At 37.2% G+C, this 72,089-nt stretch overlaps 5 protein-coding genes and 3 pseudogenes across 10 annotated transcripts; 3 read left to right on the top strand and 5 right to left on the bottom strand.

Annotated features, from left to right (window-relative positions):
- Positions 1-31,665: 31,665 nt before the first annotated feature.
- Positions 31,666-32,484, bottom strand: LOC121760679 (annotated as a pseudogene).
- Positions 32,485-33,958: 1,474 nt separating this feature from the next.
- LOC121759895 (ras-related protein RABA5b-like) lies at positions 33,959-35,778 on the top strand. Its single transcript, XM_042155465.1, has 2 exons — positions 33,959-34,405; positions 35,347-35,778. Exons 1-2 carry the CDS (start codon positions 34,078-34,080, stop codon positions 35,649-35,651), a joined length of 633 nt encoding a protein of 210 aa, XP_042011399.1. The 5' UTR covers positions 33,959-34,077; the 3' UTR covers positions 35,652-35,778.
- Positions 35,779-35,985: 207 nt separating this feature from the next.
- Positions 35,986-42,596, bottom strand: LOC121762843. 4 transcript variants are annotated; one of them, XM_042158849.1, is made up of 14 exons: positions 42,323-42,596; positions 41,673-41,782; positions 41,179-41,241; positions 40,895-41,078; positions 40,656-40,760; positions 40,451-40,569; positions 39,801-40,374; positions 39,501-39,566; positions 39,233-39,309; positions 38,388-38,666; positions 37,731-38,067; positions 37,492-37,644; positions 36,789-37,322; positions 35,986-36,302 (listed from the first exon to the last, which is right to left on the bottom strand). In XM_042158849.1, exons 1-14 carry the CDS (start codon positions 42,554-42,556, stop codon positions 36,114-36,116), a joined length of 3,024 nt encoding a protein of 1,007 aa, XP_042014783.1. In that variant the 5' UTR covers positions 42,557-42,596; the 3' UTR covers positions 35,986-36,113. The 4 variants fall into 4 exon arrangements, with proteins under 4 accessions (XP_042014783.1, XP_042014784.1, XP_042014785.1 ...); XM_042158850.1 differs by having other exon boundaries at positions 41,179-41,230; positions 42,323-42,459; XM_042158851.1 differs by having other exon boundaries at positions 40,895-41,046; positions 41,179-41,230; positions 42,323-42,459.
- A 7,291-nt stretch (positions 42,597-49,887) lies between these two features.
- Positions 49,888-52,355, top strand: LOC121762395 (pentatricopeptide repeat-containing protein At3g25210, mitochondrial-like). Of its 3 annotated transcripts, none has more exons than XM_042158265.1 (2): positions 49,888-51,354; positions 52,218-52,355. In XM_042158265.1, the coding sequence occupies exon 1, from the start codon at positions 50,203-50,205 to the stop codon at positions 51,337-51,339; it is 1,137 nt and encodes a 378-aa protein (XP_042014199.1). In that variant the 5' UTR covers positions 49,888-50,202; the 3' UTR covers positions 51,340-51,354; positions 52,218-52,355. The 3 variants fall into 3 exon arrangements, with proteins under 3 accessions (XP_042014199.1, XP_042014201.1, XP_042014200.1); XM_042158267.1 differs by having other exon boundaries at positions 52,270-52,287; XM_042158266.1 differs by lacking the exon at positions 52,218-52,355 and adding an exon at positions 51,493-51,603.
- LOC121762394 lies at positions 51,349-53,422 on the bottom strand (annotated as a pseudogene).
- On the bottom strand, positions 53,422-55,216 carry LOC121762393 (annotated as a pseudogene).
- A 730-nt stretch (positions 55,217-55,946) lies between these two features.
- Positions 55,947-59,496, top strand: LOC121762156 (adenylyltransferase and sulfurtransferase MOCS3-like). The gene is made up of 10 exons (XM_042157955.1): positions 55,947-56,372; positions 56,464-56,519; positions 56,768-56,832; positions 56,922-56,996; positions 57,094-57,172; positions 57,489-57,527; positions 57,638-57,746; positions 57,882-58,000; positions 58,188-58,304; positions 58,801-59,496. The coding sequence occupies exons 1-10, from the start codon at positions 56,027-56,029 to the stop codon at positions 59,197-59,199; spliced, it is 1,404 nt and encodes a 467-aa protein (XP_042013889.1). The 5' UTR covers positions 55,947-56,026; the 3' UTR covers positions 59,200-59,496.
- Positions 59,497-62,704: 3,208 nt separating this feature from the next.
- LOC121760678 lies at positions 62,705-63,556 on the bottom strand. The gene has a single exon (XM_042156315.1). It carries the CDS (start codon positions 63,554-63,556, stop codon positions 62,705-62,707), a length of 852 nt encoding a protein of 283 aa, XP_042012249.1.
- Between the last annotated feature and the right edge of the window lie 8,533 nt (positions 63,557-72,089).

The following is a 72,089-nucleotide window of genomic DNA, read 5'->3' as shown; positions in this document are numbered from 1 at the left end:
GCAGTTATGACTTTCAGTACGATCCCATTCCCAAACATGTTTCTTCAAAGGATGGAATATTCTTCTTGGAACTTTTGTACACCTTTTTATTTCGTAACTATGCATGCGGCAAGTTCTTCCTTGCAGAAGTGAAATTTTTTTTTTTAGCTCAGTTTCACTACACATATTGTTTCATGCTCAATGATTTTCTTTCTGCAACACCAAGTTAAGGCTATTGTGTCTCTTTTTCCTTAACGTGGTTGATCTAGCCGATCTTCCTAAAAAAAAAAGGTTCACGTCACGTTGGTTGCAACCCTGTGAATCCATTGATGTGACATCATTATTCAATAACATGATGTCGTCGAACCATGATCAGTGCTACCTCATGACATTTGTCTATGCTTCTAAATCCTCCCACGATTGACCATCTCGTGTCATGACATGTGTGAACCATCATTCATTGATTTTGCAAATTTGATTTGACAATTGAAATATCTTATTTGGCAGCCTACTATGTAATTTGAGACCTGATTCAGTTTCATCCTGTTTTCAAGGCCTATCTCATATTCTTTCGAGCTCTCGTCAGAAGTAAAGTTTCAACCTTTATGAGTTTATTTGAAACCTTAATTTCCAGAATGAACATGATCAAGATCAATGAAACTTAGACCATGCCTTATTTTTTCAAACCAATTTCTGTAAGTTGGTGATGAGATCTAAAAGAGTCGAACTAGAAGTGTTGTTCTTGTTTTCTTGATTAATTCTACAACCTTTCTGATTAAGACACCTTCAGCAGTGTTGCTACAATTTTGAATTCAGTTCATATCCAAGTAAGACTGCATAATCAATTTTCGAGTTCTTGATACTAGACTTGGAGAAAAGGGAGGGGTTGAGCTTTTCGAATGCACAAGGGGGAATAAGTTTCTATACTCAGACATGCGTAAAAGTGATGCACCAGCTAGAGGCAAATTTCTTTTCAAACCCCTGGCGACGAGCCGACTATTTTTGTAAGGGATTTCTTTAAATCGACAAACCTCTATAATCTCCGCATTGCAAGCAACCATGATGATAAGGAAAAGGCGTCCGGCGTATCTTGTGTACTTGAACGGAAAGGAAAGGAAGGAATTGAGAGTGGAAGAAGTGGCAGTAGTACTAGATTTTTTTTTCTCGATGTGTTTTACAGAAGCTTTGTCTGAACCGCCAACCGACAGACAATTAGAGTTCACTATTGATTTGGAACCAGGGCCTGCGCCAGTATCGAAGGCGCCATACCGAATGGCCCCTAAAGAGTTGGCAGAGTTGAAGATTCAGTTGCAAGAATTGTTAGACTTGGGTTTTATCCGACCTAGTGTGACACCGTGGGGAGCGCCGGTGTTGTTCGTAAAGAAAAAAGGATGAAACGGTGAGAATGTGCATCGATTACCGTGAGCTCGACAAGATGACCTGAAGAATAAGTACCCACTGCCGAGGATTGATGATTTGTTTGACCAACTTCGAGGAGCGGGCATATTTTCAAAAAAAAATGGACTTGAGGTCGGGATATCATCAACTAAAGGTCCGACGAGAGGATGTACTTAAGACTGCTTTTCGCACTCGTTATGGCCATTATGAATTCGTAGTGATGCCATTTAGGCTGACCAACGCCCCGGCCGTCTTCATGGACTTGATGAACCGAGTTTTCCATGAGTATCTTTACAAGTTCGTGTTAGTGTTCATCGATGATGTTTTAGTATACTCAAAGAACGAGGAGGAACATGGAAGGCATCTGCAAACTGTGTTGGAAACGTTACGAAGGGAGAAGCTTTATGCCAAGTTTAGTAAGTGTAAATTTTAGTTGACTCGAGTGAACTTTCTTGGTCATATCGTGACGGCAAATGAGATTCAAGTAGACCCCGCAAAGGCTGAGACTGTGCAAAATTGGAAATCGCAGAAAACGCCGAGTGAAATCCGCAGTTTTTTTTTGGGATTGACGGGATACTACCGATGCTTCATCGAGGGATTCTCTAAAATCGCGAGACCAATGACTCAATTGTTGAAGAAAGGAATCAAAGCGGTTTGGACACCGGAATGCGAGGCGAGTTTCCAATGGTTGAAAGAAAAGTTGACCACATCACCTGTTCTAGCGGTGCCGGCAGCCGACAAGGACTTCGCCGTCTCTACTGATACATCAAAAGTAGGACTGGGATGCGTGTTAATGCAAGATGGGAAGGTGATAGCATATGCTTCCCGACAGTTGAGACCGAATGAGCTGAATTTTCCGACTCATGATTTGGAACTAGCAGCAGTAGTGCACACACTGAAAATTTGGAGACACCGTCTCTATGAAGTCTGATGTGAGATTTCTACGGATCATAAGAGTCTCAAGTACTCGAGCAGAAGGAGCTAAACATGCGACAATGACGTTGGTTAGAAGTCGTGAAAGACTATGACTGTGGTATTCACTATCATCCGGGCAAGGCGAACGCAGTAGCCGATGCTTTGAGTAGGAAGAACCAACCACAATTTGCTTATTTCCTAACGCAAGAGGAAGCGTTGATTCGCGAATTCGATAGAATGAGATTGGAAATAGTAAAAGAGCCCGAGACAGTAGGAGGAAGAATAACGACGCTAGTGATCGAGCCAGACTTGATAACCAAGCTCATAGAAGCCCAACGACGTGATGAGAAGTTGGAAGAATTACGTGTAAAGGTGAGAGCCGAGAAGCTCGATCATTATCGTGAGGAGACGGATAATGTTTTGACGTACGATGGACGATTGTGTGTGCCGAGCGATGAGGCGCTAAAAGATGAGATTATAAGTGAAGCGCACGACACGCCTTATACTGCTCACCCCGGAAGTACGAAGATGTATCGAGATTTGAAGCAACGTTTTTGGTGGAATGGGATGAAAGGAGACGTAGCGTCACATGTGGAATGATGTCTAGCGTGCCAACAAGTGAATGCCTTACACCAGCGGCCATATGGGAAGTTGCAACCACTCGAAATTCCCGAATGGAAGTGGGAGCATATAGCCATGGACTTCGTGATGAGTTTGCCAAAGTCACATAAGGGCAACACTGCGATTTTGGTGATTATCGATCGACTGACTAAAAGCGCGCACTTCTTACCGATTAAAGATTTCCTATGGATCGGACAAATTAGCTAAGATCTACGTGAGTGAGATTGTACGTTTGCATGGAGTGCCAAAGACTTTTGTGTCCGACCGCGATACGAAGTTCACGTCAAAGTTTTGGATGAGTTTGCAACGAGATTTGGGCACGCAATTGAACTTCAGAACTGCTTATCACCCGCAATCGGATGGACAGTCAGAGAGGACGATTCAAAAACTTAAAGACATGCTACGAGCCAATGTCTTAGATTGAGGGGAAAGTTGGGAAACTGTTCTGCCGTTGGTTGAATTCGCCTACGACAATAACTACCAAGCGACGATTGATATGGCTCCGTATGAAGCTTTATATGGCAGGAAGTATCAATCCCCACTATATTGAGATGAAGTTGGCGAGAGGAGGATGTTAAGACCCAACGCTATAAAGGAAATGACCGAAATTGTGGATCAAATCCGCGCAAGGATCAAGGAAGCTCAAGATAGGCAAAAGTCGTATGCTGACGTGCGTCGAACGGAAATCAAATTCGACGTTGGTAATAAAGTGTTCTTGAAAGTATCCCCGACGAAAGAAGTTGTGAGGTTTGGAATGAAGGGCAAGTTGAAATCGCGCTTTGTAGGACCATACGAGTTTATCGATGAAGTAGGTCCTGTAGAGTATCGTTTAGCGTTACCTCCCAGTTTTGGGAATGTGCACAACGTGTTCCATGTGTCGCAGTTGCGCAAGTACGTGTTTGACCCCAAGCATGTGATTCGTCAAGAAAAAGTGATCCTAAACCCCGACATGAGCTACGAGGAAAGGCCAGAGGCAATCCTAGATCGGAAGATACAAGAGTTGCGAAACAAGTCGATAGCATTCGTGAAAGTGTTGGAAACACCATGGTTCCAAAGAAGCCACGTGGGAGTTAGAAGATGGAATTAAAGAAAAGTACCCCGAGTTGTTTTTGTAAGATGATCAAATTTCGGGACGAAATTTCTGTTAAGGTGGGTAGAATGTAACGACCCGCTAAATCGTTACCTACACGAAAGAATAAACCACGTATCAAATACACTTTCGACAACAAATCGAGACGAAAAGTTGGATAAGAACCGCGTCACATCAGGCACGTTTTCCAAGTGGATAAGAATCACGTCGCATCAGGCACGTTCTTCAACGCCGCATTAATTACGCGTCACATCGAAACGAAAAGACGTGAATTTTTGTCTTTTATAAAAATATTTTCTATAAATACAACCTCCTTTCATTTCATTTCATTTCTTTCGCAATCGAGAATCCGAGAGAGAGAAGAGAGAGGAGGAGCCGATGGCGGCGGATCCGCGACGGCGGATTCGTGGCAGCGGCGGCAGCGGTGAAGGGAGAGGGACGAATCGTGTCAACGTTTGTTTCTACCGTTCGTTTTTCTTGATTCAAGAAGGTATAACTAAGATTTCCTTCTCATCTCCTTCATTGAAACTTTATTCTTGAATCCTACATGCATATAGAGGGTGTAGGAATCATAGATCGCAAAGTTAATCGGTGGGAAAGTGAGTTTGCTTGAGAACTTTGATAGTTATGCTATTGTTGATTAAGTTGTGTGAAGTTTGATTTGAATCCTTGGTAAATGATCTAAGTTTATGTGCAAACATGTTAAGAGAGTCTTATCAAGCATGATTGTGTGTTATAAGCATGAGAAAATTTTATTTGGATGATTGTGGAAGAAACTCAAATTTCGAAATTTTGAGTATGAAATTTGTGGTGTTCGGACAGTGGATTCCGACGTGTATTTGACTGACCAAACGGTCGAATTTTGATACGAAAATTTTACTGAGTAAATTTCAAGGTGATTTCTGTGTCTCGTATAAATTTCAGCCCTTTTTGTAGAAAAATGAATTTTTGAAAAATGTTTGAAGTCGACTGCGCAATTCTGCCAGTAACATGTGTTCTCGGCCAGAATGTTTCGAAATCTGTTTGACCGACCGAATGACCTCCGATCGATTTGATTCTTGAACTAGATGAAAATTTGGAGTGTCTTCTGAGTCTTGTGAAAATTTCAGCCTTATTGGACATCGTATGAATTTACGGTGAATTTTTCAAATGAACTGCGCAGTGCTGCTAGAATTATATGTTCTGACCAGAGAGTTCAATATGTGAAATGACTGACTAAATGGCGTGATTTCGATATGAAAATTTTCATGGATGAACTTGAATGTGTCCTCTGTATTGTGACCAAAATTTAGCATCTTTTGATGTTGGGTGATTTTATAGTAATTTTTTACAAAACGGTCGCGCAATTCTGCCTGTTTTCTGTCTTATTAAAATGACACTTATTTCCAAGTTTAAAAGTATTATATGATGCATGTATGTCCAAGGAACGTGTTTAACAATGCGATCACGTGTGATACGTTGAAATATATTATGGTTTATTTTTCCACCTTTGTGACGAACGTTGGGTTGGGTAAATGGAGAATAACGATGAGAGAGAAACAATAGGACATGCATGATAATATAAGTTTACGAAAGGCTGATTTGTGTTGTCGTTGGCAAGGGTGATTGAGTATACGTGAGCTCGAGGAACGAGGGTTGCCTTAAATGGATGTTGAATGGTTTAAGCAAACGAGGTGGGCTCTCTTTTACTAAACTCTTTTACGCTTTCAAAAGTATGATTATGGTGTAATAAGGGTGGTTTAAAAGTGTTATGTCATGCCATGGATTGTTTTGATTGAGATTATGTGCCTGATGCCTAGTTCGTATGAGTTTACTCCGTTAGGCTATATGGCTATGAATGAAACGAATTCGGGTCTGAATAGGGCCGCAAACCCTATCAGGCTGTGTACACAAGTGGGATCGTGAGCCGTCCTTGCTAGTCGGCCGGTCTCGTGGGCGAATAGTGTGGCCACACTTTCGTCGCACAATGGAAAGAGAATGTGATTGAATGATTGATGAGAAAGTGGGGAGATTGATTGTCTGGCCAGACTTTGAAATATTTTTGTGTTCTCGTGATATTTCTTAACTACACATAAAACTCGAGATCACTGATATGGATGACATAACTGTTTTTATGAAAAAAAAATTTCGGCATGAGCCCATTGAGTACATCAAGTACTCAGCCCTGCATGTGTTTTCCCTATGTGCAGGTTGAGCGGGATGTTGCGGTGGATGTTGAGTCGGCATAGGGAATATGGATGCGTTGTGTCTTCATACATAGGCGTCATCCTTGACTCTCTTTAAAACCTTATTTCCGCTGCTATATTTTTGAACTAAAATACTATTCTTTCAAGCTACTTGAGTCTTTCTTATGAACTAAAATCCTTAAATGATATTCTTAAATGTTTGTCCCTTGGTCACGATCGCCTCGTTTGTAACACCCCTGGGGTGGGCGGTCGTGACACTAAAGCTATCATCATTAAACAAAAGTATCATATTATCATTTGAAACTATCATTTTATCCCGTCAAAGTATCATTTTATGATGCAAAAGTATCATTTTATCATCCACAAATCTAAAGCTATCATTATTAAACAAAAGTATCATTTTATCATTTGAAAATAACATTTTATCCCGTCAAAGTATCATTTTATGATGCAAAAGTGTCATTTTATCATCCAAAAATCTAAAACTATCATTATTAAACAAAAGTATCATTTTATCATTTGAAAATATCATTGTATCCCGTCAAAGTATCATTTTATGATGCAAAAGTATTATTTTATCATCCAAAAATCTAAAACTATCATTATTAAACAAAAGTATCATTTTATCATTTGAAACTATCATTGTATCCCGTCAAAGTAACATTTTATGATGCAAAAGTATCATTTTATCATCCAAAAATCTAAAACTATCATTATTAAACAAAAGTATCGTTTTATCATTTGAAACTATCATTTTATCCCGTCAAAGTATCATTTTATGATGCAAAAGTATCATTTTATCATCCAAAAATCTAAAACTATCATTATTAAACAAAAGTATCATTTTATCATTTGAAACTATCATTGTATCCCGTCAAAGTATCATTTTATGATGCAAAAGTATCATTTTATCATCCAAAAATCTAAAACTATCATTATTAATCAAAAGTATCATTTTATCATTTGAAACTATCATTTTATCCCCTCAAACTATCATTTTATGATGCAAAAGTATCATTTTATCATCCAAAAATCTAAAACTATCATTATTATACAAAAGTATCATTTTATCATTTGAAACTATCATTTTATCCCGTCAAAGTAACATTTTATGATGCAAAAGTATCATTTTATCATCCAAAAATCTAAAACTATCATTATTAAACAAAAGTATCATTTTATCATTTGAAACTATCATTTTATCCCGTCAAAGTATCATTTTATCATCCAAAAATCTAAAACTATCATTATTAAACAAAAGTATCATTTTATCATTTGAAACTATCATTTTATCCCGTCAAAGTATCATTTTATGATGCAAAAGTATCATTTTATCATCCAAAAATCTAAAACTATCATTATTAAACAAAAGTATCATTTTATCATTTGAAACTATCATTGTATCCCGTCAAAGTATCATTTTATGATGCAAAAGTATCATTTTATCATCCAAAAATCTAAAACTATCATTATTAATCAAAAGTATCATTTTATCACTTGAAACTATCATTTTATCCCCTCAAACTATCATTTTATGATGCAAAAGTATCATTTTATCATCCAAAAATCTAAAACTATCATTATTATACAAAAGTATCATTTTATCATTTGAAACTATCATTTTATCCCGTCAAAGTAACATTTTATGTTGCAAAAGTATCATTTTATCATCCAAAAATCTAAAACTATCATTATTAAACAAAAGTATCATTTTATCATTTGAAACTATCATTTTATCCCGTCAAAGTATCATTTTTTCATCCAAAAATCTAAAACTATCAATATTAAACAAAAGTATCATTTTATCATTTGAAACTATCATTGTATCCCGTCAAAGTATCATTTTATGATGCAAAAGTATCATTTTATCATCCAAAAATCTAAAACTATCATTATTAAACAAAAGTATCATTTTATCATTTCAAAGTATCATTTTATGATGCAAAAGCATCATTTTATCATCCAAAAATCTAAAACTATCATTATTAAACAAAAGTATCATTTGAAACTATCATTTTATCCCGTCAAAGTAACATTTTATCATTTGAAACTATCATTTTATCCCCTCAAACTATCATTTTATGAAGCAAAAGTATCATATTATCATCCAAAGAACTAAAACTATCATTATGAAACAAAAATATCATTTTATCATTTGAAACTATCATTTTGTCCCCTCAAACTATCATTTTATGATGCAAAAGTATCATTTTATCCAACCAAAGAACTCAAACAATCAATTTATCATGCAAAAGTATCATTTTATCATTTGAAACTATCATTTTTTCCCCTCAAACTATCATTTTATGATGCAAAAGTATTATTTTATCATCCAAAATTCTAAAACTATCATTATGAAACAAAAGTATCATTTTATCATTTGAAACTATCATTTTATCCCCTCAAACTATCATTTTATGATGCAAAAGTATCATATTATCATCCAAAGAACTAAAACTATCATTATTAAACAAAAGTATCATTTTATCATTTGAAACTATCATTGTATCCCGTCAAAGTATCATTTTATGATGCAAAAGTATCATTTTATCATCCAAAAATCTAAAACTATCATTATTAAACAAAAGTATCATTTTATCATTTCAAAGTATCATTTTATGATGCAAAAGCATCATTTTATCATCCAAAAATCTAAAACTATCATTATTAAACAAAAGTATCATTTGAAACTATCATTTTATCCCGTCAAAGTAACATTTTATGATGCAAAAGTATCATTTTATCATTTGAAACTATCATTTTATCCCCTCAAACTATCATTTTATGAAGCAAAAGTATCATATTATCATCCAAAGAACTAAAACTATCATTATGAAACAAAAATATCATTTTATCATTTGAAACTATCATTTTGTCCCCTCAAACTATCATTTTATGATGCAAAAGTATCATTTTATCCAACCAAAGAACTCAAACAATCAATTTATCATGCAAAAGTATCATTTTATCATTTGAAACTATCATTTTTTCCCCTCAAACTATCATTTTATGATGCAAAAGTATTATTTTATCATCCAAAATTCTAAAACTATCATTATGAAACAAAAGTATCATTTTATCATTTGAAACTATCATTTTATCCCCTCAAACTATCATTTTATGATGCAAAAGTATCATATTATCATCCAAAGAACTAAAACTATCATTATTAAACAAAAATATCATTTTATCATTTGAAACTATCATTTTATCCCGTTAAACTATCATTTTATGATGCAAAAGCATCATTTTATCATCCAAAAATCTAAAACTATCATTATAAAACAAAAGTATCATTTTATCATTTGAAACTATCATTTTATCCCCTCAAACTATCATTTTATGATGCAAAAGTATCATATTATCATCCAAAAATCTAAAACTATCATTATAAAACAAAAGTATCATTTTATCATTTGAAACTATCATTTTATCCCCTCAAACTATCATTTTATGATACAAAATTATCATATTATCATCCAAAGAACTAAAACTATCATTATGAAACAAAAATATCATTTTATCGTTTGAAACTATCATTTTGTCCCCTCAAACTATCATTTTAGGGAATTGCGATGAACCAAACCATTCGCGGTTCCATCCGCAGGAGTCGGAGGGGTGATCGCCGGAGACGGTCATTTTATGCAAGAGTGAAAGAGTGAGAATTTAGATGAGAATTGTATGAGAGAATTGATGAGAGTAGTATTTTGTGTAGTGTGGTGTAAAAATTTTTGTGTGGAAATGGAGGTATTTATAGACGAAAATGTGAATTTTGGGATAAAAACAATGAAAAATAAATTAAAATTGGAGAAAAAACGGATATATTTGATTGGGAAGTGGGAAAATAATTTTTTATTTTAAAATCGATTTTTTAATATTTTTTGAATTTTTTTAAAAAAGGAAAATGCCAACGACATTGTCGTTGGCCAATCAGAACGCGACACGTCAGCCTGCTCAACGGCACGGCGGTGCTCGATGCATCGAGCAGGGCCGTGCCAGCGGCAAGAGCACAACGGCAAGCAGCTGCATGTCGCACCGTCAGCACAGTGGCCTGTCTTGGCATCGAGCACCGATGCAGGTGCTCTAAGGCCTTATTATTGCAGTAATATTTTTTAAATTGCACAAATTAGAGTGTGAGTTACTTTTTGTTTAGCATCCTCAATAACCTAAAAAAATCCAACTGAATCACGAAGCATGCAATAATTTAAATATAAAAAATTATAAAATTAAAGGAATCCTGGAAAGTTGTACTAACTTTCTTTGTTTCAGGATTTTGATTACTTTCCCAGTTTGATTAAAAACGGAAACAAACACAGGAATTTAAAATTTAAGGAATCAGATTACTTTCCCAGACAGAATCCTGGCAACCAAACATGGCCCAAGGGTTACATGTCCAAATTTCTTGGAAGAAGAATGTGGATCCAGGAGAAATGAGTGATAAATAGAGAAATTAAGTGTGTAAGTTTGGATGTGAAAAATGGATAAAAAAGGAGTATTTATAGATGGAATTGGGGTATTTAAAATTTTTTAAAAAGCAACAAAAAAAAAATGAAACTTACGTCCGGCCGCCAGCGTTTCAACTATGGGTGAGCATTCAGGTTTCGGTTCGGTTTTTTGCCCAAATCGAACCAAAACCGAAAAACTGAATTTAGTTCAAAACTCAAACCGAGCCGAAACCGAAAAATCGAAAATCGAACTTCAAAAACCGAATAAAGCTGAAAAAACCGAAATTATAAGACAAAATCGAAAAACCGAAAAAAAACATATATAGTATATTAATATATATAATATATTTTATTTTATATAATAGAATATATATCTATAAAATATAAAATAATTAATAGAATATATATAATACATATTATATACTCCCTCTATCTGCGAATAGGAGTCTCATTTTTCCATTTTAGTCTGTCCACGAATAGGAGTCCCTGTTCACTTTTACCATATATAGTAATAGGGTTCACCTTTCACTAACTTATTTCACTCACATTTTATTTAAAACTAATATATATAAGTGGAACCCCTATTCCACTAACTTTTTTCCACCCACTTTTCTTAACATTTCTTAAAATCCATGCCTCCCATAAATGAGACTCCTAATAGCGGACGAAGGGAGTAGAATATATTAAAAGAATATATATATATATATACATATACATATTATATTATATAATATATTAAATCAATAGAATATATAAAATATTATATTTAAAATATAATTCGGTTATTTGGTTTTTTCGATTTTTTTTTCGCCTGAACCGAAAAACCGAAATTTTTATATTTTCAAAACTGAACCGAACCGAAAAACTGAAAAACCGAACCGAATTTCAAAATTTCAGTTTGTTTCGGTTCAGATATTCGGTTTTCGATTTTTTTGATCACCCTTAGTTTCAGTGCAGGCGCTCCAAGCACAGTTGCATTGTGAGTGCTCTTATAACTATAAATGACAATCGTTATTCAAATTTTCATTTGAAAAATTTGTATCGAAATTTCATTTTTAATGAATGATTTTAAGGCTAAAAGGTTCAAATTTTCGATGGTTGATCGAACTTTTGCATACAGATGTCGATAAGGTGAATAAATTTGTAGCCAAGAACATACATTCTTTTTCTTAAGGACATATATTCTTGAGAGCACCCGCAACGCGGGCCGCCGGCATTCCGCGGGCCGTCCCGCCAGAACGACTTCGCAGCGGAACGCGTTGCGGTGCATGGTGTCGTCGAGGAGCCGTTCCCAAGCCGTGCCGGGTGCCGACGGCACGACCCGCGGCACGGTCCGTGCCGCCACGCGCTTCGGCGACGTAGCTCTCCCCGCGTCGTGCGTGACGCCCACTCGCCGGCCCGCGAGTGGGCGATGTCACGTGCTGATGCAATAATTATTTTTTTTAAAAAAAATCGATTTAATAAAAAAAAATTTAACGGTAATATTACCGTTTTTTTATACCGTTTTTTTTTAAATTTTATTTTTATTTTCTTATTCTATAAATACTCCTAATTCATCCCTATTTCACACACAACTACACATCTATTCTTCCTAAATCAACTTCATTTCCTCTCCAATTTTCATATTCAATCTCTTCACAAAATGTCCGGCGACGGCAACTCCGGCGGTGGCGGCTCCGGTGGGTGGGATCTCAACGCGTTCGGCGATTGGGAGACCATGTACAACACACTTGGTGGTTCTAGTTCGTCGACGCCGGGCACCTAGGGGTCGGCGACGCCGGGTGGGTACCAACCACCCACTTTCGATGTGGATGCATACGCTCGACCCGCCACCTCGCGGCCTTCTCAGGGATTGTCCCAGATTCGGGAGGATATCCCCGTTGCACCCACCCAGGGAGGAGGCCGAGGCGGTGGAAGCTCCAGGGCTGCGTCTGAGGCGGCCGAGGAGGAGGAGGAGGAACAGGAGGATGAACCGGAGGATCTGGGCCGGCATCCGTACAGCAACGAAGAAACAAAGGCGGTGTACAACGCCTGGCTCACCGTCTCATACGATCCCATCGTCGGGAATCAACAAGCCGCCAAGTGCTTCTGGGAAAAGGTCCGTGATGTCTACCACCAGACTAAGCCGAAAGGGGCCAGGAAGCGGAAATATACAATGCTCCGTGCTCACTTTCGCCGAGTCGACGTATAGGTCATAAAATTCTGCGGCATCTACTCGGCCGAAGCGGTGCAATACCAAAGCGGAGCTTCGGGCGCCGACATGCTGAGGGCGGCTTTGCGCGCCTTCCACCAGGACACCGGTCTACAGTTCAAATTTGTTGATATTTGGCAGCTCGTCAAGGACGAGGAAAGGTGGGCCGGCGGTGTCCGCTCGAGCTCGGGCTCAACCTCAAAGCGCACGAAGCACACGGCGACCGGCAACTACTCGTCTGGTGACACCGGTGAGGCCAGCGAGGGTGAACCGCAAGTGTTTGGGGGTACGGGGTATCCAACGCCCGACGAATACGGGGGATCCAGCCGTGGGCGCCATCGGCCGCAAGGGACGAAGGCGGCTAGAGCGAGGAAGGGCCGAGGCGAATCAAGCCAGCCGGCCTCGGGATCGGGCTCGCGGGGAGGCTCGGACACACTTATGGTAGCGTACATAACCGCCACAATGGCAGACACTTCCCGCTTCTCGTACGCCCAATTCACGGCCTGGTGGAACGGAATTGTTGCTATGGCAGCACAACTTGGCCTTCCGACTCACCCTAAACCTCGACCGCCTCCGGAGGATGATTCGCCGGCGGAGTAGTTTTTTTATTTTCCAACGTTTAATTGTGTGTTTTTTATTGTGTGTTTTTTATTTTTTTAGGATTTTAATTGTGTGTTTTTTATTTTTTTTAAGTTTAAGTTGTAATTTTTTTTAATGTTGTGTGTTTTTTAATAAAGTGTGTTTGTTTTTTATTAAAGTGTGTTTTTTTAATTGAATTGAGTTGGAAATAAAAAAAATGAAATTGAATGAATAGTAATTTAAGGAACGGTTAATGAACGGTTAAGGAACGAAGGGTTGCAGGTTCCGTTCCTTAGTTAAAGAATGGAGTAAAAAAGTACAGTGGGCCCACAAATAGTAGTTTAAGGAACGGTATAGGAACAGCGTTGTGGATGGCCTGAGGGGTGATATGTTGTGGTACATTTTTTATTGTTTAACCTCACATTTTCATTAATTTAAAATATTAAATTGTAATGTATTTTTTAAATGTATTTATCTATAAATTTCCAAACTGTTAGTTATGTTTTGGTTTTAAAAATACAGTAAGTTTTAAAAGCTGTTGGTATATTATTAAACTAGTACTTCCTCCATCCATGAATATGAGGTTTATTTCTTTTTGGCACGAGTTTTAAGAAATACTATTAAGAAATGTGAGTAGAAGAAAGTTAGTGGAATATATGAGTACCACTTTTATATATTAGTTTTAAGGTTTAAATGATACGTGAGTGGAATGGCTTAGTAGAATGTGAGACATTTTTTTATCATTTATAGTAATAAGTAATCGGGACTTCTATTCGTGGACGGAGGGAGTAATAATTTATTCCGATTGTGCAACCAAGCCTTTTGCGCTGACACGAGTTGGTGAATTGCTTATGTATCATGGTGTGATTCTTACCTATGTGGCACTATCGGACATCAACCAAACGGCATCACAGTATAGGCAATGAAATGACGTTGTATTATGCTACCTTTATCTACGAAAAATAAACTTATTTTTCCATTTGTGTCCGTCCACTAAAATTAGTCTCTATATATTTATGGTAAATTTCTCACTCTAATGAGGTGAGTTTCATTTTCCATAATTTATATTTCAACTATTTTTTTCATCTCCTTTACCAATTTCACATTATAATCCGGGTCGTACGCTAACAATAACTCTGTGGACGGAGTCAGTAGTAATAAATTGGAGTAGTATATTTTCATTGTTGTACTCCATTCCATCGCGTTTCTTATTTTCTCCTACGATCTTATTCTTTTTTAATACAAATTTAATTAAACAAATGACATTACTTTATTAGTATAGTACACCGTTATTTCACTACTTTATGACTTAATATTATTTTGGTTGACATTGGATAATACAATGTGAGTAAGATAGAGTTATGTGATCATCAGAAACATGTGATGCACAATTTATTAGTATTAAAAACTAACTGCAAGTATATAGGTAATTTCAGTACAGCTAAAATAAGTATAAGGTATCGAATCATGGGGAATAAAATTGCAAACCGTCTATAATTATATAGCGACCGCCATATACTATTAGGAAACATGGAGTTTCTGGTTTGATTTTTTTAGAAACTAAACAAGAACAAGTAAATAAGGAAATAACGCCAGTAAACAAGTGGTAAATAATCAAACAACAAAGGAATTCCAAGGATACGATTTCACTACTCTTATCTTATAAAATATACTCCATCCGTTCCAACTAAGTTGAGTCAAAACTTTTGGGCATGAAGATTAAGAAATTGTGTTTAAAAGTAAGAGAGAGAAATAAAGTAGGAAAGATATAGAAAGAGTAAAATATGTGATGGAATAAAGTTAGAGTGTTTGGATGTTTCGTTTTTAGTCAAAAAAGGAAATGACTCAACTTAGTTGGGACATCCCAAAAAAGGAATACGACTCAACTTAGTTGGGACGAATGGAATAGTACAATTAAGATATTCATTCCATGACAACATGGTTACTAGGACGAATCACACAATTATTCCAAAATAATGGTGAAAATAGATAGCATAGCTTAAGGTAGTCAATCAAAAGCATACAACTCCAAACAGGTCATAAGACCCTTAAAAACTGACTCTTAGTTTACCTTTTTTGGATATTGACTATAGTGTTATCGATTCTGATCTAATATGTGGATTTTCTCTCAATTCCCTCGCATACCATTAAATCATGATTCGTCAAACAATCAGAAGCATTATCGCACAAAATACAACTAAGTAAATGATGTCTTTGGATATAAACACCGAAATTCATATAAACATAAAGAGTTATTCTCAATCTCACAAACAGAGTAGCAAAAAACATAATGAAAGATCTAAACATAAAATAACAACTAGATAAAACCATAAAGTCGATCTTCAAGCTTTACGTCTTCTCTTCCTTTCGATAAATGATGGATGAATGACGATGAAAATATGAGAGTTAATATGAGGAATTAGATATTGAATTCTAAACCTCTTCACTGATGCATTATGGGAGTATTTACAGATATGGAGAAATTAGGGTTCAACACATTCGCCTTACAGACTCAGCGGATCACTGACTAGGGCTGGGAAAATATACCGAAATACCGCACTTACCGTACCGAAAAAATACCAAAAATACCGAATTTTTGGTATACCGTACTTTTCGGTACGGTATCATACCGTACCGACAGTTTTAGGTACGGTAAAGGTATGCAGTTTGCATATACCGCGGTATACCGCATCATACCGCACCAATTGCGGTATATACCGCAAATTTACGGTATATACCGTAAATTTGCGGTATATACCGCAATTGCGGTATGGTTCGGTATGATGCGGTATACCGCAAATACGGTATATACCGCAGATATATACCTGGGTTTTTAGTTTTTATTTGTATTTTTCTTTAATCGAGAAATTAGGATTAAGAATTAATCTGCAGACGTTGGTGATTACTCATTCTTTAGTCATACGCGCGCTATATAGATGATCGAATAGTAGTAATTATTTTTCTTAATAACTCGATTTGTTTAATACAGTAAGTTGTACAAATTTGTATTTATGTTATTAATTCATTTGTTTCGAGCGAATTGTTTTTATTTGAGAGTATTTTTTAATATGAAAATACATCACATCATTAAATTCCATTACGAGCATTTTATCAATATATTTAAATTTAGTTCACTGAAAATATTTGTTATTCATTATATTTGTAACATTAAATTTGCAGATCCAAATCGTATTATACATACCATTTCCAATTTATTTTAGTCAAAACGGTCTCCCATAGAAAATCTCTGATTAATAAACAATTCAAATTCAAGCCGATAAGGAATTTTTGGTTAACTGCAACATTGTAACATTAAAATGATGTATCCCGTCAAAGTATCATTTTATGATGCAAAAGTATCATTTTAACATCCAAAAATCTAAAACTATCATTGTAAAACAAAAGTATCATTTTATCATTTGAAACTATCATTTTATCCCGTCAAAGTATCATTTTATGATGCAAAAGTATAATTTTATCATCCAAAAATCTAAAGCTATCATTATTAAACAAAAGTATCATTTTATCATTTGAAACTATCATTTTATCTCGTCTAAGTATCATTTTATGATGCAAAAATATCATTTTATCATCCAAAAATCTAAAGCTATCATTATTAAACAAAAGTATCATTTTATCATTTGAAACTATCATTTTATCCCGTCAAAGTATCATTTTATGATGCAAAAGTATCATTTTATCATCCAAAAATCTAAAGCTATCATCATTAAACAAAAGTATCATATTATCATTTGAAACTATCATTTTATCCCGTCAAAGTATCATTTTATGATGCAAAAGTATCATTTTATCATCCACAAATCTAAAGCTATCATTATTAAACAAAAGTATCATTTTATCATTTGAAAATATCATTTTATCCCGTCAAAGTATCATTTTATGATGCAAAAGTGTCATTTTATCATCCAAAAATCTAAAACTATCATTATTAAACAAAAGTATCATTTTATCATTTGAAAATATCATTGTATCCCGTCAAAGTATCATTTTATGATGCAAAAGTATTATTTTATCATCCAAAAATCTAAAACTATCATTATTAAACAAAAGTATCATTTTATCATTTGAAACTATCATTGTATCCCGTCAAAGTAACATTTTATGATGCAAAAGTATCATTTTATCATCCAAAAATCTAAAACTATCATTATTAAACAAAAGTATCGTTTTATCATTTGAAACTATCATTTTATCCCGTCAAAGTATCATTTTATGATGCAAAAGTATCATTTTATCATCCAAAAATCTAAAACTATCATTATTAAACAAAAGTATCATTTTATCATTTGAAACTATCATTGTATCCCGTCAAAGTATCATTTTATGATGCAAAAGTATCATTTTATCATCCAAAAATCTAAAACTATCATTATTAATCAAAAGTATCATTTTATCATTTGAAACTATCATTTTATCCCCTCAAACTATCATTTTATGATGCAAAAGTATCATTTTATCATCCAAAAATCTAAAACTATCATTATTATACAAAAGTATCATTTTATCATTTGAAACTATCATTTTATCCCGTCAAAGTAACATTTTATGATGCAAAAGTATCATTTTATCATCCAAAAATCTAAAACTATCATTATTAAACAAAAGTATCATTTTATCATTTGAAACTATCATTTTATCCCGTCAAAGTATCATTTTATCATCCAAAAATCTAAAACTATCATTATTAAACAAAAGTATCATTTTATCATTTGAAACTATCATTTTATCCCATCAAAGTATCATTTTATGATGCAAAAGTATCATTTTATCATCCAAAAATCTAAAACTATCATTATTAAACAAAAGTATCATTTTATCATTTGAAACTATCATTGTATCCCGTCAAAGTATCATTTTATGATGCAAAAGTATCATTTTATCATCCAAAAATCTAAAACTATCATTATTAATCAAAAGTATCATTTTATCACTTGAAACTATCATTTTATCCCCTCAAACTATCATTTTATGATGCAAAAGTATCATTTTATCATCCAAAAATCTAAAACTATCATTATTATACAAAAGTATCATTTTATCATTTGAAACTATCATTTTATCCCGTCAAAGTAACATTTTATGATGCAAAAGTATCATTTTATCATCCAAAAATCTAAAACTATCATTATTAAACAAAAGTATCATTTTATCATTTGAAACTATCATTTTATCCCGTCAAAGTATCATTTTTTCATCCAAAAATCTAAAACTATCAATATTAAACAAAAGTATCATTTTATCATTTGAAACTATCATTGTATCCCGTCAAAGTATCATTTTATGATGCAAAAGTATCATTTTATCATCCAAAAATCTAAAACTATCATTATTAAACAAAAGTATCATTTTATCATTTCAAAGTATCATTTTATGATGCAAAATCATCATTTTATCATCCAAAAATCTAAAACTATCATTATTAAACAAAAGTATCATTTGAAACTATCATTTTATCCCGTCAAAGTAACATTTTATGATGCAAAAGTATCATTTTATCATTTGAAACTATCATTTTATCCCCTCAAACTATCATTTTATGAAGCAAAAGTATCATATTATCATCCAAAGAACTAAAACTATCATTATGAAACAAAAATATCATTTTATCATTTGAAACTATCATTTTGTCCCCTCAAACTATCATTTTATGATGCAAAAGTATCATTTTATCCAACCAAAGAACTCAAACAATCAATTTATCATGCAAAATGTAACACCCCGACTTTTTCTACCTTTTTATTGTGTTCTTGAAAGGACCGTCGTTTGTGCACTTGAAAATTTTTCGACCTTGTTTCTTTTGTCGAGAGAAATATTTCACTTTTGGGGCCAAACAATTATTCTTTCCTAGCCCAATTTGAAACCCAATTGTTACGAGCCCAAAATGATACCTACACGAAAGAATAGACAACGTATCAAATACACTTTCGACAACAAATCAAGACGAAAAGTTGGATAAGAACCGCGTCACATCATGACGAAAAGTGGATAAGAACCACGTCGCATCAGGCACGTTTTCCAACGACGGCTGCATTAATGACTCGTCGCATCAAAACGAAAAGACGTGAAATTTTGTCTTTTGTGAAAATTTTTTCTATATATATAACCTCCATTCACTTCATTCTTTACTTCACAATCGAGAACCAAATCCGAGAGAGAGAAGAGAGAGGGGATGGAGGAACGAATTTCCGACCACCTACCTGTCGGGAACGGCGTCGGCGGCTGGGGGAGATCTTCGTCGACGGTGGCTGGGGCGGACCGCGACGGCGAGCCGCCGCGCATACAGCAGCGGTGGCGGTAGCGTGGTGGCGGCGTGAGCGTAGCCGAGAAAGAGAAGAGGAGAAAGAGAGGAGCACGGCGTGAAGGCTTTAAACGAACGAGGTGGGCTTTCTAGTTACCGTACAGTTTTTACGAGAAGTTTTACGTGGGCTTTCGAACTAAAGTGTTTCCAAGAACTTTCATATATCGGTTTGAGCATCATGTTATATGTGATCAAAGTGAAAGTGTTGTTGCGCATGTTATGTTGTGATATATGTGTTGATTTATCGAGTGATTTGTGATTTGCTCGACTTGTTGATGTGATATGAGATGATACTCGATCTTGACTGAGAAAAATGATTTATGTCTAAAAAAAACGTTTTGAGGAAAATAAAGTTGAAAAGGTTATGTCAAGTCATATTTTGTTTTGGAACTATGCCTATCTGACTGCAACGATGAATGGAATGGATTGATGGGAGACCGTGGGAGGTAACCACTTCCCCGGCACTTGAATGTTAAGGAATGATGAATGATGAAAGGAATGATGAATGATGAATGGACTGATGAATGAACAAGAGATAGTGAAATCGGGTTTGTCAGATACGGCATATGTTCTAGGAAAATCGATCGAGGAAAAGAAAGATGTTTAGTGTTCTCGGACTTTTCCTAAAATCCCGAGTTCACTCAAAGAGTGGCTTGACAAAATCTATTTTTATAAATATATTTTCGGCACGTGTCCACTGAGTACACTAAGTACTCAGCCCTGCATATGTTTTCTCTCTGTGCAGGTTGAGCGGTGACGAGCGCGGTGGGTGTTGAGCATGAAAGTGAAGAAGATTGTAAATAAAACTTTCTGAATATATTATGTCTTCATACATAATACTATTCTACTCTCGAATGCTTCCGCCAAGTGTTGTTGAGATAATTTTATCTCGAGTTGCTGATTGTTTAAAAGACACTCTGATTTTATTCGAGCTTTTCCCATTTGTTTGGAGCTAAAGTCGAGTTTGCACTATGTGTATCATACACTCTTATATATATTATTCTTTTAAGCTAATTGAGCCTTTCTTATGAACTGTTATCCTTAAATGCTATTGTTAATGTTTGTCCCTTGGTCACGATCGCCTCGTTTGTAACACCCCTAGCATGGGTGGGCGTGACAGAATGGTATCAGAGCAATTTTTCTTTCCGCTCTGGACCCGAGAGTCTTTTTCATTCTTAGTCTAGATTCAATTCGCTAGACTAAAATAAGGTTAAATTTGGAAGGCTCAACATCCCGCTTCGCCACGCTCAACCAAGAAAGAGGTAATATATTTTTTTTTTATGTGAAAAGTTTTGAGAAAAGTGTGAGTTTTGAAGAAAATATTTGTTTTTAAAGTAGATGTGAAATGTGTTGTGATTATAGAGTGCTTATGTTGTAGGCTAGATTGAATACGCGCGAACCGTAGTTTTAAGTTGAGATTATTTATCGCTTTTCCGAGCGATGAAAACGAACGAGAATCTGAAAGTTTGGGCTGAACCCCTAATGTCAAGTAACGACGAGGCAAGGAGATCGAGAGTGCGAATAGAGGCCGATGGACCATGAACTTTTTTCTTGGAATTGCGCGAAACTTTGAAGCAAGCTAAGTGCGAACTATTCGAAGGACGTAAGCAAATTTCGGGACGAAATTTTTGTTAAGATGGGTAGATTGTAACACCCCGACTTTTTCTACCTTTTTATTGTGTTCTTGAAAGGACCGTCGTTTGTGCACTTGAAAATTTTTCGACCTTGTTTCTTTTGTCGAGAGAAATATTTCACTTTTGGGGCCAAACAATTATTCTTTCCTAGCCCAATTTGAAACCCAATTGTTACGAGCCCAAAATGATACCTACACGAAAGAATAGACAACGTATCAAATACACTTTCGACAACAAATCAAGACGAAAAGTTGGATAAGAACCGCGTCACATCAAGACGAAAAGTGGATAAGAACCACGTCGCATCAGGCACGTTTTCCAACGACGGCTGCATTAATGACTCGTCGCATCAAAACGAAAAGACGTGAAATTTTGTCTTTTGTGAAAATTTTTTCTATATATATAACCTCCCTTCACTTCATTCTTTACTTCACAATCGAGAACCAAATCCGAGAGAGAGAAGAGAGAGGGGATGGAGGAACGAATTTCCGACCACCTACCTGTCGGGAACGGCGTCGGCGGCTGGGGGAGATCTTCGTCGACGGTGGCTGGGGCGGACCGCGACGGCGAGCCGCCGCGCATACAGCAGCGGTGGCGGTAGCGTGGTGGCGGCGTGAGCGTAGCCGAGAAAGAGAAGAGGAGAAAGAGAGGAGCACGGCGTGAAGGCTTTAAACGAACGAGGTGGGCTTTCTAGTTACCGTACAGTTTTTACGAGAAGTTTTTACGTGGGCTTTCGAACTAAAGTGTTTCCAAGAACTTTCATATATCGGTTTGAGCATCATGTTATATGTGATCAAAGTGAAAGTGTTGTTGCGCATGTTATGTTGTGATATATGTGTTGATTTATCGAGTGATTTGTGATTTGCTCGACTTGTTGATGTGATATGAGATGATACTCGATCTTGACTGAGAAAAATGATTTATGTCTAAAAAAAACGTTTTGAGGAAAATAAAGTTGAAAAGGTTATGTCAAGTCATATTTTGTTTTGGAACTATGCCTATCTGACTGCAACGATGAATGGAATGGATTGATGGGAGACCGTGGGAGGTAACCACTTCCCCGTCACTTGAATGTTAAGGAATGATGAATGATGAAAGGAATGATGAATGATGAATGGACTGATGAATGAACAAGAGATAGTGAAATCGGGTTTGTCAGATACGGCATATGTTCTAGGAAAATCGATCGAGGAAAAGAAAGATGTTTAGTGTTCTCGGACTTTTCCTAAAATCCCGAGTTCACTCAAAGAGTGGCTTGACAAAATCTATTTTTATAAATATATTTTCGGCACGTGTCCACTGAGTACACTAAGTACTCAGCCCTGCATATGTTTTCTCTCTGTGCAGGTTGAGCGGTGACGAGCGCGGTGGGTGTTGAGCATGAAAGTGAAGAAGATTGTAAATAAAACTTTCTGAATATATTATGTCTTCATACATAATACTATTCTACTCTCGAATGCTTCCGCCAAGTGTTGTTGAGATAATTTTATCTCGAGTTGCTGATTGTTTAAAAGACACTCTGATTTTATTCGAGCTTTTCCCATTTGTTTGGAGCTAAAGTCGAGTTTGCACTATGTGTATCATACACTCTTATATATTATTCTTTTAAGCTAATTAAGCCTTTCTTATGAACTGTTATCCTTAAATGCTATTGTTAATGTTTGTCCCTTGGTCACGATCGCCTCGTTTGTAACACCCCTAGTATGGGCGGGCGTGACACAAAAGTATCATTTTATCATTTGAAACTATCATTTTTTCCCCTCAAACTATCATTTTATGATGCAAAAGTATTATTTTATCATCCAAAATTCTAAAACTATCATTATGAAACAAAAGTATCATTTTATCATTTGAAACTATCATTTTATCCCCTCAAACTATCATTTTATGATGCAAAAGTATCATATTATCATCCAAAGAACTAAAACTATCATTATTAAACAAAAATATCATTTTATCATTTGAAACTATCATTTTATCCCGTTAAACTATCATTTTATGATGCAAAAGTATCATTTTATCATCCAAAAATCTAAAACTATCATTATAAAACAAAAGTATCATTTTATCATTTGAAACTATCATTTTATCCCCTCAAACTATCATTTTATGATGCAAAAGTATCATTTTATCATCCAAAAATCTAAAACTATCATTATAAAACAAAAGTATCATTTTATCATTTGAAACTATCATTTTATCCCCTCAAACTATCATTTTATGATACAAAATTATCATATTATCATCCAAAGAACTAAAACTATCATTATGAAACAAAAATATCATTTTATCGTTTGAAACTATCATTTTGTCCCCTCAAACTATCATTTTATGATGCAAAAGTATCATTTTATCATCCAAAAATCTAAAACTATCATTAGTTAACAAAAGTATCATTTTATCATTTGAAACTATCATTGTATCCCGTCAAAGTATCATTTTATGATGCAAAAGTATCATTTTATCATCCAAAAATCTAAAACTATCATTATTAATCAAAAGTATCATTTTATCATTTGAAACTATCATTTTATCCCCTCAAACTATCATTTTATGATGCAAAATTATCATTTTATCATCCAAAAATCTAAAACTATCATTATTATACAAAAGTATCATTTTATCATTTGAAACTATCATTTTATCCCGTCAAAGTAACATTTTATGATGCAAAAGTATCATTTTATCATTCAAAAATCTAAAACTATCATTATTAAACAAAAGTATCATTTTATCATTTGAAACTATCATTTTATCCCGTCAAAGTATCATTTTATCATCCAAAAATCTAAAACTATCAATATTAAACAAAAGTATCATTTTATCATTTGAAACTATCATTGTATCCCGTCAAAGTATCATTTTATGATACAAAAGTATCATTTTATCATCCAAAAATCTAAAACTATCATTATTAAACAAAAGTATCATTTTATCATTTGAAACTATCATTGTATCCCGTCAAAGTATCATTTTATGATGCAAAAGTATCATTTTATCATCCAAAAATCTAAAACTATCATTATTAAACAAAAGTATCATTTGAAACTATCATTTTATCCCGTCAAAGTAACATTTTATGATGCAAAAGTATCATTTTATCATTTAAACTATCATTTTATCCCCTCAAACTATCATTTTATGAAGCAAAAGTATCATATTATCATCCAAAGAACTAAAACTATCATTATGAAAAAAAAATATCATTTTATCATTTGAAACTATCATTTTGTCCCCTCAAACTATCATTTTATTATGCAAAAGTATCATTTTATCCAACCAAAGAACTCAAACAATCAATTTATCATGCAAAAGTATCATTTTATCATTTGAAACTATCATTTTTTCCCCTCAAACTATCATTTTATGATGCAAAAGTATTATTTTATCATCCAAAATTCTAAAACTATCATTATGAAACAAAAGTATCATTTTATCATTTGAAACTATCATTTTATCCCCTCAAACTATCATTTTATGATGCAAAAGTATCATATTATCATCCAAAGAACTAAAACTATCATTATTAAACAAAAATATCATTTTATCATTTGAAACTATCATTTTATGATGCAAAAGTATCATTTTATCCAACCAAAGAACTCAAACAATCATTTTATCATGCAAAAGTATCATTTTATCATTTGAAACTATCATTTTTTCCCCTCAAACTATCATTTTATGATGCAAAAGTATTATTTTATCATCCAAAATTCTAAAACTATCATTATGAAACAAAAGTATCATTTTATCATTTGAAACTATCATTTTATCCCCTCAAACTATCATTTTATGATGCAAAAGTATCATTTTATCATCCAAAAATCTAACTATCATTATGAAACAAAAGTATCATTTTATCATTTGAAACTATCATTTTATCCTCTCAAACTATCATTTTATGATGCAAAAGTATCATTTTATCATCCAAAGAACTAAAACTATCATTATAAAACAAAAATATCATTTTATCATTTGAAACTATCATTTTGTCCCCTCAAACTATCATTTTATGATGTAAAAGTATCATTTTATCCAACCAAATAACTCAAACAATCAATTTATTATGCAAAAGTATCATTTTATCGTTTGAAACTATCATTTTGTCCCCTCAAACTATCATTTTATGTTGCAAAAGTATCATTTTATCATCCAAAATCCTAAAACTATCATTATGAAACAAAAGTATCATTTTATCATTTGAAACTATCATTTTATCCCCTCAAACTATCATTTTATGATGCAAAAGTATCATTTTATCATCCAAAAATCTAAAACTATCATTATGAAACAAAAGTATCATTTAATCAGATTATCCATAGTGTTTAAGAACGAAATTAATCAATGTCAATATCACTCTCATCTCATGTATTAAATCATTCCACAATAAGAACACAAACCTAACCATTCAACACTAGCTACTGAGCTAAAATATAGAACTCCATTCTATAAGAAAAAATATATGTTTAAAATATAGGGATTAAATGTTTTTTTTCATAAATAAAAATTTGAATATTCGCCTTCAATATATTCTATTGTAAATATGTAAAGCCCGAATTCAGAAATGATTGTCATTATCTTTATAAAATATATTATTATATAATTTTATTAAACATAATACATAATTGGGGAGGAATTCGGTATTCGGTATACCGTACAGTGATTTCGGTATACCGCATATTGCGGTATACCGAAATCACGGTACGGTATACCGAAATGTCAGTAAGGTATCGGTATCGGAATTTTAGTATACCGACTTTTCGGTATACCGGTATGCGGTATACCGAAAAAAACGGTACGGTAAAGGTATGCATTTTGGCCATACCGCACTTTTCGGTACGGTATGCGGTATGACCATTTCGGCGCGGTATACCGTACCGTTCCAACCCTATCACTGACTGCATGTCAATGGGTCGCTAACTGTTCTCGAGAAATCTCGACGCTGGCATGATGGACCGCCAACTCATTCTATTTTCCATGTTTTAATACTTCCATCTCGTTGACTCCACAACAACTCTTATCTTGCAACCCCCACACTGTTTTGGATAATCGTAGTATACGATTACTTCATTTGATAATTCAATGGATAAATGTTTTGTTTAGTGGTATGGATTGCCACCAATTATTGCAACCACTTCTCTTCAATGTTTGACCCGTATTTGTTTATTTGCTAGGGATGCTTTTAGTTAGTTCCACGAAATTAACATCTAATCTAGATCGTATATTAATAGAAAATAGATAAAAAAAAATAGATCCCATGCATACTCCTACTAATCAAGGGTTACCTTTTTATGTTCATCTTATTTCTGTAGACGATGTCCCAACCCTTCACCAGTTGGATTCGACCTTAAACCTTCTAGCTAATTACCTTCACGCAAAGGTGTGAATATTGTGTATGCAATAAACTATCAAACTTCTAAAGGAAGATATAAAAGAAGAGAGAACAAGAGGGATTCTAATTATTTTATACGAATTTTGGTCAAGTTGTAAGTCGTGTGACCTATAAAGTAGTAAAATAGAAAGTAAATCTACAGCATTGTTAGATTTTCTATTATATTCTTTGTTTTCAATCTCTTTAGATTATTATTGTGTTAATTTGGTATCACACGTATGACTTACAAATATTGGCTTGTTGCATTTAACATTTGTTTTGTTTGAATTTTGTTTCGATTGAATTTACCGTTTATCTGAATATTATTGGTACTGTTTTGTATTTACCATGTCAATTACTTGCATTTTATTAGTATTGTCAATGGAGAAGTTTCGAAAAAAGGAATTAAATTCGCCGATCTTTCAGAATATGAGATTAAATTCGTTGACCTTGTTCTGAAAAATTCGCATGCCTTGATTCCATATTCTGAAAGGTCTGCGAATTTAATCACAAATTCTGAAAGGTTAGCGAATTGAATTTAATCCCTTTTTTTTGAAATTTCTCTTGTCAATGATGCATTAAGATAACAATATTGTTATGGATAATAATCAACATTTGGAGGATAATAAAATACTCCACCCGTTCAGGAAGTTCCAATGTAATCTAGTCATTTCCCTTTTAGGAAATAATTAAGGTTTTTAATGATGAATTAGGCTGTTAAATAATCACTCACTTGTTACAATTATAATCTTAACTAACCTAAAAAAACCCAAAAAAGGAAACGCCCCCAACCCACCCTAATTTTCGCCTCATTTCACACCCTCACTATCTCTCTCTCTGCAAGAGCAGCTCCACCTTCTCTTCTTCTTTGTCTTCCTGAGCCCTATTTCCGGCTGCTCTCACCGTGAAACCCCTCTATCGTAAGAAACGAAGACAACCAAGGGTTAGATCTGTGTTAGATCTACAACTCTGACCCCATTACCAACCTTTGTCTTTATTAGTTTTTTAACTTTAGACATTTTCAGCACTTCCAGATTCAATAGTTTGGGAATTTAGTCATTTTTTGTGCAATTGGTGTCACATTAAATTTCAATGAATAAAAATCAAAAGTTTCTGTATTTTTGTCTGTTTTCATTTATGCAGAATTTAATTTTTCATAACATTATTTCTGTTATCCCAATAAATGAAAAATAAAATATGTAGTACAGTAAAATTAAAACTAACAATGTCAATTTAATTGTTCAGATTTTGAATAGAAATCATCAAATCACTTTATCTACTTTATTACCAAAACTACTTAACCCACTAAATATTTCTTTCTTAAACTCCGCGCCAAAAGATGAAGAAGCGACAAGAACAGAAGCTTTAGCTCTAATTGGCAATCCACATCTATGCATTAGAATGACTATAGCAAAGTGATGGTTGAAGCAGGCAATCCCTCCTATTAAAAAAATGAAAGCAAAGTACAAACGTTTTGGTGCTTAGATTATTGTAAACTCACAGGCGTGAGTTAGTTATAGCCAAGTCGGTTGTCATGACCGTGCCATGCTAAGGAAAGAATCTTATGTCTCGTCGAGAAGTCGTGCTCACTCACGCCGGGTAGCCTCGAACAGCCACGCCTCTCTGAGTCTTCGATCGCTATGTCTAACCACATGTTAAATATGCTTTTTAAAATCAAATTAAGACAAGACTTGGCTTGTAGTGGCATGGCCTTACAAAGTCCAAGATTGTGTCATTATTTTATTCAAGCATTAAACTCGTTGTAAAGCGCTTATGAACATTTGTTTGGAATTCGGACTTCTCAATCAAGCTTTAAAATTTAATTAAGTTAAAAGAACTATTTTTCTATTCGAAAGTCTGAAACGTATTTCTATCACTACGCAAGGCAAAACAGATTAGATACATATAATAACACAAAAAGTCGATTAACCAAACGACTTAGAAAATAAATGGGGCGGGTGTTACATCGGTAGTGGTCAAACTATTTTGACCTCCAATGCGGAGCATACCAGGATTCTGGATTCTACAAGATGATCCGACTAGATGAACTTCCCCTTTTACTTATTGAATGGGAAGGCTTTCAAAGTTTCATGTAGCTTGTTTGTCCACAATTCTAAATACCTTCAAGACAAACGATACGAACATATTGTGTGAAAATATTTCTTGAGGAGAAATAATGGTTGCTCAAGCTCTTTCATAAAAGAGGCACTAGAAGAGTATCGATCACAATATACTGTTGGACTTCATTGAATAACAACAACTTCGTTTGTGTTACTGCACACTATACTGGGAAAGATTGGATACTACATAAGAAGATAATAAACCTTTCCAATATCACAGGGGTATAGTGAAATCACTGACAGGGTGGGGTTTGGCGCATTTATATTTTTTGCACTTTGTATAATGCATTCCTGAATGACACCCCGATTAGTATCATCAAGTCTCACATGGAGAGGTTAAATAAAAATGTTTTGGCTGACAAGTTCTTCCACATGTGTTGTGTATAGCATATCTTGAATTTGGTTGTAAAGAATGATTTGGGAAATATGCATTTCCATAAGACAAGTTAGAGAGATGGTGAAATGGCTTAAAAGTTCACCACAAATGGGATTGTGATAGAAAAAATATTGGATTATCACGGAGACGAAATTGATTGCAAGAAGACATTGTGCATTGATGTTCCCTACTCGGTGGAACTCTACATATCTAATGACAGAGCGCAGGTTGTATCGTATGCTGATGCATTCACGACATTTGGAAATATGAATTCTTCTTTCAGGAAAGAAAGCATGACAATGCTCCTATAGAACCGCCTGAGGAAGAAGATTAGGAAATGTGAAGAAGATGATTGCCTATTTCATTCCCCTCATTAACACATATCGTCTGCACTACCAAAAGCCAACATCACATTTGTTCGTTGCAGAGATGTGTGGTATTTTTGAATTTATCTGTTAGTTTGAGAGAAGAAGTGACAACAAAGCAAGAGTTCCATGGCTTTCAAGGATGAAGTCAAAGATTAGAAAGTATTAGATAAAGGAACTGAATTGAATCTAAAGATAAATAAAATTTTATATATTGTTATTATTCTTGATCCAAGACAGAAGATGAAGCATGTTGATCTTACCGAGAGGAGACACGGAGTATCGAAGGAAGAAATGACAAACTTGTTAGGGTTTGTATACTAGAAATCACCTTTCGAGTGATTGAATACTGTAAAACTCTATATTTTATTTTCCAATGAATGCAACAAATAATTTTTGTCATAATGTTGTTATGTTTTACATTTAATGGATGTTTATTGCATATTTAAATGTATAAGCAACGTAACAAAGTCTAAGTCTTGGTTTTAGTAGACCGGTTGTGAGCGTCGTCCCACTTTAAGGTAACACGGTCAGTTCTGAACAAAGAAAAATAAAAATTTCACAACCTAGATAGGCCTAGACTACCTATCGTGAAAGGTTGCAATGTCAGCCCGCATATCTCTAAGCCTTACTGAAATAAGATGACATTGGTGTGGTATAACACTGAATTGGATCTAACGACAGGACGAGTCTTTATGCTATCTACTGAAAGACGAGGTCTTGATAATTAATTTCTAAATCAATGTACGTTAGCATTCAGCATACGATATTGATCATGTACTACTTTGACTTCGGGTTTTTCGTAGCCCAACGATCCTGGTATATTGGGTAGTTGTGATTAATATCTAGCGGTGCTAGGATTGCTATTATGTTGAATCGTGCGCGAGGTGAGTCTCGTTTGATAACATCCACAAGAGGAGCTCGAAACAAGGTTTTATTATTCGGAACTTAGCTAGTTGGAGTTTGATTACTCTATGAATAATGAATAAGTGTTTCTTGTTAGGTCCACTCTTGGAGTTAATAATATATTAATTAATTAAGTCCATAGCAGACATTAATTAATTAATGGATGTTTCTATCTTAAGCACGAGAAATAAATGACAAACAAATGGAAACCTGGAATACTTGTAATTTCAGATTTGGATGGGCAGTGCAATATTACTTCTATAGTGGCTGCTCGTAATATTCCAATATAAGCTTATATTAAATTGTGGGTTCAATTCAATTAGTAAAAAGCTAATTGGGGTGTCTCCGAGATAATCCAACACTTTTTCCCACAACCCAATCTATGTGGTGAACTCTTAAGCCATTTCTCATACTCTCTAACTTGTCTTATGAAAATGACTATTTCGTCCAAACCATCTTTTACAACCAAATTCAAGATATACGCTGCATAACACATATGGAAGTATTTGCCACCTAAAACATCTTCACTCAACGTCTCCATGTGAGACTTCACGACTCTAATTACAGAGTCATTTGCAGATGCATTATTCAAAGTGGAAAAAAAATAGATGTGTTAAACCCCACTCCATCAATGATGTCATTATTGCACCACCAATGTCATTACTCTTGTGGTTGTAGATCTTAAAAAAGTTTATTATCTTCATATCTAGTATCCAATCTTTCCTAATGTAACATGCAATAACAAAAATGAAGTTGTTATTCAATGATGTTCAACAGTCTGTTGTGATCGATACTCTTGCCATGTCTCTTTTTAGGAAGAACTCCAGCAAACTTTGTCTCTCTTCAAGAAATAATTTCACATGATCCATTCGTATCGTTTGTCTCGAATGTATTTGGAATTGTGGACAAACGAACTGCATGAAACTTTGAAAACATTATTATTCAATAAATAAAAAGGAAGTTCATCAAGTAGGATCATCTTGCACAATCCTAGTCTGATTGTCTAATGATAAAAAACTTTCAAGTTGTTAAATGCTCCACCACCACCATCCACAATGTAGGTTAAAATAGTTTGGCCACTACTTACTTGGGCTTTAGCTAACTTGTTCAAACAAGAAAAAGTACGGTTCTTCAAACCATTAGTCCCACACGCCCATGAGTCTACACCAATCAAAGCACCCCCATAAGATCAGGAACCAAGTTGCTTGCAACTGATTTCACAACCTACAGCACCACGATCCCACCTGGAGTCGTGACACTCATTGTTGTTTCCACTCCACACGACAAACCCATTGCTCCACCATATCGTGTCTTAAATCATTCCTTCACACCAGCCATGTTGGGCTCTTTGTTATCTTTTCGATAACATGGGGGATGTCTTGGCATGTCCGAGATGACACGTTGTACACAATCATATGACCCATGGGAAGCACGCTATTAAAGTGAGAGATTAAACCTTCCAAGGAGGTCTTCCCATAGTAGGGGGATTGATGTGAAGGGCTGCATTCATTCCAACAACAAATCCGTGTTCAGTAGCCTTGATTGCTTCTCAAGTCGAGTTGCTTCCTGTGTTGCCAATAACTTTGATGGATCCATCGTAACAGCTCACAGGTTAACCAATGAGCATGGTGTGCTCATCCCAGCTCATCTAATCAACTAGTGTCCAGTCATGCCTCCAATGATCACACCCTCCACACCATCATTGATATGTTCGTTCGTTAAGAAATCGTAGGCCATAAGGTCAAATCTACCATTCGACAAATAATGTGTTTTAACGGCAATAATCAACCTAAGCGACTTTATGTCATCAACTCTAGTCCTGCAAATGGGAAGTTCACATCTTGCTTGACCTTTTAGATTGATATATAATCTTTATAGGTGATGAAGAAGTATGTTAAAGAGTAACATGCTTTTAACTTCATAGCTATGCATTAGAAGATGAAAATTGGGGATTACAGCTGCCCTGGCATAAATACAACTCGACAGCATTCCTCCTCAGAGAAATTGAGCAGAGCTACAATATGATCGCATGGATCACATCCACATATAAAAGAATGAACGTCTAGGACATCATATTTCTATACATAATAAAATATTTTCTCATATAATACATCTTCATCTTAGTTGCATACTTATTTTGCTTCCAATTTCAACGTCGAAATTATAGTGTACAGATCGCACCATTGTTGAGCAGGATTGTAACTTCGCGAAGTGAAAATTCCAAATAATATATCGGTAAAATCAAATATGTCGTACCACGATGGCTAGCATTGAGAGAATAGCAGCCGATAGCCGAAGCCAGGAAATTTGTGAGAAGTGAGAACTGAATGATTCAAATTGAGAAATAACGCCGACGCAATTTCACTTAATTCGGCGGTGGCTGTAGCTCCGCATCCGCCGGAATGGTTGGCGGAGCACTTTATTTGAAATCAACTAAAGGCACTTTTAGCTTTCGTGAGCGCGGCGGCGAGATTTTTATTTAGGGTTTTAGGCCATCCACTACGCTGTCTCTATACCGTCCCTTAAACCGTCTCTTAACTACTCTTTGAGCACTATTTGAGGGCCCTAGTGTCCTTTTTTCCTCCATCCCTTAACTAATGGACGGAACCTGCAACGCTCCGTCTCTTAACCGTCTCTATACCGTCCCTTAATTACTATTCATTCAATTTCATTTAGAATTTTTTTTTCTATCCAATTCAATTTAAACAAACACACTTTATTAAAAACAACACTTTATTAAAAAACACACAAACTAAATAAAAAAGACACAAAATAAAAAAACACACAAAATAACAAAAAACTATTCCGCCGACGAATCATCCTCTGGAAGCGGTCGAGGTTTAGGGGGTGTCGGAAGGTCAAGTTGTGTAGTTGTGTGTGAAATGAGGATGAGTTTAGGAGTATTTATAGAGTAAAAAAATTAATAAAAAATCAAAAAAATTATAAAAAAAAAAACAAAAAACGGTATTATTACCGTTACAATTTTTTTATTATTTAAATTCGAATTTTTTAAAAATATATATATATTTATTGCGTCAGCATGTGACGACGCCCACTCGCGGGCCGGCGAGTGGGCGTCACGCACGACGCCGGGTTGCTCCACGACGCCTCGGCGCGTGGCGAGACGGCCCGTCTCGTGGCTCGCCGGGACGAGACGGGACGAGATGGAGGCTGCAACGCGTCGCGCCGGCGTCCCGTCTCGTCGGGACGAGACGCGAGACGCCGGCAAGACGCGTAGTGGATGGTCTTAATGGTTTAATATAATTATTAGTATTATAAAAATGATAAATATTTTACTCCTTGTTTGACACAACTGCCAATAATTATCGTATAGGAATAGGATTCTTCTTTGCATGCGTATCATTATTTTATTTATTTTTATTTTTATTTTATTTTTATTTTTATTTTTATTTTATTAAATAGAGAAAAAAAGAGACGAATTTATGAATCCTGAATTGAGCAGCACGCCGCCAAAGTCCACTACAGTCCACACTGTTTCTTTCTTCCTTGAATCGCAAATCAATCGAAGCACTTTTTCGTCTCTCTCTATAATCGACTGCAAATTAAGAGACTGATTGGAAAATGGCGGAAGAGAGTGGTGAAGAGTACCTGTTCAAGATAGTAGTGATCGGCGATTCCGCTGTGGGGAAATCGAATTTGCTGTCGCGGTTTACTCGAGATGAGTTCGACCACAACTCCAAGGCCACGATCGGAGTGGAGTTCCAGACGCAGGTGCTGGAGGTTGACGGGAAGGAGGTGAAAGCGCAGGTGTGGGATACCGCCGGCCAAGAGCGATTCCGCGCCGTCACCTCCGCCTATTACCGCGGCGCCGTCGGAGCTCTCGTCGTCTATGATATTACTCGGAGGACTACTTTCGATAGCGCCAAGCGTTGGCTCGATGAGCTCAATAGTAATCTCTTTTCTCTCTCTCTTCAATTGAATCTGGTTAGAATTTCAGAAGAAAAAAGGGAGAGTGTTGAAGCTTATCAATTAGCTCGGTTGGATTCATTCTTCTAGCGTACAATTATTCATTTCTCCATATGCAAATTTATCTTAAATTCTCCACTTTCTGTTTCTATATGTGCGAATCTTCGACTATCCATAAACATATAAGCACATTTGACTTACATTCATGCTGACTGCGAATATCTACTGCTATTTAACCTAATCAATCATCAAATCTAAGATAGATACGTTCAATTTACCTTGCATCGTGATCGTGTATAGAATAGTGAGGAGGGTTCATTTACAATTTTACTGCTGATTAGAATGATCTTAGCAGTTTGATTATCTGTTTTGCATGATTAGAACATTGAAGCTAGATCAGTGGGGGTAAGTTCTTGTTCTGTTTGATGATCGTAGTACTATTTATACGTCTTAATAATAAATACACAAATTTACTACCACATGAGTTTCCTTTTTCCCTCCATTGATAGATCGATGTTCAAGCAGACTAGAACATTGCAATTAGCTTTATCTGGTTTGCATTACTAGAATATTGAAGTTGGGATCGGTAGAGGTCACAATTTCTTGCTCATAATGGACTGTCACACATCTTATCTATATATCTATACGTCGAACAGTACATACATCTGATTCACATCCAGTTTTAGTTGAACTCTTGCCTTGTGGATTGCATAGATTTCCTTGTTCATTTCGCCCTATAACTATTAAGGTATTCTGCTGCACTAGCTCCTATCCTCTCCTATCCCACCATTCTCAACGTTTTAGTGATTATCTTCATAGTTTTGGCACCTGTGTAGCTGTTGGTGTTTTGGTGTCTTGGTGCTAGATGTTCGGTCTGAATTTCTATCTTAAGTGACATTCTGATTTTTCTCAACCAAAATGCAGCTCACTGTGACACTGCAGTCACACGGATGCTTGTGGGGAACAAGTGCGACTTGGAGAGCATCAGAGAGGTGACAACAGAGGAGGGCACGGAGTTGGCAGAAGAAGAAGGGATGTTCTTCATCGAAACATCTGCCTTGGATTCAACTAACGTGAGCAAGGCATTTGAGATTGTTATCCGTGACATCTACGAGAAAGTGAGCCGGAAAATCCTCAGCTCCGACTCGTATAAAGCAGAGTTATCTGTCAATCGTGTTAGTCTTGATTTATCGAAGCAGAAAAGCTATTTCTCATGTTGTTCAAGTTAGGTCGCTAGTGTTGGAATGCCTCTTTTATGTATTTCTCTGTTGCGCTGCTGGCTTATATGTATCATTTATTTTGTCACAAATGGAAAATAGCTTTACATTTTACATATATGCAATGCTGATTAGTTAAGTCCTGTGGATCCAATTCAGTTTACCAATTATGTTTAATAACTTAATTTCATTGTTTTTTTGGGCCAATTTTAAAATATTTCTTTTTTTGAACTAGAGCACTTGTACTAGTACAATGTTGGAGAGTAGTAGTAAACAAGTTCCTCATGAACAATCACTCATTCATCACCAAATGCTTCTGTGCTTATTTGCCCAACGAAAACTCGTGTTACTCATCCAAAAAATTGAAGAATTAAATTAAAAATAGATTATATATGGATTATTCGTGTCTAAATATGTACAAGGAATATATAGCATCTACAAAAAATAAATTTGACAACCTGAAACTGTAACTTTTCATGGCTTCCTTAAGGCCGAGGCTGCTCCCAGGACAACTGCCAATAAGATCCCGACTCCGGCTCCAACAGATGCGCCAACAGTTGCTGCACCTAAAGTATTCGACTTAGCTGCTGCATCTCGATCTGCTCTTCCAGCAGCTACACGCTCTCGTGCCAGTTCAAAGAAAATCCTATCTCTAGCAAGTTCCTATAGAGTAATTAAAGAAATTAAAGTAAAGAATCAAAAATGTCCATAATCAAGTAGTTATATACTTCTTCAGCTTTTTTAATTGAGTTATTATACTTTCGTTTGTATAATATAGTACTCCCTCCGTTCCATAGTAATGGAGTCATTTTGTCATTTTGGTACGTTTCATAGTAATAGAGTTATTTCCTTTTTTAATAAAAGTCAACACATTTTTCCACATCTACTTTACTCTCTCTTACTTTTCTCTCTTCATCTCTCTACATTTTTCATTTTCCACTTTATTCTCCCTTTACTTAACTCACCTAACACAATTTTTCTTAATCTCGGTGCCGAAAAGAAACGCCTCCATTACCATGGAACGGAGGGAGTAGATAAATAGATCCTAGTACTTCAATTCAGAAAAGTATAAGGGCATAAATATAAGAGAAAGATGGAAGTGAATGGACTCTATTAGAATTTAGGCACCAAAATTCAGAAAAGTTTTACCTGTAAGGCAGCTTCCTCATTGTTTCGGAGCACACGTTGGACAAGCTGACAAAGAGATGTTACACCATCAACAGGGAGAATTGATGGTTTCCTTCGGAAAGGTCTGCGAACAAGATTGAGTGGGGCAAAAATTAGCCTTCGGCCGACAGATTTCGTATCAGGGACTGTGTCTTCAGCACGCCATGATAGTTTGACCCCTACTGAGGTGGGCATTACATATAGGCATGAATTGACAACCTCAGTTAGTGTATGAGAGGCTTGATATGCCTGTAATATGCCATTAATAGCTGTTTTTTGCTGGTGTGCACTAACAGAGAATTTGTTTGTTATAGCAAGAACCCAAGGGATGCCAACAGTTTTAGCCTCGTCTAAGAGTAGTGACAGAGCTGGTTGTGGTGATGCATTTGATTGGCCATACCGGGGTATCCTATGAGACAAGTTGTGCACAAGAACAACCAGATCCGTTTTCTGGCTAAGATCACGGATACCTTTCCACAATTCGTCCCTGAAGTTTGAGGCTTCCAGATTCAGATTCTGTACCAGAGAGAAGGTGGACTTAATAATAAGAAATAATAAGAAAATCATGCCGCTAGATAGTTGGCTTGGCAACTTGTACATGAAATGTTAACTACCTAGTAAAAGGATAGTTCGATTCAATTAAATTAATTCAAACTTATACATGCTAGAGCAGTTAGGTAAACACCTGCAGATTCACTCCTGTGGAATCTGAATAGAGCAAGCCACCAGCAATACCTTCCCGGACATCAACATCCATAGGAAAAGCGTCAAGGCTTGTCATGGTAGTTGTTCTTCCTTGATTCAAAATAGCCTTCATAAGAGAGGTTTTACCGGCACCCTACAATATACACAAGCTTCGATACAAAATGAAGAAAAAAAGAATGCTTCTCAACGAACAAAACAATACACATAATTTTCAATCACCTCAATGCCAATTAGCCGGACCCTGCGTGTTCTTACATGAACCTCTTTGGCAACAGTAGAAAAATCTGTTGTACAAAATACAACAAAATCACTTAGACCATCAGGATGGACAAAGTTTTCCTCCATTTCTAGAGACCTGTTCTTCAACTTCAGATCAACAGAGTTTGGATCGATGGAAAGAAAAGCAGGCATCAAGGTGTCGTCACATATTTGATGTTTTGGTGGTCGTTTTAATGGAGCTCCTATAGTTATTCGCAACCTCTGCATCTCTTGTTGCAATTCATGTTGTGAAGAATATGTTGGTGGAGAAGGGAAAGATTCCACAGTAGTTGAACACCTGTTGGATCAATCATGGATGAGTAAATATTCCAGTGTTGTGAAATTGCCTTGAAAAGAGAGTTTACAGTATAGATTAGTTATAGAAACTATAGCTCTTCACTCACTGGAACTCAATGGTTAACAGCTGAGGCTCAGGAATTCATATATAAATGCAATAATCAATGGAGTAAGATGTCGAATCATTAGTAGTCATATGAGACTTATTATACATTGAGGGCAAGGCTCAAACAGAGAAATAAAGATGAGACTGAGAAGCAAAATACAAATGAGACTACATATGATTCATGAGTATTGGAAATAATTGTTCAAGAAAAATACCATTTACCATTCACTCGAGCTTGAATCAATGTACATTGATGTAATCCAAAACCAGATACGTCTACTTTCAGTTGATCTCCGTTCTTCTCGCTTGGAATACCAGTCCATCCCAGAGGAACCAAAGAAGTAGCCGCCCGGATTATTGGAGAGTCAACAATATGCCCAAGTTCAACTGTGCCAGCAACTGAAATTCCTAGCCATTTTTGCAATTGGGGAAATTGCAGGTCTTGCTCCCCCAAGAACGAAAATGCATTTTCGTTTACGTACTGTTCGTAGATTCTGTAAGAAATAACAAGTTAATAGCAAATAACTATTAGACTATAGGATTCCATGAGAAAATGAGTAGCAGGTGTAAAAATGAAATAATGTGGCAAAACTAAACATAAGGCCTGGAATGTTTTGAAACAACCATATTATATCAAAGATATAAATAATTGTTTTTCCTTTGGGCAAAGATAGAGATACGATTGCCAATTTTCAGATGAACAAACCTTTTAGTCAAGGAGAGATTATGAAAAGATGGCTTAAGAAATAGTAGTACAAAATATTCCTCACTCCGTTACTTGTTAATTGAGTCGTTTTTCCATTTCAGGACGTTCCGAGATAATTTAGTCATTTATATTTTTGGCAAAAAAACAATGCTCCGTACATTTCTCTCACTCTTACTTTATTATCTCTCTTACTTTATTGGCTCTCCACTTAACAACTGAACATCTCTTTCTTAATCTTCATGCCAAAATGAAACGACTCAATTAAAGGGAGAACTAAATTAATTTTTAGAGTTGACAAACATAAGTGGAAAACAGCAACATGGGGAAAAGGAATACCAAGGTTCAAAGTAATACCTTTGAAAGCGGGACCTGTATGATTTCATGGAATGTGACTGAAAACGCTCTTTAACTTCAGCAAGTACAGATCTCACCTGAAAATGACAATTATTTAATTATGTTCGAGATTGAATGGCTAAATAAACTGTATATGATACATATTGTAATTAAGTTCAGGATTGGATGGCTATATAAACTACATATGATACATAATCGTAAGGTCCAAAAGCTCCTGTAGAGGAGCACGAAGAGACATAACATGGCAGATAACAAGCATTCATCTTACCGATGTCAATTTTGAGTATTCTGAACCCGATAGTGATTCTACAGATGAATTTCCCAAAAGATAAAGCTGTTACAAGAGAATGCAACACAGTTGGTTAAGAAATCATATATTGACAGCATCTGAGATTCACATGTGGTTTTAGATGCATGTCCATATTAATAAATAACCATTTGGTATAAATAAAAAGTAAGAAGCCGGGTTTACACGGCTCAATTCAGTAATCATAGTTAGGTTGCCATAATGTACAAAATTAGCAAACAAGGGAACAACAACGAAAATGAAATCAATCAATAGTCTTACTTGACCAAATGGTACATATGAAGGTAAGGAAGGTATCCTGCGCCATCTTCTCTTATCCCCAATGCTAGTATTACTAGCGCCAAATGATTTGACATTCTTCATTCCTCCAGTTATGTCTTCACTTTTATTGGGTAAAGGGCGAAGGGAAATGCCGTCAGAACTCTCCTCTATTTCAAGAGATTGTGGAGTAGTAACTAAATCATCGATAGTTGATGTTGAAGAAGAATCGGTAGCAGATGTTTCAATTGGCTCAACTCTATTTCCTTTATTAGAAAACTGTCTCCGAAGACCTTCTATAGGAACAAGTCTAGAAAGTCTCCAAAAAGAATTCTGCACGGGACCCAAACCCAGAACCAACTGCTCCCCTTCATTCTCTTTCGGTCTATTCGCCTTCTGCTTCTCAAATCCTTCAACATATTTTGACGCTGATGGTGAAGTCTCAGTCGTAGCCAACCCTGTCGGGTTCTGTGAGTTATAATGATGAAAGTATGCGGGGGATAATATTCGAGGCACCAAGTCTTCAGGAATGCAATAGGTCTTAAAATAGTGATGCCATCCTCTTCCATTAACATAGCTGAAAGGAAACATGTCAGAATTCTTGCAAGCACAAATTAGTTAATAAAGAACGACATATAGATCGGTAGACACACTCTCTAAGAGCGGCATTTCCTACTGGCGGCTGGGAGAATGTTATACACTTCACTTGTATCTTATCCGTAGATGTAACGGCGATAACTCTCAAAATTGCAAGGGTTGCCAAAACAGCTACCTAAAAGAAAATTAGATGAACTTCACCCAGTAATATCAAGAAATTAAAGGTAACACGAGCTAATTTTACATTAGCGACAAACTTACTGCTCCACCAAGTGAGTGTCCACATAACACCAGTTTTCGTTTCTTTTTCTGGGCTAGCCTGTACAATTCCAATGCAGGAATTCCTTTAGCACGAGCCATGAATCCCTAGTGATGGATAAATAATATTAACCACAAATGAATCATAAAAGAAAATGTAGCTTCAGCAGTAAATAAAGGAGCATCCCCTGTGAATAAGAGATGATACATATCAGTATAAAAATGTAATGTCATAGAAGTACCCGATGAACGGCAGGCTTCGGGGCGGAATTTGTTGGTTTATAGTTGGTTTCGATATGTATTGTGCTGCTCTCCCCATTACTCATTTGGCCATCAGTTTCTGAAAAATCCATTCTATTTAGGTCTTCCGTTGTACTGTCGTGGAATATGGCACCTTGAAATATATTTGCATCAGCCATGATATCCCTTTGTAACAGGTAGCAGCAAAGAGAAAGTAAAGCACAATTTAAGCAATGATTTCAGAAAGAAAAAAAATAGCTAGCCAAAGTATATGCACCATACTTACTTGTACCGCTTGGTCCCAATGAAGGAAGCAAATAAAGTGTCTCCTGCTTCAGCTAATAGATACCTATGAATTAGGATCAGAGTGAAGCTAAGCAAAAAAGAGAACATATACAACAGTATGCAGGGAAAATAGAACAATGACAAGAATGCATAAAGATGACTCATGAAATACTACTCCCTCCGTCCCGGCTAAGATGATACATTTCTTATTCGACACGGGATTTTAGAAGTTGTTGCTTAATGTGGTTCGTTGGAGAGAGAAAGAGTGGGGGTAAGTATTAAATGGAGAGAAAAAGAAAGTTGAATATTTAATTGGAGAGAGAAAAAAAGTGGGTGGATGCATTAATTGGAGAGGGGAAGTTACTAAAAATAGAAGTGTGTCATCTTGGTTGGGACAAACTAAAAAGGAAAGTGTATCATCTTATTTGGGACGGAGGGCAATGAACAAATGCATACAAATAAATATTCACCAAAATAGCATGGGAATGTACACACCTGTGAGGAACATGATCTGAACATGGTTGGACACGCTCTAAGGATACTAAATGCCCTCCAAAGTCGGCCTTAAATTTGTTCACCGCCCGAAGCATCTCAGCAGCAGGTCTCTATCAAGAAGAGTATCAATTTCAGGAACTAGATAGTACAATCCCAATTCACATAAAGAAGATAGGCGCAAAAAAAATAGTTTCAATGCTTCGAGATCCAAATCTGGAAACTACTATGGAAGGTCCCCTGAACACAATCTATTGAATGACAGAAATACAACTATATCAGACTAACGACATATATGGTATACCACGACCCGAAACTTCAGCAGATGATTGTGAAATCAAATAGGGCTTAGCAGATGAAATGAAATCAAATTCCATTTCTTCACAAATCAATGAATCCTTATTCCAAATCATACTACTATCCATTTTACCGGGAGTAAACCAATAAATTAAAGTATCTGAATGACAATGCACCTGAGGTAACTGTGATATACCTCAAAACAGAAACCATATATATGCAAATTAAAACTACAACCGCCTACAAAAATTAAAAAAGGAAAAGGCGAAATCAAAGCACAACTCCTAGTTCACCAGATTTTGATCAAAACTCAAATACGTCCAAATCACAGTTATAAAACCGGCAATGCCAAGCACCTTGTATACACACTCGGAGAGGACCATGCAGCACAAGATTTCCTGCAAATCGGAGAGCGTCTCCGCCTTGAGGGCGCCGCAGAGCTCATGCCATTGCTTCTTGCGGCGGTCGAGCTCCTCCTGGAGCCTCCTCTGCTGCTCGCGGCGGCCGTCCTGCCACGGCCACGTCACCTTGAAGATTTTGGTGCTGCGATCTCTGATCCAAGTCTCGACCCTTCTGTGCAGCGTTTCCATCGCCCATTCAATCAATCTGAGACCCTAATTGGATTTAATTAGGGCAGAGAGAGAGGGGGAAATGTGGAGGAAATCGGGTTTATAGGGTACTTTACGTTTAAAATAGCGTAAATGTACCAATTTTGTTATCTCTTCCATATATGGGAAAAACGCCACCCACATTGGCGTTTTTTATTAGTGAAGACGCCACCCGCATTGGCGTTTTACCATTTTGAACCGTATGTCGTCGTATTTTATGGAAATACAGATAAGTTAAAAAACGCCGACACGATTGGCGTGTTACAAAAAAAAACGCCGACGGGATTGGCGTGTTTAATAAATTAGAAACGAATGGCATGTTTATATAAACACGCCATCACGGGTGGCGTTTTTCAATGTTGGGATTATATAAACACGCCATCACGGGTGGCATTTTTCAACATTGGGATTACAATCAAATCAAATGATGGCATTCATTAAATGTGAGCGATGTGACAAATTTTGATTTGAGATTTGACGGCCAAAACCTCCCACTTTCCATGCGTAGTGTAAACAGCCTTTACGGCACAATCTACGAAAATCAAACCCCATCCAATTTGTTAATCACACACACTTTAATTTGCTCTACAAAATAGTAATATACCCCAAACCCCATCCAATTTGTTAATCACACACACTTTAATTTGCTCTACAAAATACTAATATACCCCATTTAATCTCGAATAAGTACGTACTTTATCTTAGGACATCAACTTTAAGAATATGAAAATAAGGCTATTGGCAACGATGTCTCTTATCCGTTTTTAACCGTCTCATCCTTTAAATATTCTTAGGCCCCACTGTACTTTTTACTACATCTCTTAACTAAGAGACAAAACTTTGCGTACTAATCTTGTGGCGGCTTACTCCAGGTTACGATGGATGTAAGTCCGAGATCGTCTTTGGGGCGGCGCGGCTTCCTCCGCCTCCCTACGTCTTTGGGGCGGCGTGGTGAGACAGCTCGCGCGCCGTCTCTGTGGGACGGGTGTCTCGGCGGGCTGGGGACGAGACGAGACGCTGCAACACGTCCTGCGGCCGTCTCGTCTCGGAGGGACGATCACGGGTGCCCTAAGAGCATCTCCAATGGCGGACGTCCGGTCGGACTTCCGCGACGGGCGACCGGGACGTCCGCCATTGTAACACATACAGTCGGATACGGAGGTCCCGTATGGACGTCGGATGTCCTCGGATATCCGCGCGACGGGCGGGTGGACGTCCGCCATTGTGGCGTGGGTCGGACGTCCGCCGCGGACGTCCGAGTTATAAATTTTTTTTTATAAAAAAACTCTATATATACGGCTCGTTGAACTTCATTTCATTCGCACCACTTGTGTTAATTTTATTTCCGTAAACGTAAATTGCTTTATTTGTGAATTTGTGATTTTTTTTTATTGCGGGAAGTCCTAGTGACGTGGGTGATGGGAAGGGCGGATTGAGCAGGGGAAGTCCTAGTGACGTGTCAGTGAGATGGGAAGTTCTTGTGATGTGGCGGAAGGTGTTTTTGGGATGTCCGAGTGGGACATCCGTGCACTGGAGATGCTCAGCTTGGTTCCTAATTTAATTTTATCATGTCACATCAATATTTATTACTATTTGTTAGTAAAATTTAAAAAGGATATATTAGGGATTGCGGTGGAAATGGATAATACCACGGAAAGGATGAGAAGAAATTTAGAGTCAGTCAGTCTTTTCAATTTCCAACAACCTACAACCTATATATGATCAATTTATAACCTACTACTATTATTACCCTCTCCCTCCTTCCATCTCTCTGTTGACTTCAGCTTATCTCCCTTCTAGCGTCTTATATTTAAAAAAACGCCATCCGTGATGGCGTATTTATATAAACACGTCATTCCCTCCGGCGTTTCTAATTCTAAACACGCCATCCCCGTCGGTGTTTTTTTTTGTAAAACGCCAACCATGTCGGCGTTTTTTAACTTACCTGTATTTCCATAAAATACGACAACATACGGTTTAAAATGATAAAACGCCAATGTGGGTGACGTCTTCACTAATAAAAAACGCCAATGTGGATGGCGTTTTTCCCATATATGGAAGAGATAACAAAATGGGTACATTTACGCTATTTTAAACGTAAAGTACCCTATAAACCCGATTTTCTCGGGAAATATGGCGGTAATTTGCCTATTTGGGGGGAATAAAGCACGAAAGGGAATAATGCCCGAATCTGTATCTAATATCTACAATTCTTAATTTAACTAAAATTCGTATCCAATTATCAAATTAATAATCAGGCTGGTGGATTATTCGTGCCCATACAATATGCAAGTCAGCCAAACTGAAATTTGAAGAAAATAAATATCTTAGGATTTAGTTATATAGTTTTCAAGTTTCTTATTGGACAGCTTAGATTAGTTATGTGAGTGTTTTGGCAATCTAATTCGACCAATGCATGGATAGTTGCAATTCAACCTCTTTTTTTAACGTTTTTAAGTTTACCTAACTTTTCGTGCAGTTCCATAATATTTCTCACCAAAATTGAATCCAGTTAGTTAAATTCTACTAGCTATTCTCTAGATATCATAGTTATGCAAATATGACAATATGGCTGTGCTCCCGCTTCTATATCCTGATCAATGGCTACATGGCAGACACACACAGGGTGAAGAAGCTCAATTATGACGTGTTGAAGGAGACTAAAGTTATCAATGTAGATGCAAAACATCAAAAAGGTATATTTTGCGAGCGATAACTTTCCATCTTTATATCCATAAAACAGTGATACTCGAGGGTGGACCTTTATGGTAAAATCGTAACAGAATTATATGCAACAAAGCCCATGCGAACGTTGTCCTAATTGTGAGTTCAGCCTTTGTCCTAGCGGCAAGGAGCTTAGACATGATTGCATGAGGTGCCGAGTTCGAGCCCTCTTGAGATCAGTTGTAATTTCCTCATATCTATAGCATAGAAGTTTATTTGTAATTTCCTCCCTTATATAGGAGTTAATTTTTTTTAAAAAAAACGTTGTCCTGATTGTGATATCCCTGTCACCGGTGGATCCGACCCCACCACCGGCCACGAAGTGCCGCCGGAAAGTTCATTTCATCAGCCTCCGACCCTACGGCGTTCGCATCTGTGCCCTCGCCTCACGCAGTGTGAGATGAGACTGAGCAGAGAGAAACGAAGGAAGTGAGGAAGGGAGACGTTCGTAATCTCTTAGAGCATCCTTAGTGGTGTGGATGTCCCGGCGGACATCCCAAAACACCTCCTGCCACGTCATAAGGACTCCCCACTGCACTGCCACGTCGTAAGAACATCTCACTGCACAATGGCGGACATCCCGACGGACTTCCCACAATAATAAAAATTCACAAATTCACCAAATTAAACAATTTACGGAATTAAAATTTCGACACAAATACGGAGAAATTGCAACCACTTTGTTTAAAAAAACATACATAGTACAAAAAAACACATATAATTATAAAAAAAATTACATAGTTAAAAAAAACTGTCGTCTCACTCCTCGGATTCCCCGCCGCCAGTACCATCGTCGTCCCCGCCGGTAGTCCCCTCGTCGCCACTCTCCGCCATGTCTCCCAATCCCAAATCGCGCCGCATACTGTTGATAATATCCTTCAGCGACGACCTGTAATGGCGATCGGTCGATGTCCGTCATTCAACCATTGCACGTAACAAGGTTTGGTCGATGTCCGCCGTCATTTGGGGTTGGGGCATCATCCCCGCCATTCCGGACATCGTGGCGGACATTGGGGTACTTCCGCCAACGGGAAAGATCGGTCCATGTGACTTGCTCGTGGCGGGGGAATCACTATTGTGGTGCTCTATTTATCTTCGAAAGAAAAGTATTTTGACAGAGAGATACTTGTTGATACAAGTTGGGCGAATGAAATGAAATTCAACGAGCCGTATTTATAGAATTTTTGAAAAAAATAATAATAATCGGGACGTCCGCGCGGACGTCCATGGGGTCAACGCAATGACGGACGTCCGCAATGAAGTTGCCACGGACGTCCCGGGAACGCCGCGGAACTTTGGTGTCCGCAACGGACGTCCGTATCCGCGTCACCTTTGCACAATGGCTGACGTCCCGCGCGGACGCCCGGCACGCCAGAACTATGTCCGTTTAACTAGATTAATAGAGATATAGCTAGTTTTATGTGGTAAAATGAATGAGTACAACACATAGGTTTATCTACACTCGATAGATGAGATCCTTTATGAGATCCTTTATGAGAGTTTGAGTCTTAGGAACTTAAAGAGTTAGAGTCTAATCTACTGGATAAGTGCACTCAAGAGATGGCTTAACCTAGAATTGCGACTTTCCTAATAATACTAAAGATAGGTAAAGGTTTTGTGAGATTAATTATCACTAGGTCATAGTAGTTGGATCCTAAAACTCTACATTATTTAGTCTGCTTTGTATTATTTGTTTTATGCTTTATCTAATCTGTTTATTTATGTCTAGTTTGTAAATTCAAAACCAAAAACTCCGTGCCTCTAGATAATATATGACGCTCAGGGACGAAGCCAGAAAATCATAGGTGGAGGGGCAAAAATACTAAAATACAAATAAATAAATATTAAAATATAATAAAATAATATATTATAATTATAATTGAAAATATTTGGGTCTTTGGTGATGGAGATAGCCTTCCCTCCGCAGTAGTCTTAAAAAAGCAAGACAAATTGTATTCAGATTTTTCTGTTTTCTAAGATTTTATATTTGTGTATTTTAATTTGAGCCTAGATCCTCTCCTATTTTATTAACAGGATTGGTGTAAGCGGCGAGTATATTAGGGGTGGGGCAAGTAAATTTTTTTATTTTAAATATGGAGGGCAAATTAGTTTGAAGATGAGGTATATTATAATAGGTTAGTGATCAAGATATAACTAATTTTAAGTGTATAACTAGAGAACAAATCTCAGCCACACATTTTAATACTCCAAATTAATCTTATGGCTTAAATAATCTAGCAGATTTTTATAAAAAATAATAGTCAAAGGGCATTTTTGGAATTCAAAATCTCAAATGTATCAACGTGAATTGTCTTCTCCGCAATTTGTACAATCTGAATCTGAATTGTCTCCAGCCACCGCCATGGCCGGCCTCTCCGCCGCCGCCGCACATGCGCCAGTTCTTCACCTGAAGGCGTCCTCCGCCGGGCAGTTCACGGCGATGACGGCGGGGTAACATACAGCCGGTCTCACCCGAAACATCAACAGCCGCAGTGCGTTGGCCATGTCCCAGCAGATCTCCCGGAGCGGCCCGTAGCTGAAGCCAAACTTCACCGCGAATGCCCAAAGCAAAGACACCATCAGAAGCAGAGCTGCCCCGCCGAGCTTCGTTAGCGGCAGAACCACCACCGCCAAACCCATCTTTATAAATTAATGCTTGTACACACAACACTAATATATACAGACTATGTTTATTATTGAAATTATTATGAATCATGTTACAAGACAAAATTGGTGGCTTTATATTATTCGAGTAGGAAATTTCCTTGTAATTTCATGAAAATCGGACTTTCTGAGATCAATGATGTTGATGGCAGATTTTTCCTTTATTTTATTATATATTTTTTTATTGATTTACAAAACACATCACTCTTATTATGATTTTACTTCACTGTTGTTTACAAAACAAATCACTCTTAACATGATTTTACTTCACTCTTGTTTACAAAACACATCACTCTTATTATGATTTTACTTCACTCTTGTTCACAAAACACATCACTCTTATTATGATTTTACTTCACTCTTGTTCACAAAACACATCACTCTTATTCTGATTTTACTTCACTCTTGTTCACAAAACACATCACTCTTATTCTGATTTTACTTCACTCTTGTTCACAAAACACATCACTCTTATTCGGATTTTACTTCACTCTTGTTCACAAAACACATCACTCTTATTCGGATTTTACTTCACTCTTGTTCACAAAACACGTCACTCTTATTCTGATTTTACTTCACTCTTGTTCACAAAACACATCACTCTTATTCGGATTTTACTTCACTCTTGTTCACAAAACATATCACTCTTATTCTGATTTTACTTCACTCTTGTTCACAAAACACATCACTCTTATTCTGATTTTTCATCTCAGGGACAACTGAATCATTACTTTGGTTATAAGTTGTTTTAATCACTAAAATTCTAAAATGAAAATAATTACAGATCTTTGGTTACCTTAGCTTTGTCATTTAAGGTAATACCTCGATCCTCATCAGGTGAAATCTAAAAAAGTTTCAATTTAATTTCAAGTACGTGTGGGATAAATATGTGCCGATTTTTTTTCTTTTTGGAGGTTAAGGGCTACTAATGAATTACGATACTCCATTATTGAAACACATTTCGTAATTAAACTGCATTTAATGTTTCACGCGGAATGATTGTTTGTGAAATCAATGACCTCCTTTTAGATAATAGTAATTCTTTCTTGTAATCCATATTCTTGAAACTAATTGCTCTGTGTAGGTGAAATGTTTGCCATTGTTATACAAGATTCTGTTTCAACAGTCCGTATAACTGAAAATACTCTCCTCCTCCACAAAAACCAACAGATCACCGCCGTAAGAGACAGAAAGATGGAGCTCCAGCTCCGGCGGCGGCGTAAATGGCGGTGGTGGCGGCGGCGAAGGAAGAGCTGCAGCAGCAATTCACCACCATTTTGTGCGATACTAATTGCTTTTGGAGAAGAGGGAAGAGGAGAAGAGAGGAAGAGGATTGTCAATGACCATTATACCCCGCTTGGTTATTGTGGAGTAAATTTGTGAGAGAGGAAACTAATATTAGCCATTGATTTTTTTGATCTTGTGGCTATTATTTGTTCTCTAGTTATTTGGTTAAGAGGTGTTTGCCATAGATCACTACCCTATTAGAATAATACAATATAAATGTCTATCTTCTATGGAAAATTGAGGTGGGGGCATTTGCCCCATCTAGTTGTATACTAGATCCGTCCCTGATGACGCTTAGTATATGGTAGCCAGTTGCAATCCGTAAGAAATGAGTCAACACTCAACTCTAAACATGAAGAATTTAAGGGTAGAGAGGGAATAGAAACTAGCCGTTGGATGTCAGTTATTTTGTTAGGAAAGAGTTGTTAATGCTCTAGTTCTTGATTCTTGGCTCCAATTCGATTAGGAGCAATTACCATTTTATTTTAGCTACTTATATAGTAGTTTACTTGTATCCTAGGAGTTAGATATCAATCAACAAAAAGAGTTCCTTTTCTCCAATAAAACACTACTCTCTCTTCATCAAATTAGTGTGTTGTGTGTGTGTTCATATCGAGTTTGTGTGAATTCCTAAAGAGTGTGTGAGCCTTGTGTGCTGAGTTAACATAATCTTATTCACGTGTGTGTTCCATATGCTGGTACTGACCTTTAGCTATAAATATACTAGATCTACCATGCATACTTGCAGACATTTTTTAGTGCTAATAAATAGTACATCATGATTTTGTAGTTTCTTGTATTTATAGATATGAAATGATATTCTAGTTTTTTCTTTCTTCTTCGCCGGCGCCAGCGCTATCTCCGTCCTGAGAGCATATAAAGTGGTGGAGTAGTATAATTTTCTCGACTGATAACTCCGTAGCACAAGCCACCGCCCTCCTCCGCCGCCAGTAATGGCCCTGATTTTACCTCGGACCATCCGAGCTTCCCTCCTTCGCCTCTCTGTCCGACATCTCACCTCCACCACCCTCGACGACCCTCCGCCGCTGCCGACTCCATCCGACACCTCCCCTCAAACCCTACCACCAAAATCCCCAAATCTGCGCGCCCGAACTCCATTGGAACACCAATTCGAGTCATGGCTTCACAATCTCAAACCCGGATTCACCCATTCCGAGGTCCACGACGCCCTCCGGGCCCAGCCCGACCCGGACATCGCGCTCGACATTTTTCGGTGGACGGCGCAGCAGCGCCACTACAGGCACAACCACGACACCTACCTCGCAATGATGGAAATCGCCGTCTCAGGTAAGCGGTATCGCGCCGCCGAGACTCTCATCGATGAAGTCCTCGCCGGAGCTTGCTCCGCTAGCCTCCCGCTGTTCAACACTATGATCCAATTCTGCTGTGACCGTAAATTCCTGTTTAATCGCGCTTTCGATGTGTATAAGAAAATGCAGAAATCTGAGGATGCTAGGCCGAATTTGGAGACTTATGCTATGCTTTTTGGTTCACTTTTAAGGAAGTTTGATAAATTGAATGTGTGTTATGTTTATTTGCACGCTGTGAGATCATTATCGAAGCAAATGAAGTCTTCGGGGGTAATCCCTGACGCCTTCGTGTTGAACATGATCATCAAAGCCTACTCAAAATGCCTGCAGGTTGATGAGGCAATTAGAGTTTTTCGTGAAATGGGGCTGTATGGCTGTGAGCCTAATTCGTATACGTATAGTTATTTGGTTAAGGGATTGTGTGAGAAGGGTAGAGTGAGTCAAGGGTGGGGTTTCTATCAGGAGATGAGATCAAAGGGGCTGGTGCCAAAAGTGACTACCTATTTGGTTTTGATTTGTAGTCTGGCGATGGAGAGGAAGTTTCAGGAGGCGATCGAGGCTGCATTTAACATGATAGGGAACTCTTTGTCGCCTGATCTTCTGACATACAAGACACTGCTCGAAGAAATGTGTAGGGATGGGAAGGGCAACGTGGCGTTTAAGCTTCTTGAGAGTTTTCAAAAGAGGGACAGTAGCATGAACGAGAAGACATACAAGACTTTACTGGACGGGCTGCACTTTTCAAGTCGGGGTTTCTAGCTGCTTTGACTTCTTGTATGGTGATTATAAAAGCTCAAGTTAAATATTTAAGATGATAGTTTGAGCATTTTGTATTTAGGGAATGATTCCCTTGTTCATGTTCAGATAGTTTACCTTCCCTCATTTTATATGAAGATATTTTTGGCCTGGCAGAGTTGAAATTTGATCGAGCTGGAAATTACATGATGAAGTGTCTTAAATTCTTCAAGACTGCATTCTTTGTGAATGAAGAATACAATTTTGCTGCACCTTTTAACTGTTTACACGTCACAGTAAAGGCTATATACTGCTACTCTTTTTAGAGAAATGAGAAATGGCTTTCTTTTCCTAGCTTTTCTTGCATATAATGAAGGTATTAACACAAATATACTTGTCAAATAAAGGTATCCCTGTTGCTAGCTAGAAGGTGTATTCTTGATAGTTGTAATTTAATTCCTGTAAGACGATGTTATACGTGTGTGTGCACATATATATGTAACCTGTTTTGCCCTCTTTCTCCCTCTCCCCCTTCATTTTTCTGATGCCTCATGTAGATAAAACTCTTGTGTTTTAGCTTTCATATTTTTTTATTATCAAATATCATGTTTAGTATGAAACAGATAGATGATTCTAAATTTCTCAGAAATAAAATGAAACCACCAACATTACTTTATTGAATGTAGACCAAGTATAGCATCCAAAATTACAAAAAAACTGGTAACATACTAAGCTGAACAGCCCAGGTCAGGTACCATTGACAAAACAGAGAACTTGATCATGTTTGTTTAATAGTTCTTCTATTTGATGTAAACAATGGCTATTGTGGAGGTTGTTTCTGTTTTATGTAATCAGTGGCTATTGTAGAAAACGAGTCCTCATTAAGTTTCCATTTCTGCAAGACTTGTGAGAGGCTCATGCCAATGTCTACCCTGAAGCTATCTTCATCTGCAGCTGGCTTCCACTGCTCCACCAGAGATGAGAGCACCGTGACAACATGGCTCATGTCAGGCCGTTGGTTCGCTTCTCTAGTGCAGTGTCCGGCTAGCTCGGCCACCTTCCACAAACTTTTGAAAGTCTCTTCGTTTAAGTCTGAACGGAGGACAGGATCCACAGCCTCTTTGATTTTATCTCTGCCTTGGAGGAATCGTGGAAACCACGTCACCAGGTGGCTACTATCATCGGGCAGGGAACTATCCAAGGACTTTCTCCCGGTGATGATTTCCATCAACACCACTCCAAAGGCATATACATCAACTTTTACAGTAACCTTTCCTGTCGCTGTTTATTCAATTGAGTTGTTACATATTAGATTTTCTGTTGTGTCATCAACTTTGCAGAACGTTATAGCCTTTTAGGTGAATTAATTCATCATGTCAACATAAAAGTGAACACGATGATGCAGGTAACAATACATACCTGCATATTCTGGAGCAAGATAGCCAAAGGTTCCTGCCAACCGTGTTTCGAATGATTGATTGGTATCGGGGGCTTGTTTCACCAAGCCAAAATCACAAACCTTCGCCCTCATGTCATCTCCAATAAGAATGTTGGACGGTTTCAGATCTCTGTGAATGAAGAGCTCTGGTTTGCCATGCTATGCAAATACTCGACCCCTCGGGCAACATCAAGAGCTATATTTACTCTCTGGTTCCAAGTTAGGGGAGGAGTTCCCATTTCCTTCCATTCGAACAGATGCTGACACAAAGATCCTTGTGGCATGTACTCATAAACTAATAGTTTCTCACTACCATTGTTGCAAAATCCGTGAAGGGAGACCAAATTCCGGTGTCTGACAGACGTAAGGACCTCTATTTCAGCCTTGAACTCGCTTAGTCCCTTGTCGCTGATCATTGATGATTCCATTCTCTTTACTGCTATTTTAGTGCCATTAGGGAGTTCTCCTTTATAAACAATGCCAAATCCCCCCTTCCCGAGTATGCTGTTTTGGCTGAAGTTGTTGGTCGCTTTACGGAGAGCTTCAATGGGTATAATAACATTCTCCCCAATCATATATATTATAACCACTGATTTCACTACTTTTCATGGGACTCTGGTTGAAACTACTAACATTGGTGCTTTTGCCATAATCTGTTGTCTGCTCCATACTGATGGTGCTATGCTCTTCACTTATTTTCTTAAACCATCTGTGTTTTTGCTTTTTATAGAACAATCTGTAGATCCACCATGCCAAGCCAGCAATGACAATGAGACAGATGAGAATAACAACTACTTTGATGAAGAATCTGTCTCTTCTAGTTCTACACCGGGTGGCGGGCGTCCTCCTAAATAGGTTACTGGCACGACTTTCCCGATGAATGGATTACCATCCGTTTTCAATATCATTGTAGACTGGAAAGATGGCACTTTACCAGAAATATTATTGTTGGAGATATCGAGAATTTGCAGTTGCTTCAAACTTGTCAAACTCTTAGGTATGACTCCCACCAGCTTATTATCATTCAAATACAATGATCTTAAACTAGGTAAACTGGCATATGAACGTGATATGCCTCCCATGAAATTTTGTTAGGAGAAATTGATCACGACCACGCTCCCCTTCTCACACGTAACAAACTGCCATTGCTGACATGCATCATTCCCTTCCCGGGCTTCTGCTAAGACCATCGGATAGTACATTGAAGCTGCAATCTCGAGCAACACGGTGACCTGGGGACTACACGGTCCGGGGCCAGGGTTGCAGAAATGGTTCTCTTTTCCAAGATTCACTTGAATGCCCGGTGGGAAACTTGGCACCGGACCCTGGAACACGTTACTCTGCAAGGCGGCATTCTTCAGCTTTGGAAGCTTAGTAAGTGAATCAGGGATAACCCCCGTGAGCCGATTGTCACGTAGCTGGAGATCCGACAGCTCTGTGCAGGCAGAGAGGTCAGGTATACTCCCTGAAAACTGATTGCTGTGAATCCAAACCTCTCTCAAACTATGCATTTCACCAAGAATATCAATGGGCCCTGAAAGCCCCAACATCTGATTATTGAGCATCAAAGTTTGAATCCCAGATTTGGCGAACGACCACGGCATCCACCCTGTCAAATTATTGTAGGAGAGTTTGAGGTTCGCGAAATTTGGCAATGATCCGAAAATGTCTGGAATCTTACCCACCTTGTTGGCCTAGCTCGCGTAGAAAGTAGTGAGAGACGGGGAATCTTTGATGGTGCTAGGCATTGTCCATGGTGGGAGATTGCTGTTGTTGTTGATGCTAAAGAATTGTAAGCTTGTGAGATGGAAGTGAAACCATTATCTTCAAGATTGACTTCTTGAAGAGAAGCCATGTTGGACAAAGCTGGCAACGGCCCTGAAAACTTGTTCCGTTGAAGGCTGAGGGTGTTTTCAGGTTGGAGAGCTGGTTTATCTCAGGTGGCAATTTTCCAGAGAGAGATTTTGATGCAAGGTTGATGGAGCTGACTTTGTTCGGTGTATCGCATGCGACGCCGTCCCATTTGCAGAAATCGGGGCCGGTCCATCCAGGAGGGTTGGTGGCTTTGGCCAGCGCGCCCATGACAACTCCGTCATCGGAGGAGCCACGACGGATGATGGCTGCGAGCAGGGTTGTTAGGAGGAGGAGGACATCGTCGGAAGGGAGGAATTTGTGTCTCCCTCTAAGCATTTTGGTGGCGGTGTGCCTTTCTCCGGTGGTGGAGATAGGTCGCCGGGGCTCTCTGCGTTAACACCTGGTTGGCGTATGAGAGGAGAGAGAGAGAGCTCCTGCGAGAGATGGTCGGTAAGAGTGAGAACATGAGAAGCGGAAGGAGAGACCGTTATTACCGCTAGTGTTTTGACAGATTTATTCTTGTGTTGTTTTTTTTTCCATGAGACAAAATTCAACATACAATTCAGATTCGATTAGCACATTATTTTTTACTACTAGTAGTTCATTTTACTAAGTACAATTCAAATAGTATTTGAAATAAGATACAGTGTAGTACTACCTGTTTGCAATATAAGATATGATAAGATTTATTTATTATATGAATATTGACATATTGTAATTGTAGTACTGGACTACTGATAATTTTCTTTGAGGGGGAAGATTAAGATTTTACTAGTAAATTCTAACTGAAGTATAACGTTGGTCAAAATCAGGCTTACATTATGCATAGCAAAGTCTTTTCTTTTTCAAATAAATGAATGATATGAATATATTCCACTAAAGTCTTTTCTTTTTCAAATAAATTAACGTGCAAAATACTCCAGAATTTATTTAACTTTACACATGGAGTATTTTTTATTTTTCTTTTATTTATTTTAAATTAATTCAGTTACAATATTAGTTTAAGAATATTGAAACGGATCGTTTCAATAATTCTAACTTAGTATTGAATTGAATTAATTTTAAAATAAATAGTAGCAAAAAAATTATTTAATGAAACGCACTTAATATAGATCTAATAAAATTCAAAATTAAAGTGCAAAAATATTTTAAATCAAAATAGACAAAATAAAAATAAAAATAAACATGAAAAACTTACCAATTAATAAGAGATAGTGTAAAAATTTATCAAAAACTAAAAATAGACAAATTTTATGAGATAAACAAAGAAGAAAAAATAAAGACGACTACTACTACTATTGTTTGGGATTATCTCATGAATTAAAAAACAAATTTAAACAACTAAACCCTAAACTGCCATTGCTTTCCTCCATCCAAACTAGCTCACTCCACTTCCAACCAGTACTTAGTCAGGCTGCCATGAATTCCAACGGAGTGGACCAAACAGCGGAGGATATCCGCCGGGAAATCGCCGCTCTACAGGAAGCGAAGGCGGATATTGACGATCGTATATCAGCTCTGCAAGCGCAGCTCAGCACCTGCGTCTCAAAAGATGGAACCAACGGCACCAATTGCTGCGCCTCGCTGGAGCCTCCGCCCGGCGGCCAATTGTCGGCGGATATGATATATAGGTACAGCCGCCAGCTGATCCTCCCTTCGTTTGGCGTCGAAGCGCAGGCGAATTTATTGAAGTCTTCTGTTCTGGTTATCGGCGCCGGCGGATTAGGCTCTCCCGCTCTGCTATACCTCGCGGCCTGCGGCGTCGGTCTGTGTATTTTATGCGTTATTCGTCTTGTATTCTAGTGATTTCACGGTATTAATGAATGACAGTTTTGGATTGGCGCGTTCTGTCCCAGGCAGGTTGGGAATCGTTGATCATGATGTGGTGGAGCTCAACAATTTGCACAGGCAGGTAAACAGATTTTAGCTCCATTGTTTAGTGACGGCGCAGTTATGTAATGTTGTTATGGATAAATTTGAAAACAAGGAAGTTATGTATGTTTGGAGTGTATATGTTGTGTTTTCTGTTGCTTTAATTTAGATTCGAAAAATCATTTCTGGAATAGCAGAGTGATTATATCATGTGATCTTACCTTTGTTTGAGATTATTTCAATTCTAATAGTGCTGTTGTTGGCTGATTCTTGCCATTGTTCATCTAGATAATTCATACGGAAGCATTTATAGGAAGATCAAAAGTAGAGTCAGCTGCTGCTTCATGTCGCGCGTAAGCGGTCCTGTACTTCAATATTACAAAATTGCAGCGAGAGGATGCGACGGTATTTATGTCTTTTTATTTTGGTATTGTGTCTTCAGGATTAACTCTACCGTCCAAATAGTAGAGCACAAGGAAGCGTTCCGGACATCGAACGCCTTGGAAATTATGCGAGGGTATGGTATTCTTTGTCTGTTTCGATCCTCAGAACATGTATTGTTTGTGTCAAATACTGAGTTCAACTTCATTTTTGCGGTTTTCGGTGTATAACAGGTATGACATTGTCATTGATGCAACGGATAATGTACCCAGTCGTTACATGATCAATGATTGCTGTGTTGTGTTGGGAAAGGTGAGCAGTTGCTTATTTGTTTTTATCTTGGACAATTAAATACGCAGAAAGCATGGTATTTCTTTTCTCTTTTTATTTGTCGCTTAGATATTTGTTTGTGGTCTGAACTTATAACTTTTGTCAATTCAATTCAGTTATTATCTGCTACTATGATAGTATTCAATGTTGTGACAGGGACCTTAAAGTGCAAATATTATGAACATTTTCATGATACGATTTGATTTCTTCTCAAAAGCCATAATATTATGTTGCCTGATCTTGTTTATTTGCATATGGACCTATGCTCTACTGACCAAACACACGCTTATGCTTGCAGCCTTTAATCTCTGGAGCTGCACTTGGACTGGAAGGACAGGTTTGTTTCATGATGAATGCATCCCCCTTTGGTTAATGGTTTCGTTACAATTTTACAAAGGTCCCTTCAACTCATTTATGTTGCTTATTCATTGTCATTTGCTTTTGCAGCTAACTGTTTACAATTACAATGGAGGTCCATGCTATCGTTGCTTATTTCCTACTCCGCCCCCTTCAACATCATGCCAGAGATGTTCAGACAGCGGAGTTCTTGGAGTAGGTATATCGAACATGCAACCTCTATATTAATAGTAGTTTTGGTGTGTGGACCTTCTCTGTTTCTAAATCTGGTATATGTTCAAAGACTAAATTCTGTATTTTTTAATATTCTTGTACGTGTTGCATTTGACTGCAGTTCCAGGTGTTATTGGGTGTCTCCAGGCCCTCGAGGCTATAAAAGTTGCTGGTGTAGTTGGGGAACCCTTATCTGGAAGGATGCTTCTGTTTGATGCACTATCTGCTCGACTTCGTGTTGTGCGTCTTAGTCTTGTTCTTGCCATTCAATGTGAATATTCATTTACTCGCTTTAGCATAAAATTACTCAAAATTTTAATTACTCCTATTTTCTCATCGTACTCATTTTATCGCTCTTTTTACAATAACAACTAGTCTATAAAAGATAGTCATTTATATTCCTGACTTTTGTCACCACATTTAACAGGTCAAAATCAGAGGAAGGTCGCCCAAGTGTGAAGCTTGCGGAGAAAATTCAACTTTGACAGAGGAGCAATTCTGTAATTTTGACTACGAAAATTTCACTCAATCTCCTCTATCCACGGTGAAAATCGCCTTTGTTTATTATTTTTCCTATTTACTTGGCATATTGTATTCTAGAACTAAACTAAGTGTACTATAATCATTTGGATTTTTAAGCGAATAAAGGAAGCTTCTAAAACCTGGTATACCTGTAGGGCATAAGGTATTGCTCACTTAGGTACTGGTCACTACCCCTGTAACTGAGAAACCTATCCATCCGTTATACTAATACATACAGTTTATTATTCGAAGAAGTTCACTTAATGCTAGTAGTATGTGGTTAAACTCTCTTTAGGCCCATCATGACAAATTGTTAATGCGCGCATTTCCTTGGGTTGTGGATGACCATACTTTCTCTACATTTATACTTTACATGGGTTTAGTTACAGATTCCAAAACAAGACTATCAATTTATTATATTCACATATTTCCCGCTGGTTTCTGAAAGGATATTGTCTGTTAACTTTTGACCAGACTTACACATGACTCACAAGTCACAGCTGCTTAAATTTTTGCAGTGTCCATTGAAGTTGCACCTTCTTCCAGAAGAAGCCAGAATAACCAGCAACGAGTACAATGAGAGAAATTTGAAAGGTGAGCCCCATATATTGGTAGATGTCAGGCCTGCTCATCACTACAAAATCACCTCTCTCCCGAAGTCCTTGAACATTCCTTTGGCAAGCATGGAAGGAAGGTTGTCCGAAATTGCTACAGCCTTCGCAAGAGAGGAAAGCAACACGACTGCCACTGGTGAAGCCAGTCGAGTTCCTTCTTTGTTTGTCATTTGCAGAAGAGGCAATGATTCTCAGAGGGCTGTCGAGCTCCTCCACAACAAGGGATTCCCTTTTGCTAAGGACATCATCGGAGGGCTTGAATCGTGGTCACACGAAGTTGATCCTAAGTTCCCAATCTATTAACAACGGTTCTGCTTGCAAATGTAAGGTACATTCAGTTTCTTCTATGGGAACTGATTGAAATCAGAAGGATGATATAAAAGCATGCATTCTCGAGCATTTATTAGAAGCATAACGATGATTTCGTCCTCGGAAAATCCTTCATCACTGTAACTTAATCAAACTACAGAGTGAGCTGTGTTTTAGATAGTATATATGATTGAAAGATGATTGAGATTTAAATTACTCGAAAGTATGTCTTGAACTTGAATTGGAAAATGAATTGTCTTGTTTTTATGAATATTCTCTGCATTAATTCTATTCAGGCCTGTTTTGGACTGACTGTTGATGTAAATACTTGAAAACTAAATTAGTATATCAGAGAAGTATAACAACTTAAGTGAAGGAAGTCAATAACTACTTGGGATCCTATGTCAGTATAATTGTTAGTGCTCCACTATTTTTTTTCATTTTCTCCAAATTTAGTATACTAGAAAGTAAGTCGGGCTTTAAAATTTAAATCATATTGAAATCTGATGTAATTGTTTATGTTTTCTGTAGCGAGTTTTAAATGATGGGAAAGGTCAAGAATTGTTTAAATTTCATATGTGGCGAGTTTAGGAGAAAGGTCAAGATTAAAATAATGAAGTTTGACAAAAATAAGGGAATATATCAAATTTGAGGATTAATTAGATCGAATCAAGATATGTATTGATCTTTTGCAGAAAGGAGTCTCAAAAAATATGATATCACAAGCCTAATAAGACATCGCGGGTTGCATTAATAAACTTTTGTTTTTCATTACAACTTTAAACTATCAGTCTATATCGAGATTTGAAATTTAATTAGTAGTATAATGTTTTAATTTATCATTTATTTCATCACTTAGATATACTCCGTATACAACACTGATCCTTTAAAGTTTACATATTTTACTCATCCCCTAATTACTTTTCTAAATTATAGGAGTAATTGAATATATTAATTGGGGCCATCATTATAGTGTTGTTTTATAAATACAAAGCCGCACAATTTGCCTCACCTCAAAATAAATTGATGTAAAGAAGAAATATTATGCTGCAATTATAGATAATTTATAATTGTTCTTAGATTTATTTTGGACATCAAAATTAGACACGAGCTTTGCCCTCCCAAAAATAATTAGCTCTTAGATTACTTTTGGACGATTATGTGACATCGAAATTAGTATTTGGAACAATTGTGAATTATTGTAATATTATAGTTTAATTTTCAAGATATGAATACATAAATTAATCAAAATTATGAGCTAAATAATATTTTTCCAAATTGAAAACGAATTATTGCTCCCACTTTTTATTAAATTAAACAATATGTGTGTTGTGTGTATATCATATAGTATTATAATTGATAATTAAAAACAAAATATTCATTGTATCCTCTACACTTATTGTAGATGAGAAATTTACTAGTAATACTTAAAATAATTGTTGTTGTTAAGTAGGCTTTAAAATCATAAATAACATTTATGAGTTTCAAAATTTAAAGAGGTAATTCCGATAAAAGCTAGTTAGATTACGTAACGTTCGTCCCGGAGAAATATTTGAAAACTACAATACTTGTGAAATTTAGGTCCATCCAGTACATAGGGTTAATCGAAATGTAAATAATTTGATAAATTAATATATTTTGATGGAGACTATAGTATGGAAAAGGAATAAAATAAGGGAGTGAGGAGCAGCGATTGGCTCCACGAAGGTAGAAGAAGACAGCCAAAAGGCAAAGGGTCACTACCCTTATCAAAAGTAGATACACTTGTTCCCTTCTTTTAATCTTACTTGCCTAATTAAGTTACCTTATCCTTAGTTCATGCACCCCCACCACTCTCTCTCTCACACATACATACATATAAATTATAATGTATCTATATATTAATCTGACAAATTTGACACATTATTGATAAATGTTATTCGGTTTATAAGATTATATCTTATAATTAAATATATATTATTTTTGATTCATGAAACTGAGTCTCACAATTTGATCATAGATGGATATTCATATGATAATTAGCCATAGTCACTCCCTCCAACTCAAACAACTTCATAACTTAATTATAGATGAATAATCATATGACAATAAGTCATGTCAATCGAACGACACGAAGGAGTAATATTTATTTCTCTTTTCTACTACTTTTTTTTATTCAAGTTGATGTTACAATCAATTTTTTCTTTCTTGTCATGGTTTACAGACATATAGCATCAACACTATGGGTAGTGGACCAATTGAGGTACATTAAAATAAGTAAAATAAATTAAAGAATTCGAGTAGTATGGTATGGTGCCATTATCTTCACATAACGCGTGCGTGGATGAATTGTTAGTACATTTTCACAATTTTAACTTGAATAAATAAAATGAAATAGTAAGTAGAAACATATGAACATATCTCCAGCCTTGTAGCAGGAGATGAACATTAAGGCTGAGTTTGGTTGAATGATTGCAAACGAATTTATCTTAATTATATAAAAGCTTATGTGAGTATTTAGTTGAATAACCTTGGTATGCTGTTTGGTAGTATAACATCTAATTATAAGCCTCGAGTCAATGAGGGCAGTGAACAAATTTCAAAGAACAAATAGCTCAGCATATCTTATCGTATGAAGTAAAGATGAGCATCAATCTCAATCTATGAAGAATGAAACGAAAGATGATAGAGATGGGCTTCTGATTTAGGGATGAAGCTCAAAATATCTTAAACTTAAATAATCCTATCAATATTATTTTGTGTTTCAGTTAACAAATTTGCCTAAAATATTTCCAAATTTTCTCTTTTTGACCTATATTTTATGCAACCTATTGCGCCGCCATTAATACAAAGTGCATCCGCCGCGTTACATTAATAAAAGCAAGATACCTATATTTCAAAACTGGTCGACCAAGATTAATATTCCGTAGATATATAGGCAACTTTCAAAATAGTTTGATTTTTTTCGTGAACTTTAAATGTTGCACGAAAAGTCATGAACTTTATCGCACTATGTAAATTTTCCATCTGACCCGACTTGCTAGATTTTCGACACAAATTTATCCTACATGGCGCGCCGAATGTGTGACTTGGCAAAACTCCACTAATTCTGATTGTTTCTCTTCTATCTTTGCAATCTTTGACCCTTGACTTATCACAAACATAAAAGTAGCACAAATTAAAACATACAAATCGAATTCAACAAATCGAATTTAGGATACAAATCGACATAAGCATACAAATCGAATTCCACAAATTAAATTCAGCATAAAAGTTGCATTAATTCCACAATTCGAATTGAACCTTAAATTTGTCATTTGCCAAGTCAAGCTTCCGGAGCGCCACGTACGATAAGTTTGTATCGGAAATCTATCAGGTCGGATGGAAAATTTACATTGTCCGGTAAAATTCACGACTTTTCATGTATTATTTAAAGACTGAAAAAATCAAACTATTTAGAAAGTTAATGGCTTTATAGGCGATTTGCCCTAACTATATTGGTATTCTTTTTGTTAATTAGTCATTTCGTTCTAGCAGCCGCGGGAAACACCAAACGACCGCCGTTAGCTGCGGCGTCAAAACCGACAGCACGGCACTTGACGCCGTTACTGCGATTCACCGCCGATGAAATCAGACTAGTCATCCGCCTGTACGGCCCTAGCCACTTGCTCTGCATGAACCGGTGCTTCCTCCACGGCGGCAAAATCAGGCCGCCGCACTTCATCGACCACCTCGCCGCGTTGCTCGCCGCTCTCAAAATCTGCCTCAATTCCTCCGCCGTTCCCACGTAGATCCGCGGCAATCGCTGCAGCAAACACTCGTACGACCTCGCCGGCCGCGCGATCGCGAACTCCGCCGCGAAATCCAAATCGACGACGTATCTCGATGCGGAATCCCCCCGCACGACGTCGACGAATTCGTAGCTTCCGCCGCTCAATCCGCCGGTGCTCTCCCACTTTGTCTTGCAAACCGCCGCATTGTAGCCGCAATTCCTCAAATAAGCCATCACATTCCGCCGCATCATCTGCTTGTTCGATCTCAGGCACGCGAAAATCTCCGCCGCTCTCGAAACCTGAACCCTAAGCTGATTCCTGTACGCATCTCTCTCGTCCTCCACGATCCGTCCGATTAGATCGACGCTCTCCGAGATCGACTCGCACATTGACCGATCGAGCTCCTCATCGCCGCCGTCCGCGGCTGGATCCGGGGCGTCGCAGCCGAGGAAGAGCGAGGTGGCGTCGTCTTCGTCGGCGGCGGCCGGCCGGCTGTGGTAGCTGCCGCTGCTAAAGTAATCGGGTCGGGTCATATCAACGCCGACGATCCGCGCCTTCGCGATCTCGTCAAACGGGTCAGTCACTCTCTTTATTTTCATTAAACTCGATTTCATTTTTTTTATCGTGTGTTGTTTGAAAAGAGAAAGGAAATTGATGTTTTGGCTCGAAGATTCATTAGATAGAATAGAATGACGTTTATTTATATAGGGAAAGGTCACGAGAATTAATAATTAAATATTGCATTAATAGGAAAAATATTCCGGAGATAATTAAAAATAAAATGGGTAGGATAAAGAAAAGGATAATGCTAGCTAGGATTAATGTGTATTATTGAGTGTCTGTAATTAGTTTGAAGCATCTAGCATATTCGTTGGATTGTTCCAGTTGAGGTGGCGGGAGAGGATTGGACCATGTGAATTGTGATTTAACTCATTATTTTCTCATATTGCAAAGATAAGGAAAATTAAATTTAGTAAACATCATTGTGTTGATGATACAAAATTTATTTACTATAGTAATTTCTAGGCATGATTTGGAAAATCAAATAGGTGGATTTAATAATAAAATATATAGTAGAAAATTAAAGGGCATTGGCTTCTGGCGTGGTAGGGATAAAGCATGGGGCAATAGGGGGGCTTGGCTTGTCTCTTGGTGAGTGGTAAAGGTGTAGAGAGAGAGAGATGAATGATTAGGGGAATAAGTGGGGATAAATAAGTTTGGATATTATTGCGAAACGTGTTATTTGGCGATAAGGAGATAGTACGACCATTACTATTCAATATGTTGTCTTGATTTCCAAGAAACATTTTTTTTATTTCAATATATTCAATGTCTATGTGGTCGCAGTCACACCTCACCTCACACACTTGTTTCTAGTTGTTACCATGAGTTATATATTAAAAAAAATGTTTTTTGGTAGTCTCGGGTTGTGTCGAGAATTAATAATTAGTTAAACAATATATATGGAGGCCGAGTGATAAGGGTGTCCACAATGGGGGAGCCGCAGCCCGCGGCTCGGCGCGCGGCCCCCCATTGCAAAGGCCGAGAGCCGGGGCGGAGAGGCGAGAAGCGTGGCTGAGCCACGGCCGCGGCCTTCAAGCGGCTGAGCCGTGTGAGCCGCGGCCCTCCCATTGCAAGCGCCGCGAATCGCGGCTGGGCCGCAGAATATAATTTTTTTTTTATTTCGAAATTTTTTTATAAATATACACTCTCATTTCCATTTTTTCACTTCATTCTACACTTCAAATCCCTTCATTTTACACTCTCAAACACTACAAAAAATGCAAGGTGGAGATGGTAATTCCTCGGGGTATGGAGACTCGGGATACGGCAACTTCCCCAATCAGACGTGGAGTCCGCACTCGCCCCAATTCCGGGTCCAGCCATCCCAACAGAGGAACTTGGTTCGCCAACCATCGGGGTTCGGGGACTACCGACCGAATATGGACGCGATCAACAACCCATCCCAGCAATTCCAATCCTCCCAATTCCAATCCTCCCAATTCCAATCCTACCGACCGACTCACGTTCATTCGACCTGAATGACGATGTGAGGGATGAGCCCCCCTCGACAATGTCGACGCGCCAGCGCCCGCAGGGCCAACAATCCGCCATCCGGGAAGCTAGATCCGCTTCCCAAATCTCTCGGGCGAGCGCGGCGACACCGCACCCTTCAACACCGACCGCGGCGTTGACTCAAACACTGGAGGTGCAGATGATGAAGCAACTCCAGGATAACTTGTCCTTGTACGAGAAGTCGACGGACCCTATCACCAAGATGATGTACTACGACCTCATTCTTAGGTTGAGGTCGAAGTTGGGCTTCTCCGATGGGTCGGCGACGGGCGAAGCAAGCGGCAGTGGGGCCGGTGTCGGCGGCGGTGGAGGAGGTGAAGAAAATGTGCCGGATTCCGATGACGCCACCGAGTAGGAAGCGGTGGCGTTTTTTTTCTTTTTATTATTATGTTGTGTTTTTAAAATATTTTCGTTGTAGAATTTTCCCCTATTAATAGTACGACGGAAATTTATCTCTACTTCTCTCTTTATTAAATTATTTTTATTATCCAAATTATTAATCTACTAAAATTTAATAACATTAAATTAAATTAAAAAATAACATTAAAAAAAGCAAAAAAAAATTTAACATTTTAGAGGGCCACATTTGGTGGCCCTTTGAATTTGCATTGACTTTTTTACATTTGCCATTACAAAGGCCACATGGGAGCCACAATTGGTGGCTGGGCCACAAATGGTGGCCTTTGAAGGCCACCATTGTGGACACTCTAAGAGTAGGGATGTCAATGTAACCCGAACTCGCGGGCCGACCCGAATAACCCGATAAAAATACAGAGTTAGGGTTGTAATTTCGCAGCCCGAATTTAAAATCGGGCCATTCAGGCTGACCCGTTCGGGTTGTCGGGTTAGGCGGGCTGACTCGTTCGGGTTACGGGTCGGTCCGTCGGGTTGAAGGTTTCTGCACAACGAGCAGTTTTTGTAACGGGCATAACTTTCTCTACAAAACTCCAATTGAGGCGTGCAATATATCCACGCGAAACTCATTCGAAGAAGAAGAGAATGATATGTATTAGAGGTTTATCAGACTTCAAAATCGCGAGAAACATTGACTCAAACAAGGCTGCTGCACATCCACATATTTTGTGTATATTTTCTAATCAATTTTTAATCATTTCTCAACAAACATATAAACATACAAAAATATAGAAATATAATCAAAATCATCCAAGACAACCCTCTAAAACCATGCAAAATTCAAATACGTCAACCGACTATATAAGATCACGAAAATAATCACCATGTGATTCATGGATTCATAAATACACGTATATAAAAGCTTTCTTTTAGTATATTTCCAATTCAATAGTGCAAAGTGTTTTGACGCCGCTTCGTCATTGAATTATGCGTACTTTGATGATTCTTAAAACAAAGATAAATTATTATTTGACTTATTTACAGCTGGAATAAATTAAATTTGACCAATCATAATTCAAGAAAACTTAGAGTTACTCCAATTAGCTAGCATCTTGATAATTCACTCTTTAACAATTCAAAATATTTTTGTTACATCTACGATGCACCTCTCCGTTATGAAAATTTTGTTTAATTTTCTACGAATTGATTTATGTTTGAATTTTGAAACAAAGTGTTGATTTATGTTTTAAATACATAAACATAAACATACTATTGATAGATATTTTGTAAATAATTATGTAATGAATAAGTTATTTAAATTTAAATAACTTAATTTTTTAAAAAATATTAAAGAAAATTAAAAATATGTATTTCATTGTTGAATGATTAATTAAAAATATGTATATAATTAAAGAAAATTTAAAATACATATTATTTTTTAAAAATATTAAAAGAATTAAAAATACGCATTGGCCCGAATAACCCGGTGGGTTAGCCCGAAACCCGAAGGGTTAGGGTTAGGGTCGAACTTTTATAACCCGAAAAAATCATAACCCGAATAGCCCCTACCCGAATGGCCCGACAACCCGAACGGGTTGGCCCGATTGACATCCCTAGATAAGAGCATCCTAGGCGGCCTTCCCCAATAGCCCCGCCCCTTTTTTTGTCCACAACCCCAATTTTTTGTTTCCGCCACTATAGGCGAACACTTCCAATAACCCCGAAATTTTATAACTAATTTTCATTTTAAATTTTTTATTTCATTTTTAAATCAGCGGAATTGAAATAATTATAAAACGAGGTAATTGAGACCGAATATTCGTTGTATTGGAAAAGGTAAAATTATACAACGAACGTCTAAAAAAATTACAAATAAAAACGCCGCCACCGTCTAATCGGTGGCGGAGTCCGATTCCTCCTATAAAAAATACAAATAAAAAATGGTGAAAATGGATGGTGGAGGAGTGGTATTTATAGGATAAATTTTTGAAAAAAAAAAATTTAAATTCAAGGAGGCTAAGGCGCCCCGGCCGTCAGGAAAAAAAAAAAAAAAAAAAGGCGCCCCGGCCGTCGCCCCACTATAGACCGACGCGCCTATCCCCCACCGCCCCGTCCTCGCCCCCTTCCCGCCGCTACCTCGTCCGCCCCGGGGCGGACGTTCCAGCCACTATAGATCGCCCCCTCGTCGCCCCCTCCGAGCCGTCCGCCCCCTTTCACCTATAGTGGATGCTCTAAGTAGAATTTGTTAATCAATATATATGGAGGCTCAATGAAGATGAACATGCTATATAAAAAAATAGTCATTTAAATCATAATTTTTGTTTACCTAGCAAATTAAACCAAAACTTTGTACCTTTCATAATTATTTCATACCAATACAATTAAAATTTTAATAAAATTTATTGTGACTTTTATACTGTATGTCATATTTATTCATCACATACATAATAAATAAATCTATAAATTGACTATCATCGTATAGAATAATGTCAAATTATCCAAAATTCAACTAAAATTATAAATGTTACTATGATTTAAATGACAAACTAAAATAATATATAATAGCTTAAGTGTGTCATTCAAAAAATTCAAGCTAAGTAATTTTAGGACCTAATTTCAGTAAACGAAATTTTATTCACCATAAATTCGTACAATTTTTCAGTAAATTTGAAGACAAATTTCAAATTTGTGACACGTAACAGGTGTGTGCTCTATTGTTCATTCATTTGGGATTGTGCCATGGACTTGAATATGACAACACGATATTGTAGTGGAAATGAGATATACAAATCTTGCTCGGTGAAAAATTACACGGAAAATAAAGGAAAATTACACAGAAATAACTGAATAAAAATTATACGAAAAACTTGTGGAAAGTGGTAAGTCGAGTTGATGAGTCCTCTTTCCGCAAAACGAGATACGCCCCGGTAGTGCTCTCGGTTTGACGTGTCGTCCCCAAAGATAAAACGACTTCGTCTCTGAAGTAGCAGCACCGCTAGTAGCAGAGCTCCGGCGAACGGGAGTAAGGCGGGGGCAGAGCTTCGACGGGGAAGATTATGCAGAGAGGAAGATAGCGTGTATGCAAGATGGTTGTGTATGTTCTATTATAGAATGTAATGGATGCATGCCTATTTATAGGCCAAGTCCACCTGCAGGGCATTGATAGAGTCAACAGCCATTATGTGTGCCATGATGGCTTGACTGTAACCACCGGAGGTTATTGACTGGTGCACTAGCCAGTGGGAGCTGAAGAGACACGATGCACCTGAACATGCTACACGACGGGATACACCATGGACTGTCGGGGTCCATCGGGGACCTTTTGTCTCCCGTTATGCGTCGGGATCCAGCGAGGACCTTTTGACTCCCGTTGTGAGTCGGGTTCAGCGGGGACCTTTTGTCTCCCGTCATGCGTCGGGGTCCAGCGGGACCATGACGTGGACTAGGACCAGTCGGGGATAGCGTGGAGTTTGGGGTGGTCTAAAAAGAACAAGCGAGACTCGAACCATACTCAACGACCAGCTTCAAAGAACAGCCCAAAGACCAATTGCCAAGATCCAAGGCACCAGGCACTCGGCACCCGGTGCACGGGACACGGTGCGCGGTGCGCGGGTCGTGGGCAGGCGGCGGCGCGCGCGTGTGGGCTCTGTCACCCGTCATATTCTACGATAATTATTACACATGATAATTCATCTGATTAAATACTTCATCAAAGAAGTTTATCATCCCCGATGTGGGATAATTAACACCTAGTTAATTAATCCCTTAGTCTTTTCACATAGCTCATTTCTAGCTTTATTGTTACCAACTTTAATATATTATTTCTCACTCAACGAGAATCGGATTTGAGAAAATGAATATACTACGGTCATCTACTCGAAACGTAGATCGACGTTATTGCATTTAATTTCACAAAATTAAATGTCTTGTAACATTTATTATTAGTCAAAAATTATTTGACCAAGTACAATTCCAACAGATATTAATATATTTGGAAGTTCTTACTACTCCTACGTTTTAATTTGCAAGTAGTGAGTCATCACTTTTGTGTTTCGACCATGTGAACGACATACGATATATACATACACACACATATAACACATGTATATGAAAGGAAGGAATTTTGCACTTGTGTCGTAGGTGCGTGTCCCTTCCTATTCAACAAGATTTATAAGTTCCCACTTTCCAAAATACTATTAATTAGTATGTGGTAAGTCGGATGTCGATCCCACGAGGAACGGTCGTATCCGTTATGTATTTCAACACTTAAGAGTTTGGCGATGCCGCCACGCTTTAATTTAGGAGGGAAAGAAAATTAAACTACAGAAATTAAACCATACTTACGAACATGGTGGGAACTAAGTAGAAAATAAAGTAAAAGTAAGCAAACAATGAACTTGAGACAAAATAAATAAACAGATACGTAAACTGGGCAAGTAAGTAAACTGGGCAACTTAGCAGCAAAATCAGAACAATGGCAAGAAAAATGACAACACTTTGTAGAATAGCACTTTCGAGAATAAAAGGAGGAACAAGGGGAAAGGAACCAGCTTTTGTCACGAAAATTACTAAGTAAAAAAAGCAAAAAGAACTAAGTAAAGGCTGCCAAATAAATTCTAAGTGTTCACAGCTAAATGAAAGCTAGAGAAGCTATTTTTACTAGGAAAGAGACATTTAAAAGGTAAAACCTAATGCCTACTTAACTAGCTACTTTGGAGACTTCCTAGGGTGGCTAAGCTGACATGAAAAGCATGAGAGAGAGTTTAAAGCTGATTTTGGAGGCTTTATGTCAAAGAGTGAAAAGACATTGTACTAGTTGCTTGCTATTGGCTATTATCCAATGGTCAAAAGTAGTAGACAACTAAACTAAACAAATGATAAAAGGATTATCAATTTGAAATCAGATTTTTGGGTTCCTAAATACACTAAGGCACGAAAATATGAGTAAAGAAAAGACTAAAGGGCTGCTACACACTTAACTATGCAAGAGAAACACCAAATCAACAAGTTAGCTACCTAAATATGCCTGGAAAAAACCAAATGAAAAGCTGAAAACTTTAACACTTAACAAGATGAAATAAGCTTCAAGAAGACTTAAACATGGTGAAGAAAAGCTAGAAGAACGAAATCAACAAGATCATACAAAGGCATGCAAAAAGAAACCCGACTAGACGACGAAAATCACACAACAACTGACTACTTGCACATACTTTTACTTCTCTTTTTTGGAACGTTTTTCAACCATGAACAACCCCTAAAATGACTCCTAACATGCTTAGATAACTTAAATAAATAAGTAAATACACCTCAAGAAAGTAGCTTAACACAAACCTAAAATAGCAAACTTGAAAATAAGGTTTTTGAACTAAACAAGCTAGAACATCAACAACCAAACATAAATGCTAAACACTTAGAGAATTAAAGACACCAAAAGCTCTTTAATATCAGCCCAACAACCTTAACTAGAGAGTTAAGATGTTGGAAAATGAGTACAACAAGGAACTAGATCATTCAAAGCATTAAAATACTACACAACTACAAGCTTCACCCCATGGTGAGCAAAAGTGGCAATGGCTGCCTATGGTTCGAAATTTGCTTCAAGGATGAGAGAAAACTCAGCTTAGAGAGAGAAAATAAAACTAACTAAAGCTAGCTAAGAGTGTCCACAATGGGGGAGCCGCGACCCATGGCTCGGTGCGCGGCCCCCCTGTCACGACCCAATTCTCATTAAGGATAACAAGAATGGGTGATTCGCGACTAATGGGGGATTAAAGAAGCGGGGATAGAAAAGGGGTAAAATCTGAAGAACTTGTCGAAGGACAAATGTGATATTACCAAAATAACAGTCGAGTATTTGGTACAATCTCAAAATAGGATGTTTGATATGTCAACTGAATCAGAGTTCAATGATGAGACAATACTATTCTCTTTCAACAAAACACAGCAGAATAGGTCCCAACTGAACGACTTCGTGTATGAAGACACGAATCGTCGAGATATCCACAGGCTTATTTAATAGCATCGACTCCGATCAATCTTTTCTCCATCTTGGCGTTCAACCTGCACGTTTATAAATTCATGCAGGGCTGAGTACAGGAGTACTCAGTGAACACGTGCCGAAAACAAAACATACAATATAGGTTGTCACCCATCCACAGTATCACCCGGGGGTTTTTCATAAAAGGCCCGAGCATACTAAATTCTTTTGTGATCTTAAAAGTTCGACTGCAGTCTAAGTTCTTTTGTATTCTTCCATGTCTGAGAAACTAGTGTGTCGTGAAGGTGGCCACCTTCAACGAACACCCTCGCCGGCCAACCTCTCTCTAGGATGGCTCACAGCTCTTGTGCACTTAATTCCGAATAGGATTTGCGGTCCTATTGGGAACCGAATTCGTTACTAACCTTTTGGCATCGCCAAAAGTCTCGGCATATAGCCCTATCAGACAGGTCTCAAAAACAAATATTTTCTGGCATGACAACAACTTTAAAGAGATGATCACATTCTCATTTTTCAGAAAAGATATTTCATACTTCAAAACATTTGCTTTATATCCACACTATAGTGCTGGATATTAAAAGAAAGCCCACCTCTTGTGCTTATCTTCACTTAAATTCCTCGTTAGGCCTCTCTTGCCCTTGACTGTTTTCTCCCTTGAAAATAGCGTAACACGCTAATTAGTACTTGAACTGTTTTTCTGAAAA

This window comes from Salvia splendens, chromosome 13 (assembly GCF_004379255.2).
Source record: "Salvia splendens isolate huo1 chromosome 13, SspV2, whole genome shotgun sequence".
In the NCBI taxonomy this organism is placed as follows: domain Eukaryota; kingdom Viridiplantae; phylum Streptophyta; class Magnoliopsida; order Lamiales; family Lamiaceae; genus Salvia; species Salvia splendens.
The sequence above is the reverse complement of the archived record's forward strand: the minus strand, read 5'-3'. Positions and strand labels throughout refer to the sequence as shown.

Bases quoted from the DNA above. Each gene is read 5' to 3' on its own strand.
- LOC121759895 (XM_042155465.1), top strand. From the start codon at position 34,078: ATGGCGGAAGAGAGTGGTGAAGAGTACCTGTTCAAGATAGTAGTGATC. The intron at 34,406-35,346 runs GTAATCTCTTTT...ACCAAAATGCAG, and splicing joins TTGGCTCGATGAGCTCAATA to CTCACTGTGACACTGCAGTC.
- LOC121762843 (XM_042158849.1), bottom strand. From the start codon at position 42,556: ATGGAAACGCTGCACAGAAGGGTCGAGACTTGGATCAGAGATCGCAGC. The intron at 40,570-40,655 runs GTAAGTTTGTCG...ATTTTCTTTTAG, and splicing joins GACACTCACTTGGTGGAGCA to GTAGCTGTTTTGGCAACCCT. The intron at 36,303-36,788 runs GTAAAACTTTTC...ATTACTCTATAG, and splicing joins ATGAGGAAGCTGCCTTACAG to GAACTTGCTAGAGATAGGAT.
- LOC121762395 (XM_042158265.1), top strand. From the start codon at position 50,203: ATGGCCCTGATTTTACCTCGGACCATCCGAGCTTCCCTCCTTCGCCTC.
- LOC121762156 (XM_042157955.1), top strand. From the start codon at position 56,027: ATGAATTCCAACGGAGTGGACCAAACAGCGGAGGATATCCGCCGGGAA. The intron at 56,997-57,093 runs GTATGGTATTCT...GGTGTATAACAG, and splicing joins GCCTTGGAAATTATGCGAGG to GTATGACATTGTCATTGATG. The intron at 57,528-57,637 runs GTTTGTTTCATG...TTGCTTTTGCAG, and splicing joins CACTTGGACTGGAAGGACAG to CTAACTGTTTACAATTACAA.
- LOC121760678 (XM_042156315.1), bottom strand. From the start codon at position 63,556: ATGAAAATAAAGAGAGTGACTGACCCGTTTGACGAGATCGCGAAGGCG.